The following is a 72,089-nucleotide window of genomic DNA, read 5'->3' on the forward strand; positions in this document are numbered from 1 at the left end:
AAACTGACCCATTCACGGACTCACTAGTCAGCAGTCACACCCTCTACCTTTGCACCGGCTCTCATTATGGGTCTTTGCAGTGTTGGGAGTAAAAGATACGTGTATAACATGTGTTTTATATAACACGAAATATGGAGGATCACTTGCATTTTGTGCCTATGCCCCAATGCCTAAAGCTATTCAAGATTGTGTATGTTTAGCTTGACACGTGGTGATTATCATAAGGTGTGTTTTACTTTAAAAAAGTAGATTTCTTTTTAAGCTCTTGTTAGATCAACTATTTAACTCTCTTGTCTTATAATTTGAGATTTAGGTTTAAATCTTACCGACACTCAAAATTAATAATAAGTTTTAGTAACTTAACTGATAAAGTCACTTGTCGTCAAATAAAATATCTGAAGTTTGATCACATTTAGTACCTCATGCCTAATGCCTAATGCTGTTCAAGTTTATTTTTAGCTTGGCATGTGGTAATCATCATAAGGGGTATTTTAATTTTTAAAAAGTCAAAGATTTTTTTGTAGGTTCTTGTTAGATCAACTATTTAATTCTTTTGTCTTATAATATGAGATTTGGATTCAAATCTTACCAACACTCAAAATTAAATATGGAATTTAGCAGCTTAACTAGTAGAGTCGCTTGTTGTCAAATAAAAATTATGAGATTCGATCACATTTGGTGCCTCATGTCCAATGCCTAAAGCTGTTCAAGTTTATGTATAGCTTGACACGTGGGGTTCATCATAAGGTGTGTCTTACTTTTAAAAAAGTTGAAGAATTTTTTTAGGTTATTGTTAGATCAAACTATTTAACTCTCTTGTCTTATAATATGAGGATTGGAATCAAATCTCACCGACACGCAAAATTAATTATGAGTTCTAGTAATTTAAATGGTAAAGTTGCTTGTTAAATAAAAAATCTGGAGTTCGATCTTCACTTATACTAAAAAAATAATTTGTGTCTTAGTGTAATGATTAAAAACAATGATTAAGAAAAATTAGTTGGTATCTTAGTATGATAAATTCAAATTCTACTGAATATATATATACATATATAATAGCAGAATTTTTCTAGTAAGATTTCTTTTTCTATTAAATTTCCATAATATTTTTGGCCAAATTAGGTTTATCTAGTTACTTGAAAGTCCTTGAAAGTTGTTGGTTAAAAGTAACCAAAAATCACCATATTTGAATATTAAATCTGAATTCTCTTAATTGAATTTTTAATTCTATTATATTTAGCTAATTTATAGTTACAAATTGATTATCTCCTAATTAAATACTTAGCAAGATTGATCATATAATAAGCACTTCATAAAAATCTATAAAGCCAATTTAGACAGAAGAAAAGTAAAATAAAGTAGAAAAAAAATTAACTAATTTCTGGCCAACTATTTTCGATTACCTTTACCCTACTCTCACTCCCTCTTTGTCTATCCAAACTGACTTTATAATGTGAGCATTTAATGAAAATTTGTTTGTAAGGTAGTTGAAACATTTCCACTTTTGAAATGGGACCTCTACCTCTAGTGCTGGAATTCAATGTTAGAGATCATTCACGAATAGACCACCTTGAAAAGACAATAAAAAAAAAGACCACCTTGAAAAGCAAAGGTGTGTAACCTACACACACGCCATGAGTTTCTCATGATGTAATTAATGTTGCCGACTATAGGATCCAAGACTTTCTCTAAGTCATAGACCCACAAAAATATGGGTCTTGAAAGTTAAAATCTATACCGGGATCCTCTGGCACAGACCAAGACATAACACTGGTCAGACATGGTATTATTGGTGGGAGTGGGACCTATGATCATTATCTGATTAGCTCCATAGACACGGTTGTTCCTTAAACTTTTGAAGAACTCAATAAGGACCTCAAATTTCTTGTGCTACTGTGTGTGATAGTGGCTTTAGGTAAAGGAGCTGTTCTTTCTAGGTAATCCGCTAATACTATATGATCTACAAAATACTTGTACACTATACTTATATTTCTTTCTTGGCCTTTATGGGTATATTCCCACCACTGATAACGAATTTCATGGTGTATATATTAAAGCCACAGCTTTCATGAAAACGTGGATGGAATATCAGGAAAGGGAAAGAAAATAGAGATATTTGAAAGTTTTGTGACTAATTCCTAAAACGATTCATGTTGCAACTCAGGAAGTACGAACATGAGTATGAATATGGATATGGTACAACACAGTAACACAAATATTTTATAAAAAAATTATAGCAAGAAACGGTTGGTATGACACCAATATGACACGAGTACAACATAGATATAACATAAATATGACACTTTAAATAAAGTGTCCGTACTTTCTAAGATGCAACTTTTATATACGTGTTTGATTCTGATTGCAAGGATTCAGTGAGATGATAAAAATTTCATTCATGGATTAGGAATGTCATTGATTTTTGCCATACTAACAAATAGAGAAGTAAGGTTATCTTAAGACTATAGAGTCACTAGAGTGCACTCCTTTTATTCTTCTTCACTTTTCACCAAACTTAAATGTATACAATATAACATACCATGTTAAACACAAAGCAACACGTAAGACTTAAGAGGACTAGTTAGCGTGCCTTTTGATCAGCTTTTTACTAAAAAAAAAACCTAATTATTTGTTGGAAGTTGAAAATAAAAAATAAAAAATTTTACATGAACAACTAAATTATTAAATAAATTGAAAAAAATAAATAAATAAAGTGCACTCCTTTTATTCTTCTCCACTTTTCACCAAACTTAAATGTATACAGTATAACATACCATGCTAAACACAAAGCAACGCGTAAGACTTAAGAGGACTAGTTAGCGTGCCTTTTGATAAGCTTTTTACTAAAAAAAACTTACTTATTTGTTGGAAGTTGAAAATAAAAAATAAAATATTTTACATGAACAACTAAATTATTAAATAAATTGAAGAAAAAAAAAACCTAATCTAGACGCACACGTATGAGCATCTGATAGCACAAAGTATTTGTTGAAAGTTGATATTATTATCTCGTCCACCTTGAACAGTGTGCTAAATTAATTAAACAGCATTTCAGTTCCAATTTTGCATGTAAAGATGGCCGCCCATGCATGAATATTATAACGAGCTAGGGATAAAGATTCCCCATTTGTGGTGTGCCTATAAGACCTTTTTGCCAATATTTTATTTTTCTCAAGAAAAATTATTTCCCCCATTGTGGCTTATAAAAGTACTTTGGATGATCAATAATGTATTAAACGATTAATTCATTATTTACAAAATCTAAGAGCCATGCATTTTAGGCCCTTAATAATAATGAAGTGATTTCTTTAATAAAATGCAACCTCTATTACTACAAAATAAGAAGAGTGCAAAGAAAGGACAATATATAGGAGATGCATTGCATTTTATATAGGTCTTGTATTTCTTTTTTCTTTTTCTTTTTCTTTTGTTTTGTTTTTGTTTTTCTAATTACTTAAGCCAAATGATAAACATATAAAAATGTGTAATGTTAAGGTTGTTGTGTGATTGAGTAATGATTGAATGATGAACGAAAGCATGAAAAAAGAGTGAACACAAAAGTTTTGGTAGCTCAACTTGACGACTTAAATATACGGTGACGACTATATATATATATATATATATCTTTTTTTTTTTTTTTGGACAATGACTACATGTATATCTATTAAATTCTTGTGTTACAATAAACCTAATATAAATTTATGTACTAAAGAGTACTTGACCGGCCTTAAATTAATCATAGACTAACCCAAAGTTAATTTGGTTGTTCTATAAATACATGGGCCTACAATTAATTTATGTTACTTAATTGAACTATAATATGTCTAACAAAAACTATCAATGAGGTTGATTAATTTGGGGGGAAAAAAGCAATAACCTTGCCACTGTAATATGTATTAAAAAAGTTTAATTATGTCACAATAATCAGGCACATACTCAATGACGTCTAATATTTCTGTTATCATTCTCCAAAAAAAATTTTAAAAAAATTGTTCACAATTTTGAAGTCATTAATTCGTTTTTCTCCTGCTTAGTTGTTTTCATATGATTTGCTTCATTATTGTCATTTTTTTTTTAGAAGAATATTATCGTCACCTTATTAGCATGGCCTACTAAAATAATTATTATTATACGTTACCAACTAAATATTCATTCATATATAATGTATACTGGTATTTTTTTTTTAATACAAATTAATCCAACGGTCATTGTTGTTTAATAAATTTGAATTTGCATTGTTGGTCCGCAAGAAGGAGCAGGTAGATCATTTTTGGCAAATCAGGTTGCTACAAGTGTACTGCAACTGTATACTGTATACATTTAAAATAATACAAAGGTGTAGCATCGTAATCTCCCCGCATTTAATTATTATTATTTAGAGAATCACCCATTTAATTATTTTATAATTAAACAACATTCTAAGGTGTGGACATTCTATTTAGTGGGTTATTAATTCCACCTCTGTTTTCGTTTTTGTTTTTGTTTTTTCTTGTTTTGTTTTTTTTTTTTTCATTTTGCTTCTTATTAGGAGTAATTTTTAGATACTTTTGGAGTACAAAGAATGACACTTCCTTCTCTCACATTCATGATAGGGTATATTCATTAAATTCATGGTAGGATCCACTAAGAATATAAAATAAAAAATCACTATTTTTCTGTGCTCTAGAATACTTAAGAATTTTCCCCTTGTTTAGGCCAACAAAAGGTCATGCATATATTTGTTCTAATCATAATTGATGTATTTTTATTTTTTATTTTTATAATAGGTGTTATGCTTCATATTATATACTATATGCCATACTTATCTCTTTCATTAAAATAGTAGTGTATAAAATCGAAAGCGGTTCCCACGAAGTGCAAAATATCTGAGTCACAAATTTATTGCATGTCATCACCAGTATTCCAATGTCCGAATTGTCTGCCAAGTACCAAATACAACCAGCCATTAATGGTCATTGAATACTAGAGAAGAGAGGTCTAAAAAATTTTAAAAGAAAAAGAAAAAAGAAAAAAAGAAGAAGAAAGAAGAACCTTCAAGTCTTCAACCAAATACTTTAATGTATAAACAAACTTTAAAATGAAAAAAAATCTAGGAACTAAAATATCGTCATACACATACTATATGGTTTTTTTTTTTCTTCTTTTAACATGCTTAGCTATTTAATACTGTCATGGCTATTTAAAGTAACAAGTTGAACATATGGGTACGGCATTTGAGAAGAAACTTTAATTACCCTTATATTTTGCAAGTTAACTAAAAGTCTAAAACATTGTCATATTTTAATTCTAAGTAATAGAAAATTACATTTCATAAAAGGACCCTCAGCACGCATGGACATTCTTTGAAATCAAAGAACTAGATTTCAAAAAATAGACAGTTTTCAAAACTTGATTTGAAATTTAGCTGAACAAGTTTGAAATTTTTTTAGATTCTAATGAAATTCATGAATAGTGTTTTGAAAAAAAAGCTGTCATTGTTAAAAGTTAAAACGCATTGGTCAATATGATACAAATGATATAGAGAAACCTATTGAAAATTTTGTGTTTAATCCCATAATTTGGCAAACTGTAGTTGACTAAAATTGGTACCTAACTATATATTCTTCATGTTTTTTTCTTTCTTTTTTATTTGTCCACAATGACACAATGGTATTAAACTACATACGAATCGATCTTCCAATTATTAATATGATACCTAGAGTCGTAGAAGTTAAATTTTTCTATTGATTAATTAAAATCTCCCAAAACTACCCTTAGTTGACCCTATACTGATCAACAATGAAACTATGGAAATCTCATTTTTCCTATCTTCATTGATAAGCAATTAAGAGCTAGCTTGATTAAATTTAAAAGCTGACTTTATTTTAAGGCCAACATTTTATAGCTTGTTAAGTATCCATTTGGAAAGAGCTTATTTTGTTAAAAATTTAACTAGAATAAAAATAATTGTATTGAGAAAAAAAAAAGTTTCAAAAAACTATAAATAAACTTCGACTAAAAATAATTTAAATTTTACCAAAATACGCTTTTGACCCTTAAATTTGAGATTATTTTTTATTTTGGTGATTTGCATTTCAATATTTTTATTTTGACTTTTCATATTTAATTTGTTATTTATGTTTATTATGCCATCCATTTTGTTAGTAATATGAAGATTAAATACTCTTAATATTTAACTATTTTAATAAGATTTTAACTCTAAAGTTTTATGGAATGTAAAAATGACATTATTGTAAGTAGAAAAATATATTCAAAACGATCTAATTATTTAAGAAAACAGATGATATAATTAATATGAAAATAAATCAAATATAAATAGTTAAAATGAAATGTTGAAATGTAAAATGATTAAATTAAAAACAGTTCCAAACTTTAAAGGATAAAAATATAATTTATTTTAAATTTTAAATCTCTAAAGGGAAAAGGCACACTAAAACCTTAACTTTTAGATGACTTATTTTTTATTTATTTATTTTTTTTGGGGTGGGGGGGTGTTAGATGACTTATTTTTAAAGCCATATATACCAATTAATTTAAGTTATCCTATATAAACATGGTCAAGAAAGATAAGAAAAAAAGAAATAAATAAAGTGATATGCATCATTGAAAACACCTCATCATTCATATATATAATTTAAAATTTTTTCTGTGACACAAAATTAACAAAACATTTATAACAAAATAATACACAAAATTATCCAAAAAAAAAAAAGTAATACACAAAATTTGTCTTGACCGTTTATTTAAAAAAAGAAAAAGGAAAAAAAGGCACATACACATGTTACACAGGAACACACATAAAACACAATCTTTGCAGTTTGAACCCTTAAAAGTTAAAAGCGAAGTCTTTTTTAGTTACACAAAGCGCATAGATTCATACAGAGTTTAGAGAGGTTACGTACACAGTGATTGATATTTGTAACTTTGTATGCCGCAAAGGGTATCTCTCTCTTTCTCTCTCTGTCGTTGATTTCTTCTCCTCAGATAAAACCACAGCCAAGCAATACACCTAGACTCTAGTATGGATTGTCATGGCTCTGTAGCTTCGTTTCCTCCAAGTCTCTGCTCTGTTGCTCTGAATTTCGTCACTTTCCGGCAAGGAAACCCCATTTCCCGGCTAGTGTGTCAGATTCTGGAGCTCTAGTATATGCCGCAAAGGGTATCTCTCTCTTTCTCTCTCTGTCGTTGATTTCTTCTCCTCAGATAAAACCACAGCCAAGCAATACACCTAGACTCTAGTATGGATTGTCATGGCTCTGTAGCTTCGTTTCCTCCAAGTCTCTGCTCTGTTGCTCTGAATTTCGTCACTTTCCGGCAAGGAAACCCCATTTCCCGGCTAGTGTGTCAGATTCTGGAGCTCTAGTCCCTCATTTTTTGACCAAAAATTTGCTGGGGAATTCAAGGTCTTTTGCATGTTTGATTAGTCTTTTTTTTTTTTTTTTTGGGGGGGGTTTGAAACTCTTGGATTGTGTTCTGTTTTTGTTTTTTTTTTTTTTTTTTTTTTTTGAGAGAAGTTTGTGGGTTTTGTTGTTGTTTTAGTTTGGCTTTTTTGATGGATGAGAGCGTAGTTCAGCTCAGTTTTGTGTGTTTTCTGTATGAATTTTCTTCTGGGTATTGTTTGTCTGGTTCCAAATGGTTGAAGCTTCAATTATTTTTGTTTCCAAATTTTTGTACATTTTCACAGCAACCAATCAGAGAATTCTGTGTTGCTTGGATTCTGAGGAAATGAAGGAACGAAAAGAAAAAGAAATGGAAACCCTTCTTTGGTGGACGAGAAAATGAACAAACATGAAGTATTGAATTAGATGTTTGCTTTGTCTCATTCTTCTGGTTTGCAAAGGATGGAAGAAAAGAAAACTCTAAAAGAAATAAATTTGCAATTTTAGTTTTTTCCCCTCTTATTTTAGTGAAAATTCTAGGCTGCTGATTAAACAAATACTAGATGCAATGATGGAATTCCCTGTAAGAATATGAATGCTCTCTGTAATGTCCTTCAGATGCAATTTTTTTTGTTTGTTTGTTTGTTTCTGGTTAATAAATTCTGTGGTTCTTAGCTTTCTGAGTCAGATCATGTCCTTTAGTTACAGTAACACTCAATTCAATATGCTTTTGTTTGGTTTTCAAGAAAGAATGTCGGAGAAAATTATAGAGAAGGCTTCATTCTTAAGAATATTTAAGCATTTTCTTTTTCTTTGCACTCATTCTTTACAAGATCCCTATGTACTGTATGTGATTATAATGAATTTTTAATGTTCAGGTTTCTGAGTCTTCAAAAAGGAAGCACCACACCACGCCTCATATCATTGTGTGGTGAAATTGAATCGTGGAGCTAATGGGGCACTTATCCTCCATGTTCAATGGGCTGGCGAGGTCGTTTTGGTTCAGAAGAGGGAAGAACTCTGGGATTTGTAGTGGAAGAGATGCTGCAGAGACAATGGCAAAGGAGGCAAAGAAGAATGAATTGATTTTACGTAGTTCTGGTGTTGTAAATGTTGATGGTTCTAACAATTTTGCCTCAGTTTTCTCTAAGAGAGGCAGGAAAGGAGTGAACCAGGATTGCTGCATTGTGTGGGAGGTATGCTTAAAATGTTGGCAGATTTCTTACCTTATGTTCCATTTTTCATTGCCTAGACATTGTAGAGCTAAAAAGCAAGGAAAAATTAAATTTTTGTTTACTTTTGTCGGATACAATAACTTAAAAGAAAAGACATATTAAGATCCATTTTACAATTTCATTTCCTATCTTCGCAATCAAATTAAGCATCCTCACTTATGTTATTGATAAATGTAAATAATTTTTGTGTTGGTGGTGTAGGAATTTGGATGCCAAGAAGACATGATGTTTTGTGGGGTTTTTGATGGGCATGGAGCATGGGGCCATTTTGTGGCAAAAACAGTCAGAGAATTGATGCCACCATCTTTACTATCCAATTGGCAGGAGACCCTTGCTCAAACTTCTCTTGACCCAGAATGTGACTTGGAATCTGATAAAAAGCATCATCGGTTCAATATATGGAAGCATTCCTACGTACAAACTTGTGCAGCCATCGATAAAGAACTTGAGCAGCATCGTAAAATAGATTCATTCAACAGCGGGACAACTGCCCTCTCAATTGTCAGACAGGTAATCGAGATTCCAAATTCTGAGAATTATGTATCAGTGGAAAATTGGTTCTCCATTAGTCAATTGAAAATGCAAATTAGGTAACCTTTATTTCTAATTAGAGATTACTTTATTTGGACCACGGGGTTGGTCTTGTGCTTTCCAATCTTCATGTAATCCATGAGGTTGTGGGTTCAAGTCTCTTAGCTAACACATAGGGACTACTCCAAAGAGATTCCTCCATGTAATTACCCGGTGCATGTGGGACAAAGGACCATACTCACCCAGGGATTAGTCTGTTGCTCTTTATATCCTCTGTTCCTCCGGAGATACCATATGAGGTCAGTATAGACTACCCGAAGATTGAGCAAAAAGAGGATAGGGGGAGGCCAATTACTTAAATGATAAAACTGAATGTACCTATAAAGAATGATTACTGGTATTAATACACTTTGCTCAGGATTAAATTTTCATTTATATTTCTATCAGGGTGACCTCATTATTGTTGCAAATGTTGGCGACTCTCGTGCTGTATTGGGTACCACTTCAGATGATGGAAGCTTGGTGCCAGTTCAGCTCACTGTTGATTTCAAGCCCAATTTACCTCGTTAGTCTCCCTCTTTGCCTTGCCTTCTCTCTATCTCTCTGAAGAAGAAATCTAATGTGGTGTAACATCTTTGTTGATTTTGTTTGCAGAGGAGGCTGAGAGGATAGTTCAGTGTAAAGGGCGAGTGTTCTGTCTAAATGATGAGCCAGGGGTGCACAGGGTCTGGCTGCCAGATGAAGAATCACCAGGACTGGCAATGTCTAGAGCCTTTGGTGATTACTGTGTAAAGGGCTTTGGACTAATTTCTGTGCCAGAGGTGACACAGCGGAATATAACTAGCAGAGACCAATTCGTCGTGCTTGCAACTGATGGGGTATGTATTATAAACATACTTTAATAAACTTAAGCTTTATGCAATCAGAAGAATATAAATTTATGACCCTCAATGATTGCTGTAAAAGGACCATCTTAACATTCTTGTCGACCTTAACATAGCTTTAATGAAGTCCTATACTGAGATTGCTGTTATTAAGGAGGAGTTAATTTTGTGACTCTATTTCTTAAAAGGAAAATTATGATAGATCACTAAGTATCATTGTGATGTATGTTTCATGAAAGTTCAAGTTAATGACTATTGCTGATGAAGTAACAAGAAAAGCAGCCTTTTTGTACTAACTTAAAAAGGAAATTACTCCAGTATATGCTACCAATCTATATTTCATTACAAATGAAAACATATTGCTATTTCTGAATGTGTTTTCTTGAGTTTCTGAGAGACTTGCAACACGAACAATGGTATTGCTAAAAATACACTAAGAAATTTCATTGCTTCTCTTACTTAGGTATGGGATGTTATCTCCAACGAAGAAGCTGTACAAATTGTATCTTCAGCACCAGACAGAGCCAAGTCAGCTAAATACCTGGTTGAGTGTGCTGCACAGGCATGGAAGCGCAAGAGGCAGGGAATTGCCATGGATGATATTTCAGCTATATGTCTCTTCTTTCACTCTTCTTTGCAAGTTCATCCTGTTACTACACAAGAAACGTAATGTAAATGTCATGTTAATTCCTCTTTGCCTTTCAATGTAATCTAGATTTGAGCTAATCTATTGGAAAGATTTCATGCTGACATGTGCCTTCATTTGCAAGTCAAGATATCAATTTAATAAGGCAAGCGTGAGTTACTCCAATCAATAATAAGGGAAAAAAAAAATATACAATGTCATGACTTAGGGGTAATATCAATCAATTCTATTCTAGTTAAATGGAATTTAAAGAAGGGTTCCATGATTATGTAATGTGCAATATTAAATGGGTTAATTAGACGGTCTTAATGTGAAGCAGCGGCATGCTTTGTATCTTAATTAAGGTGATTATATAGAATATGCTTTTGTTGTCACTGATTACATTCTATATACTACCTAATGCAACTGTACTTAGAAATAAATTTGATTTTAAGGGATGGTTGCAGATTGGAAGGGCCTTCTATTTGGTTAAATCTGAAGAGGGATTGGATTTATGCTAGATACACTTGAAAGCAATTTAGAAGCATGGGTACCTAATTAAGTTAATCTAGAACCATTACAAAGGAAAAAAAAAGTGTTAATGTAAATATAGCTGAGGGAAAAGATAGGTTGCCAACTTGCCATAATTTATACTAATATTAATAATATGATTGTAGTGCAACTTGGTCTATAAATGTGAATCTAGGTGCTACTTAGTCTAATTATCGTGGTTCCTTTGTCCTATTTCTTGAAAAAGATCCTAAGAAAATTATATTATGAAGACAAAATTCTGGACAAGAACTAGGAGCCAAATTATGAGCGGTTTGGACTGTAGCCAATTGTTTGTTCAAAATTTGATTATTAGCTAAGCATTTCACAGTTTTCTAGCGAATCCAAGAATGAGAAGAATATTGCACCTTAATTCTATTCTATTGCATATTTACATCAAAAGTTCTCTGAAAAGGCGATTTGGGTTTGGTCACATCCTAGAGAAATTTAGCTTCAAGTGGATGCCTATATTTACTAGATAATAGCCCAAATCTCATTGACCAAGCCCAAAATAAAAGCCTAAATTTCACTGGTGGCGCAATTACTCACATGACAAAATGTATTTGCCGTATAAAATAAAGTGTGTGGTCAATTAAATATCAAGGTATAGGCATTGAGATTATTGCAATCAGGGGCGGCCGCACTTAGTTTTCAGGGGTTCAAAAAGTGTAGGCATTGAGATAATAATAATAATAATAATAATAATTTTTTTTATTAGTTTATTTTTTGCTTCAAAATATTTTTGCATATATTTGCCGAAATCTTACACACTCTGATCATAAATTAGTACAACCTAAAACTAAACAACAATTAGACATTTAGTATATTATTTATGTTAGTATGTATTTAAAGAAAAAAAAAAAGAAGAGGTTTGGACTGTAGCCAATTGTTTGTTCAAAATTTGATTATTAGCTAAGCATTTCACAGTTTTCTAGCGAATCCAAGAATGAGAAGAATATTGCACCTTAATTCTATTCTATTACATATACATCAAAAGTTCTCTGAAAAGGCGATTTGGGTTTGGTCACATCCTAGAGAAATTTAGCTTCAAGTGGATGCCTATATTTACTAGATAATAGCCCAAATCTCATTGACCAAGCCCAAAATAAAAGCCTAAATTTCACTGGTGGCGCTATTACTCACATGACAAAATGTATTTGCCGTATAAAATAAAGTGTGTGGTCAATTAAATATCAAGGTATAGGCATTGAGATTATTGCAGTCAGGGGCGGCCGCACTTATTTTTCAGGGGTTCAAAAAGTGTAGGCATTGAGATAATAATAATAATAATAATAATAATAATAATATTTTTTTTATTAGTTTATTTTATGCTTCAAAATATTTTTGCATATATTGGCCAAAATCTTACACACTCTGATCATAAATTGGAACAACCTAAAACTAAACAACAATTAGACATTTAGTATATTATTTATGTTAGTACGTATTTAAAGAAAAAAAAAATAGCAAAGTTAGCAATTGTTGATATATTTAATTGGTTAAGTAGACACTTAATTAGTATAATATTTATGTATGAATGAATATAAAAGTGTGGGTTAATAAATAATATAGTGTCAGTGGGTTGCATTTTGTCATTTTAGTTTAAAATATTTTTATAAAAATAATGACAACTACATAAAAATAAATAAATTTTATACAAACTTAACAAAATAAAATGGTCACATCTAGCTACATTGACAATAGATAATAAAAACTAATAATGATCACTATAATGTAATATATGATTTAGAAATATGAAAACTTGTAGAAGTTGTAAAATTTCATATATTTGCAATTTTTTTTATGACTCTATATTCAAGTTTTTTTATTATTTAATTTTATATAATTCAAATTTCTTAACGACCCTTTCAAAAAAAATTCTTGGAGTCAACATTGATTGCAATGTTATAAATAAAAAAAAAAAAAAGAAAAAGAAAAAAAGAAGAAGAGATTATTGCGTGGGTGAAATTGGTATCAATGACTAAGATAATTGAACGTTGTTGACTGGTTGTTGACCGATCATTAGTAACTTTTTTTCAAAATAACAATTTTTGCTTAAGTAAATTGTTTTTCCATTTAATTTTTTGTATTGATTCTGAATTTAAGATTTGTATTCTCATTTGAGATTCCAAATAACCCAAAAATAGATAATATATATATATATATATGAGATGGGTTCAAGTTAAACTTGGTGTAACTCTAAAAAGTTACATCTTTTTTAAACCATTGAATTTAAGTAGATCCAACGGTTAAAAAAATGCACTCATTAATGCTGATATTCTGATAAAGATCTCATTTATTATTCTTATTTATAACATTCCATACCTATCTCTAATTCCAAAAATATGTATATTTTTCTCTCTACACTCTCTTTCTCATCCACTACACGTTTTTCTCTCCTCCATTGCTCTTCAATCTCCATTTTCATAAAGTTCCACCTCCATATTTAGGCACTGTGGGCTCCAATTAATCAAGATTTGGTGTTTGACATGTTTCAAGGCAACTTTTGTTGGCTTGTGTATGGTTATGCCACAATTATGTCTTCATGCCTTATTGTGCCAATGGCTTCTCACACAATAAACAATCTGGTTGGAGGGCGATACACCTCATTCTCAAAATCATCAGAGAAGTTATAAGACGATAACAATCTGCCTCATCTTTAGTTGTAAGAAAAAGAAAAAGAAAAAAACCTGTTATTCAAAACTGGTTAATGGTACATCCTTGCCTAGCTAGTTTGGTGTAAATATGTGATATGCATGAATTTGTCACCCACTTGTGCTGTAAATTCTTGTAGAACCATCTTAGTTTAGAAGGTGGGTGGTTATGTAACAATATATCATATTTTTATTCTTGAAGTTGGAACATCTTTTTTGGATTCAAACCCTTCAAATTAGAATAGAATTGCAATTTTAAAGATCATTAAATCTATGTGGCTGTGGAGATGGAACCTTATGAAAATGGAGGTGGAAGAGCAATGGAGGAGAGAGAAACATGTAGTGGATGAGAAAGAGAGAGCAGAGAGAAAAATATACCTATTTTTGGGATTAGAGATAGGTATGGAATGTTATAAATAAGGATAATAAATGAGATCCTTATCAGAATATCAGCATTAATGAGTGCATTTTTTTTTATCGTTAGATCTATTTAAATCTAATGGTTTAAAAAAGGTATAACTCTAAAGAGTTACGCCAGGTGTAACTTGAACCCATCTCTCTCTCTCTCTCTCTCTCTCTCTCTCTATATATATATATAATATATATATAATTTANTTAGAGATAGGTATGGAATGTTATAAATAAGGATAATAAATGAGATCCTTATCAGAATATCAGCATTAATGAGTGCATTTTTTTGATCGTTAGATCTATTTAAATCCAATGGTTTAAAAAATGTATAACTTTAAAGAGTTACACCAGGTGTAACTTGAACCCATCTCCCTCTCTCTCTCTCTCTCTCTCTCTCTCTCTATATATATATATATATATATATATATTTTTTTTTTTATCGTTTAGGATCTGATTTCGTAAATAAAAGCTTTTGTTCATTAAATTATTAGATATTTAAAAATAAATCAATGACTTTCATGTAAGCTAAAGAATAGAAAATATTCTTTGGATTAAATTAGACATTGGACCTCCTACTAAGTTTGAGGTTATTTTCATTTTGTTACCTTGAGTTTGAGACTTTTATTTGATCCACCAAGTTTGATTGTGTTTTCAAAATCATCCCATTTATCTTTGCTACTAATCTAACCATTAAGTGCCAGCAACTATGTTGATGGTGTATATATATATTTTGATTCATATATATAAAGAAATTTGTTGAAATTGTAAGAAGTCAGGGCATGCAAAATTGGAATTGAAAATTTACAAGTGGAACTATTTGTAGCTCAAATGGTTTTGTATGAGCGGAATCGCGATTCCAATAACTCCAGCAACTATTGTGTGAGAATAACAATATTCTTGATATTGTTGACATTTTTTTGCTTAACATTCTCTTAATAACAATATTCTTGATTTGTTACTTTTATATACTACACATCAATTACACTCTAAGTCCAAATTATTAGGTCTCTATTTTATTTTGGAATATCTTAAAATGAATTCTTCTAAGAAAAGAGTCGAAAAATAAATTTCCAAAAATATTATTTACTTTTTTTTTAACAAGAAAAGCAGCCTTTTTGTACTAACTTAAAAAGGAAATTACTCCAATATATGCTACCAATCTATATTTCATTACAAATGAAAACATATCGTTATTTCTGAATGTGTTTTCTTGAGTTTCTGGGAGACTTGCAACACGAACAATGGTATTGCTAAAAATACACTAATAAATTTCATTGCTTCTCTTATTTAGGTATGGGATGTTATCTCAAACGAAAGAAGCTGTACAAATTGTATCTTCAACACCAGACAGAGCCAAGTCAGCTAAACATCTGGTTGAGTGTGCTGCACACGCATGGAAGCGCAAGAGGCAGGGAATTGCCATGGATGATATTTCAGCCATATGTCTCTTCTTTCACTCTTTGCAAGTTCATCCTGTTACTACACAAGAAACGTAATGTAAATGTCATGTTAATTCCTCTTTGCACTTCAATGTAATCTTGATTTGAGCTAATCTATTACAAGATAGATATTCTATTTTAATTTAATCAAATGTATATGTGTGTAAGCTCCATTCTAGAAACTTGAACCCTGGCCTTTACCTCCCACACCTCACAAGCACTTTAATTTATACGGCAAATGCATTTGTCATGTGTGTAATAGCGCTGCAGTGAAATTTTGGCTTTTATTTTGAGCTTGGTCAATGAGATTTGGGCTATGATCTTGAAAATATAGGCATCCACTTGAAGCTAAATTTCTCTAGGATGTGACAAAACCCAAATCGCTTTTTTTTTTATTAATACAAGATATAGATTATAATCTATCCTAATTTAAACATATATGTGCGTAAAGCTCTAAATTGCCTTTTCATTAGAGAACTTTTTATTTAAATATGTAATAGAATTAAGGTGCAATATCCTTCTCATTCTTGGATTCGCTAGAAAACTGTGAAATGCTTAGCTAATAATCAAATTTTGAACAAATCCAAACCACTCATAATTTGGCTCCTAGTTCTTGTCCAGAATTTTGTCTACATAATATTCTTAGGATCTTTTTCAAGAAATAGGACAAAGGAACCACGATAACTAGACCAAGTAGCACCTAGATTCACATTCATAGACCAAGTTGTACTACAATCATATTATTAATATTAGTATAAATTATGGCAAGTTGGCAACTTATCTTTTCCCTCAGCTATATTTACATTAACACTTAATTTTTTTTTTCCCCTTTGTAATGGTTCTAGATTAACTTAATTGGGTACCCATGCTTCTAAATTGCTCTCAAGTGTATCTAGCATGAATCCAGTCCCTCTTCAGATTTAACCAAATAGAAGGCCCTTCCAATCTGCAACCATCCCTTAAAATCAAATTTATTTCTAAGTATAGTTGCATTAGGTAGTATATAGAATGTAATCAGTGACAACAAAAGCATATTCTTTATAATCACCTTAATTAAGATACAGAGCGTGCCNAAAAAAAAAAAAAAAAAAAAAAAAAAACTTTCTATAAACCCAATGGTTATGAGCATACATTTTTGTTGAATTATAAGTAGCGTTTGGTGCATAGAAAGAATCAAAGTGCTGGTTTTGGTGACCATTGGGTCAATGATGTTCATGGCCCATGGGGTGTATTATGAATCCTTCAATGGCCCCCATCATTCTGCAATACAGACCTAGACCAATGTTCCAAGGTCGCCAACTATATTACAATTCAAGATCTCTTGTCAGTGAATTTTATTTATTATCTTGTCTGTCCCAAGGAACCAAAATTTAATCTTACAAAAGTATTGTTTGTTTTGTCTCTTTGAAAAATTAAATCATAATTTGACATCCAATTTAACTTTTTAAATGAGACCTAATACAAAAATCAAATTTAAACTCATGAACGTATACTCTAATATCATGATAGATTACTAATTGGGCCAAAATTTTAAGTAATTGGAAAATAATGAATTTAACGTTTAACCATATATTATTCTCACATCATCTGTATTCCGTTGTTGACTTATTAGCAATTTAGTATTAGTAATCTTTGGTATGGTGTTTATTATTCTTCATTTATTTTGCGGCTGAAAGAGGCCGTGAACCTTATATAGATTAAAAAAAAAAATTGTTTCAAATTTTAAAACTTCTAGTGAAGTTGAAAAAAGATTAACAAGCTAGGATTTTATTAATTTTTTTTCTTCTTCTTCTTTTCAAACAGGGATTAAACCTGGAAAGTCATACAAGATTAAAGAATTCAAGGATGCAATTGAGTTTACAACGAAACTGACATGCATGTCTTCCTAAACACCAATATTAAATAAAAAAAGTTTATCGGTTTGATTCAGTTGATAAATTTTATTTGCCATGTATAGTAATTATGTATGATTCAATTATGTTGATGGTATATATATTTTGGTTTTTTTTTTTTTTTTGTAATTATATATGAATGAATTAAATAAGAACGTTCACGGTAAAAAAAAGTAGAAATTGTAAGAAGCCACGTCATGCAAAATTGGAATTGAAAATTTACAAGTGGAACTATGTGTAGCTCAAATGGTTTTGTATGAGTGGAATCGCAATTCCGATCACTCCAACAACTATTGTATGAGAATAAGCATGCTATTGTTGACATTTTTTTGCTTAGCATCCTCTTAATAACAATATTTCCTGATTTGTTACTTTTATATACTACACATAAATTACACTCTAAGTCCAAATTATTAGGTCTCTATTTTATTTTGGAATATCTTAAAATGAATTCTTCTAAGGAAAGTCGAAAAATAAATTTCTGAAAATATTATTTACTTTTTTTTAGTAAATTTTTGTTTGGCCTAAATTGATTAACAAAATTAGGAAAGAAGCAAATTAGATTTGTAAAAGAATTCAAGTGGATGTTTAATGTGAGTTCCAGTTAGCTCAACTGGTAAAATTTTTAATCGTTAAATAAAAAATCTGGGGTTTAATCTCCGCTTACACCAAAAACCAATTGACGTCTTGATCTGATGATAAAGAGCATCATCAGACCAATTGGTAAAGTCTCTAATGATTGAAGAAGATATCTGAAATTCAATCTTCACTTATACCAAAAACCAATTGGTGTCTTGGTTAGATATTAAAGAGCATCATTAAAAGCAGATGTCAAAGGTTAAAACTCTCAAAAAAAGTGGATGTTTAATTGTTCCACACAATCTAATAATATTGTAGGGGCGAATTTGACAAAAGCATAACAAGCAAAGGTGTTTAGTTCTATGGTGTGCATATACATTGTTTTTGATAGAATAAGTGTTTTAAACATATAGCATTTGCTCTATGATACACACACACATCAGTTTGGTATCTTTGTAAACTTTTTCTTTTTATCTGTTTTTGATTTCTAAAACTCATATCTCGGTAGGATAGATTTGCAACATGTTTTATTTTATAAGAAAAAAAAGAAGCCAATATTGTATAATAATTTAATTTTATATGTAATTAGTTTTTTTTACCATTCTAATTCAAAAAAAAAAAAAAAAGATATATTTTACTTATAGTCAATAAGGCAAAAATAAAATAAAGATTTAAAAAATTTTAAAAGTTCGAAACAATTCAATAGATTAAAACACATTACATTTCTTTTAGGGGAATCAAAAATCAAAACTCCAAAACACTCCCTTTAACATGATTTAGGCTTAGGTTTTATTGAATTGATTTCAATTTTGGCTTGGGTTTGGTTATGTGATTCTCTTATACGATAAATTCTTTCTGTTAGGAAAGAACATTTATTCATAATGATTGTTTAAGGATTCGGTAATATATTTTAGGACATATGTGAGACTTGTTAGAGATATATGTTATGTAAATTGGTTAATTCTTTGATAAAACGCACTTTAGTTGTAATTGGGTAGATTTAGAATGAGTTTAGTACTTCAAGGAACAAGAGTTCAAGCTTAGTATTGAAGCCATGCAAATCTGTCCAAAAAATAAGTGAAGAAATGTTGTTCATTAAAACTTGACAAATAGCTTAATAGATTCATTTCTATCGAGGTTTAATGCTGATGCTCAACAGCAACTCAACAGAAGCTGTATTTATTGAGAATTATGAAATTTAGATTTCCAGAATCTGATGTCACGCATATCTATGTGTATTTGTATAGATTTCTTTTCTTACAATCCTATACATATATAAGGATTATTTTAAGGGTCGTCAAAGGTGATGCAAGGTGGTGCAACTTGATACAAAGTTATCGTGCATGCAAATTGTGACCGGAGACACAATTTGCCCTAGCTCATCATATTCTCTCTAGAAACTACTACATCTTTGCACCAAGGGTTTTGTGACTAAGGAACTTCTTGATCTTCATTATTGGATGAACTAAAAAACTTTACAGCCAACATCTTCCTCAAATTGAGATGTTAGTTACGTACTGGGGTCCATACATCATTGGTTAGTTACGTACTGAGATTTGTGCATTGAAATGAGAGATTACTGTTGCACCACAAGTCCAATTGAGTACTGAAGTAAGGGTTCAATTGTAGGTTGATATTAGGTACTGCGATTCCTTTTACTTGTAACTGCTTGTTTTGATATTAGCGGATTCTCGGGAGTGGTGACTTTAAATTCACCCAATAGGGTTTTGCCTTAGTGGTTTTTCCTATTTGTAAAAAAATCATTTGTGTCAAATTTATTTTCCACTACATTTAACTTAGTTGGTGATTTGTTTGTGCTACCATGCTTATTGCATGAAATTGAATTTAATTAATTTCACTTGGCTAATTAATTGATTAATTTACCAAAAGGGTCAATACATTTTTGGCCTATCAACATATGGTCTTGTCCTTGCCTGCTTAAGCATATCCAATACAAAACAGTAAAATACTTATTAGGAATCTTAATACTACTCTTATTGTTAGTCACCTTAAGTTCAATGGTGTATGAAAAGAACAAGCATATGAGAAGAATGTTGCTTAAATAAAGCACACGTATTCTTCATATTCAACTCTTGGCAGAAGGTGTTGACTTTTATTTATTTATTTATTTTTTAATTTGCTACCAACATCTTCCTCAAAACCATTCACATTTTCGTCTTTTATCTCTTGATTTCCCCTTTGTTCTTGGTTGTTTTGCTTTCGAACGGAGTGTTTAGGTGTTTTGAATATGGGCATTTTGGTGGTTTTGCTCACCACCTATTTGATTTTTTTTTTTTCATAGACTAATTAATGATTTGAATGCAAATTACTTTTTTTTCCCCTTTTTAAAATGATTTTGATGTTGAATATTTCTAGATTTTTGATAAACGGTAAAATACTTGAGACATACAAGGATAGGAGGTATAAAAGAAAGAAATTAAATTCAATAATGATGAGGTGTAAACCCTTTGGTTTACACCAACCAATAAGGACATGCCAAATCAAACTTTTACTTAAACTCATTATAAAACCAATACATCCTAATATACATAATAACATCTGAACTAAAAAAAAAAAAAAAAAAACTATTCACATTTTCCCTAAAATCTCACCCTTCCTCAGCTCTTGCGTCAGCAGCCATAATCCTCGTTGGACCTCTATTTGTCGCCTCACTATCTCACCGGACCTAGGTGATTTGTTCTTGTTCTCAATATTGATGGGTTTTGCTATATCTTGATTTATTTGGGCGTTGCTATATTTTGATATCTTCACTTTTTGGGTATTGCTATTTTGAAATGAGATTAAATTCCTATGGATGAAGTTTGTTGGGAATTTGTGGCTTTACAAATAATTGAGATCTGTTTGGAAGCTGAAGGCTTGGCAATTTATCATAAGTGTGTTGCTATATTTTGATATCTTCATGGCTTGGCAATTGAGATCTGTTGCTAGTTTTTTGTTTTTTTGTTTTTGTTTTTTGTTTTTTGTTTTTGTCTATTGAGATATTATTAGGTGTATTAGGATGTATTGATCTTACAATGAGTTTAAGTATAAGTTTGATGTGGCATGTCCTTATTGGCTGGTGTAAACTAAAGGGTTTACACCCCGTCCTTATTGAATTTAATCTCTAAAAGAAATACCTTGATTTGGTTGTTGGAACATGATTTGTGTAATAAAGTAGAATAATTATTTTGTTTTTTGGGAGAGATGAGGAAGTGTAAATTGGAAAAGTACTGTGTTAGAAAAGATTTTGTCAAGAACCCTCTTTTTTTATGTATGCTTTCTTAATCATAAAATCATTTCCACCCTTGCTCATGGTTGTTGGTTGTTTCAATAAGAATAAGGATATAAAATACCAGTCGAAAAACACATCACTTACTTCCCAAAAATTGAAAAAAAGAAGAAGACGAAGAAGAAGAAGAAGAAAAGAAAAGAAAGAAAGACATCACTTGGAAACATTAATACTTTATTAGAAACATATGGTAAACAATCATGTATGTTGCTTGCAAAAACTTCCAACGGAGATATAGGTGAGTATTGAACCCTTTTTTATGAATTGCCTTGTTCCTTAAGATCATTTCCTCCTTTGAGAGAAATTAGATTCTTAACATAAGTAATCATCTGCATCGGTCGTCCATCAACTTGAAGATTAGTCATTTGTTGGGCCGAGGGGTCATTCAAGAGCAATTGCCCCTCATTATTTCCCAAAAACAACCTTTCATTCTTCTAAAATCCTAGTGGTTTTTCAATTCTCATAGTAGGTCCAATAGTGAATAGCTTAGTCCAAGACTCCCTAACACCAAATTCAAGCAGTGACCAAATATGAAAACAATTCAACAATCGTTCTCTATCTTTAACAAAAGTAACTAGAGAAACCAATTCATTGAGCACAAAAAAAATTCTCCAAGTATCAATGGGATCCTCAAAAACGCCATCCGGTAATGTTGTTGTTAGGAATACCTCATTGCTCGTATCAAATGATAAAATGCCCTGAAAGGAATCATAATTATCATCACCAATAATTGCACTCCAAGAAAACATCCCTCTCGTGTATGTCCTATAATGACTACGGTATATAAAATGATTGGGGCAGAAGTACTAACTGTTCTCCATAAACTAGTACTTAACCAATATACCTCAGCTGCATAAAAAAAATTTATTTCATAGAAATACAATTCAAGATCTGGGTCAAAGATTTCTAACAGTTTGACCACCTTATAGTCATTAATTTTGAAGTCGAAACCAAACCCAATATCTCTAGTTAAGGCTCTACCTTGGGGGTGGGATATACTGGACTTGGGAACAACTTTTGTTTCATTTGTTGCTGGATTCCATAGAACAATATCTAAGCCACCAGCGCTAAGATCCAGAAAAACGAGACCATTAATTGAGCTCACTATGTTAATTTGTATATGCTTAGGAATACCAAAATACGGTGAAGGAACAGCTTGTGTTGAGTTTCATATTGAAGCTTGGAGAAAACATGATCATTGGAAGATTTTTGGTGTTGGATAAGGAGGAAACCTGTGTTCCTATTCTTTTTAGAGGTGGTCTGGTTGTGGAGAAGGTGCTTATTGATGAAGTTTTGGCCATTAATGAGAGCATACCATGATTTACAAACACACTTGAATCGTAATAAAGACACCACCGGTAACCATAGCAAAATTTGTAGAATTAAGTCTTCAGGCAGTACTTCGTTAGTTGTAAACATTGCTTTTCTTCCTTTAATTTCCTGGTAATGAATGATCAACAAACACAGAGACGAGAAACTATTTGGTCTTGGAAGGATAGAGTTCTTTTTGTTTAGATTTTAGACGAATAGAGGAAGAAAATTAAAGCATATCATAGTGATATACAGTATGATTTTCTTTAATATAGGCTGTGTTGTACGTAGTATGTGAATCGTATAAGTTCTGACACTAATATATTAATACTTTTTGTAAGAAATTATTTTCTGGTAACTAAAAAGTACGCAACTCACACACACATGTAACAAAGTTGAAATTATGATCTATACGTTATATTCTGTTGTACACAACTCACCCAAAAATCAAAAGGAACATTTAGAATTAATTGGGCTAAGATAAGACCTTAGTGGGTTGGGTCTAAGAACTATGGGGGCTGATTGGGAAATGGCTCAAATTTTTTACGGGTCGGACTGATCCGACCCACTTAGCCGAAGTGCCAAATAGCAGCCTCATGCCTATCGAAATTCTTTAACCAAAGTGTGTGATTTGTGATATAATTTAAGAATCTGGAACCAAAAAAGAAAAGAGAAATGCAGAGCGATTTTGGATTTACCCTTGAGTTGGCTGGATTTTCTGGTATTTGCTCCTTTGCTCTTGATTTTTGCTGGGAAAGTTTTTTTGGGGGTTTTATTTGAGTGTTAAACAGGGGGAATTTGCAGTGAGATTTTTGGGGGTGATATTAAGGAAGATAGATAAAATGAAGAATAGTGTCACTCTCTCTGCCTTTTTATTTTGTAGGAGGGTGGGAGAGGAAGGTTTTAAGGGATTGGTCTTTGTTTATACATAGAATAGAATTGCATAGGTTATGAGTTTGTATGAAAGTGAAACCTAGTTATGGCCTGTAAAATGTCAAAAATACATTTAATATGATTAGATAATCAATATTTTTAAAAAATTAAAATAAAGTTAAAATTGTAACTTAAAAAAATTCAAAAAAAAAAAAAAACTATCAGATAAACTTTTTTTCTTAAAAATTAGCACTCTTTATTTGAACATATCTCACACACGTGTAATATATTTTTCTTAAAAACTAACACACACTAAACCCAGCAATTTACTTATTTTCAAATCCTAAATTTTAGTTTCTTAAAAATTAATTCATATGTAACCTCACTAACAATAGATAAATTCAAATTGAAAAATTATATTAAACTCAAAATAAAAAAATAAAAAAATAAAAAAATTATTGCATGTACAGAACACGTGTGATGAGATTAGTAATAAATAAAAAAACTGCCCTACTATGTTACAATCTTTGGATTTCACTGTACTATTTCAGCTAACTTTTACATTTATCTATAGTACTTTTAGCAAAAAAATTTTAATTTTAACAAAATAAACGGATCTCAAACAGACCCTTAACAATGAGCAACTAATTCAGTTAAATATGTGCTTAACGTAAGTAATCTTATAGCCAAACCCGTCTAGTGATAACTCTCCGCATTGAGACGCATGAGCCCAAACTTGAGGCCCAGATTCTGTTTCACTCATGTTCTTATTTTTTGAAATCTAGCTGGGAAAGGCAACCTGGCTACAGGGACAAAATTCAGGCCCTTAGTCCCTCACTCATTTGGGCAATTTTTTTTTTTTTTAAGGATAAAATTTGCACAAAATTCAATTTAGTAATTTTTTATTTAACTTTTACTTTTATTCAATGTAATCTTTCTGTCTAATTCTTAGTAAATTTTTTATTTAACTTTTGGTCTTATTCAATGTAATCTTCCAATCTAATTCTGCCACTTTAATATGATGTCATTTTGGTATTTTTTTATATTCCACTTATTTTCGTAAATAACATTTTATTAGCCAAATTAATTAATTACACACACGTGTATATATATATATATATATATCCATTATATTGGATTAGTGTGTACCTAGGTTATGATGTGTGTGGATATGTGGAAATGTGGAAATGTGTATAATAATGTATGTTAGTTACAAAATTTGAAACGTCTGTACAAGAGTATTGTACTGTTGCATGGAGGTTGCATGTACGGACAGAGAATCAAATACCGTTGTCTCTTTCTAATTCTCAGAATTTTTGTTATCTAAATAGTGTATCTAATTGTGATGATCCCCACTATGATCCTTACATATATGATATGAAGGTAGTTTTGCATTGCATTATTCCCACTTGGGTCACTTTCATTTGACTTCAAGTCACTGTCTTCTTTTACACCTTTTTCTATTTTTTCTTATTTTCTAACGTTTTTCTTTTAATCATGTTGTGTACGTCTGTATATGTTTTTCTGACCTTTACAAGGGAAGTATGAAAACTCTTATAAGCCAAAAGCATGTTAGGAATCTCACTTTTTCTTTCTTTCATAATAGAATAGTCTTAACTTCTATATAAATCTGCTCATTCTCATCCTCCAAACCCCTGCCTCATTCTCATCCACCACATAATCAAAAATGAAAATGAATGTGCTCCTTCTCTTGTTCCTAGCAGCTATGGTGGTCAGAGCTGCTTCCCAACCACCAACCCCATCCCTGTCCCTTATGACTTCTATTCCGTGGTCTTACAATGGCCAAAGTCGGCCTGCAACACCGGCGGGCATCAATGTACAAAACCAATACCCCCTTCTTTCACCCTGCATGGCCTATGGCCTCAACGTTATAGTTTTCCATGTTTTCATGACTGCACACTATACCCCGGAAATACAAAATTGATAATAATTCGGTATTGTAATCTTCTTTTCTTTTCTTTCTTTCCTTTTTTTTTTTTTTTGGTTAAAGGGCAAATAATATTACACTGGCATTTTACTTATTTGTTATTTTTTTATATATTATTTTGGCAGATACCTGATGATGATAGGAATGTTTTAATACAATACTGGCCAAACATGTACGGTGATAATGAAGCTTTTTGGGGGCATGAATATGAAAAACATGGGTCATGCGTCCACCCATTTTACTTAGATCAGTTGACATATTTTGTAATAGCTCATAGAGTGGCGACTTCTACTGACTTGTATAGCATCCTTCTAGCAGCAGGTTCTTTATATTTTGTATCATATAAAGATAATTTAATTCTTGCTAAAATAATATAATTTATACATTTTAATGAATAAAAACTTACTTAAGTTTCCCGTAACCCCTTTTGTAGGCATTATATGTGGTGGCCAACCACTTTCGGAGCTATTCGAACAGCAATTCATGCATCAACTGGATTTTGGCCCACCGTGCAATGCAATAGGAGCTTAACTAGAACCCTCCAATTGTTCCAAATATATCTTTGCTTCAACAAAATAACCAATGCGCCGATGGATTGCCCAAAGGATCAGAAACGGTGTACTGGTCCAATTGACTACCCTCAGCCTCAGTGTAGGGATGAAAAAAAAAACTTTTGGCAAAGTTTAAGAACCAAAATAGTATTTTACCCTTTTTTTTTGTAGTGTTTGTTACACACATTTTTTTAACTGAAATCTTAAGTTGAAAACGCATTCATTAGGTTCTCCAGGTTCAATTTGTAGATCTAGATCCACTCTCATTTCTAGTTTTGATTCAATTTCATCCATTTTTTCTTAAATTTTGGATTTTTTTTTCTATGATGAGAATTGATTACTTAGGGTTTTTGGAGTTTAAATTGCTTTTTCATGCATGTGATTAAAATGGTTACCATGATTGATTGAATGGATATATGAGATCTAGCCAGGTTGAATTTTCTCATTCTGTTGAGTTTTGCAGTTTTGTTTTGTTCTAGATTTGTAGATTTTGAGGTTGTGTTCAAAACACTTGCATGACATTTGAATTTTGAGCTTTTTGATGGGTTCATTGAGTTTTTTGGACCTTTATTGCTTTTGAAAGTGGAATTGGACTTGGTTTGATAATTGCTTTTGAAAATGAATGTTTCAGCTTAATATATATATATATATATATTGAAAAAAAAAGGTACTTTTATAAATTAGTTGAAAATTTAGCTACTCTTAGTAATTGAATAAAACACAAAATAAATAGTAAGCATTAAACTACAAATATAATAGAGAAAGAAACAATCATTATGTTATCACCAAAAAAAGTTACAGAGAAGCCACANTATTATATATAATAAGAAAAAGAAAAAAGGTACTTTTATAAATTAGTTGAAAATTTAGCTACTCTTAGTAATTGAAATAAAACACAAAAATACAATAGTAAGCATTAAACTACAAATATAATAGAGAAAGAAACAATCATTATGTTATCCAAAAAAAGTTACAGAGAAGCCACATGCAGCCGCCTCTACAAGCTACACCTTCATCTGTAGCTCTATTTTCTCTCCACAGTTTTACAAACTGACCAAAGGTTTATATATGAGAAGCCACTCCTAATACAAATCGAATTAGTCTACTTAACATTGCTTTGATTTGCTCGTTTGTAATCCATCACATGCGGCTGACCTAAAGCCTATTAGTAATTAGTAAAATCCCAGCGTTGCCAAAAGTAAGAACTCCCCCAGGTTCGTGTTTTGGTGAAGAAATAAGGTGGTCATGTCAAACATGCAATCAAGCTTGTTGTACATCTCTTACTAAAGCAAACTATTATATTTTTCTCTCTTTACTTTTTCTTTCTTTCTTTGATCTCTTTTATTCTTTTTCTTTCTTTTCCTTGCTTTGCTTTGCTTTTCTTTTCTTTTCATTAAACTTTTACTTCATGCTTTCCTGGTTTCTTCAAGTTCGCTTAGCAATTGGATAGCCCACTTGCATGTAAAGTCCTTATTACTATACACAACTATAATATATAATCAGTCATAAATAATGTAAAAGTAAGGTAAATATGTATATATGATAGTTCGTTATTATCTATATTTCATGCACATCAATATACTGAATATTGAAATTAATAGAACATTATTGTTTATGACATTTTTCAAATATAGATTATATATATATATATATATAAACATGATTATATATGAGACATTTGAATTGATCTTTAAACTAAATTAATTCAAATTAAAAAAAAAAAAAACAAAAACAAAAAAACTTAACACTCATAAGCAAATATGTAAATAAAATGGTGCGATTTACTATTAATGAGGAGAATATAACGAAACTCCTAGCATTATTTAGTTATATTCTTTATTAAGTAGAGGATTATTCATAATGTTCAGAATTACGAAAAAAAAAAAAAAACCATTCCATGCCATTTGCCATGTGAACCAATGGAAAATCTAGTTTTGAAGAAGTACACCACGATTTTTTTTTTAATTATATTTTTTTGCTTACCACAAGTAAAAGAAGATTGCTTTTTTGCTTACAACGAGTAAATTAAAAGAGGTTGATTTAATCAAAATTGTGAAGGTAATAATATTGAAACACAATATTCTTGACTAATAGTAAGATTGATTGGCTTTCTTTTTTCATGTATAAGTTATTAGATGATGCCATGTTGGGTACAAATTAGTACCAAACCCTTTGAATGTGAAGTGCATCCTAACAACCATTGAATAAAGACAATTACAAACAATAGTCACGACTCATCCTCATTCATTAATCACTTGATGTCCTTTTTTTGCTACAAGTGACGTGAGACTTAAGCCCCAGACTAATCACAAAATATCAATCCATTTATTTATTCAAAAAGTAGAATTAATAAAAGGAATCTAATTAATTGTGCATCCTTGTTAATGGACTAAACTTGGTCTTATTCCAGTTTGCAACAAAATGCAAGTCAATTAAATACGAATTGTATGTTGTCAACAGCCGGTTTTTGACACTTAAACAAAATCTAACTTTTATTTTTAGTAATAATTTAACTTGCACATCAAAAAAACTATTCAATTAAGAAAAGTACTAGCAACTCATCCATGATCACCAATTACAAAGTGTCAAAATCCATTAACAAATGGATACTATTGATTTTACCTTAATGTAAAATGTGCATATAATTAAAGATTTAGCTTACACTTCATTTTGGTTTGAGATAACCATGAAATAAATGACTAAACTTGGTCATATTTTGATTTAACAAGAAAGCTCAATTAAATGGAATATGCATAGTCACCAATTAGCCATTAACAATCTTTTAAACAAAATTTATTCTTCTATATAATATTCTTCTATGTTACATCTTGATTATGTTACTTACTATGATCATAATCATTTATTTCAAATGATTTAATCTAAGAATTTTATTTATTAATTTTTATTTAAAAGAAAGATAAAAATTTAAACACTTAGATATCATACCTAAAAATTTTAAGTAATACTATTATAAAATTTATACATTACTTGTAAGTTTTCAAAACACATCTTTCATTTCTTCATTTTTCCTTTGAAATAAACCATAAAAAAAGAAGATATTTATCTCACATCCGGATAAGAAAAGTGTTTGCATATGTCTAAAAGCCAATGTTATGCATCCAAAAGTTAGTTCTTACAGATATATACCACTTGTTAAGTCATCAAAACGTGTATTTCATTTCCCAAATAAAATAAGCTATCAAAAAATAAATACTAATAGAGTGTTTAAACTATATAATTTTTTTGAATTTATGACTTCCTATCCTCATGTGAAATCAAAATAGAATATAAATGGGTATTTTATGCCATAGGTTTCAAAACCAAAGTGGAAAGAAATAGAGCTGTGATACCTGTTGGTTGGTCGAAGCCGCCTGAGGGTTGGTCTAAACTCAACACTGACGGGTCTGTTATGGGGAGCACAGCTTTGGCCGGAGGTGGAGGAGTGATCAGGGGTCATGAAGGAGAATGGATAACAGGTTTTGCTAGACCACTTGGGCGAACCAACAGCTGCATGGCTGAACTTTGGGCATTGAGAGATGGGTTGCAGTTGGCTAAAGAATTGAGTTTAAATAATCTTGTTGTTGAGCTTGATGCTTTAAGTGTGGTACTGCTTATGAAAAACAGCACTTGCAATTTGCTTATGGAGCTTCTTCTAACTGATTGCAGGAACCTTTTGAAGGCAATTCCTAATACGCATGTGGTCCATGCCTATCGAGAGGCCAACCAATGCGCTGATGCATTGGCAAAAATGGGAGCTACGTCGCTAACTTCTTTTGTTGTTTTTTTGAATCCACCGCCTGTGGTGGACAGGATTCTAGCTCATGATAGAGCTAATGTTTTTTGTAACAGAATAGTTAATCTCTAATCTAATGAAAGTTCAGGTTTTACCGAAAAAAAAAAAGATTATGAGGGAAATTATGAACTATTCCAAACATAAAGGGAAAAAAAAATTTCTCATTTTTGAAAATTATTAAATGTCTTTTTAGTATCTTATAGTTTTTTGGTAGCTTATTTACTAAATATGAGATCAAATATATAGTTTTCAATTAAAAGCTTTTATGCTAAATCTGTAACAAAAAATTAAAAATTACTTATTGTCAAAAAGTTAACTATTATAACAATAAAAAGACTAACACAAAAGGCAAAAAAAAAAAAAAAAAAAATATATATATATATAAACATGATTATATATGAGATATTTGAATTGATCTTTAAGCTAAATTAATTCAAATTAAAAAAAAAAACAAAAAAACAAAAAAACTTAACACTCATAAGCAAATATGTAAATAAAATTGTGTGATTTAGTATTAATGAGGAGAATATAACCAAACTCCTAGCATTATTTAGTTATATTCTTTATTAAGTAGAGGATTATTCATAATGTTCAGAATTACGGAAAAAAAAAAAAAAAAACCCATTCCATGCCATTTGCCATGTGAACCAATGGAAAATCTAGTTTTGAAGAAGTACACCACGATTTTTTTTTTTTAATTATATTTTTTTGCTTACCACAAGTAAAAGAAGATTGCTTTTTTGCTTACAATGAGTAAATTAAAAGAGGTTGATTTAATCAAAATTGTGAAGGTAATAATATTGAAACACAATATTCTTGACTAATAGTAAGATTGATTGGCTTTCTTTTTTCATGTATAAGTTATTAGATGATGCCATGTTGGGTACAAATTAGTACCAAACCCTTTGAATATGAAGTGCATCCTAACAACCATTGCATAAAGACAATTACAAACAATAGTCACGACTCATCCTCATTCATTAATCACTTGATGTCTTTTTTTTTGCTATAAGTGACGTGAGACTTAAGCCCCAGACTAATCACTAGATATCAATCCATTTATTTATTCAAAAAATAGAATTAATAAAAGGAATCTAATTAATTGTGCATCCTTGTTAATGGAGGACTTATTTAGCTTACGTAAAATTTGAAAATCTATACAAAAAAGAAAGAAAGAAAGAAAAAAAGGACTAAACTTGGTCTTATTCCAGTTTGCAACAAAATGCAAGTCAATTAAATACGAATTGTATGTTGTCAACAGCTGGGTTTTGACACTTCTTAAACAAAATCTAACTTCTATTTTTAGTAATAATTTAACTTGCACATCAAAAACACTATTCAATTAAGAAACGTACTAGCAACTCATCCATGATTACCAATTACAAAGTGTCAAAATCCATTAACAAATGGATACTATTGATTTTACCTTAATGTAAAATGCGCATATAATTAAAGATTTAGCTTACACTTCATTCTGGTTTGAAATACCCATGAAATAAATGACTAAACTTGGTCATATTTTGATTTAACAAGAAAGCTCAATTAAATGGAATGTGCATAGTCACCAATTAGCCATAAACAATCTTTTAAACAAAATTTACTTTCACTATTTATATTTTAACTTACACATCCAAGTTAAATCTATATAATATTCTTCTACGTTACATCTTGATTATGTTACTCACTATGATCATAATCATTTATTTCAAATGATTTAATCTAAGAATTTTATTTATTAATTTTTATTTAAAAGAAAGATAAAAATTTAAACACTTAGATATCATACCTAAAAATTTTAAGTAATACTATTATAAAATTTATACATTACTTGTAAGTTTTCAAACCACATCTTTCATTTCTTCATTTTTCCTTCGAAATAAACCATAAAAAAGAAGAAGATATTTATCTCACATCCGGATAAGAAAAGTGTTTGCATATGTCTAAAAGCCAATGTTATGCATCCAAAAGTTAGTTCTTACAAATATATAACACTTGTTAAGTCATCAAAACATGTATTTCATTTCCCAAATAAAATAAGCTATCAAAAAATAAATATTAATAGAGTGTTTAAACTATATAATTTTTTTGAATTTATGACTTCCTATCCTCATGTGAAATCAAAATAGAATATAAATGGGTAAGACTTAGGTGTTATAGTTGTGGGGGTAAGAGCCCAAACTTGTATACTGGGCCTTGGGCCCTATTTGTGGATGTGGATACGTCCGAGGAGGAGTAAATAAGTAGGAAAGGCCCTGGAATAGAGGACCGTGCAAGGAAAGGGTGGAGGGTACAGTCCGAGTAGGTTGTCTTTCTCGGATGGAATGAATATCAGTCAAACACGTATTTGGGCAATTTAGATGACATTTCAGGAAATTCCCACGAGAAGGATGAACTTCAAGCACATACACAGGAGATAAGAACATAGAAATATCTCAAAGAAAAACTGTTACCACCACATTAAATGCACTGCAGCAACTTTTCTAGCCGCATTTATGGGGAGAAGACCCTTGAACAGTGCAGTCTCAGCTATTATCACTTACAAATAACAAAAGAAGATGTCTGATGGGACGTGTACTCAAGTGAGAGCTTAGATGATTAACAAGTGTATGATCAAGATGGCCTAAAAGGGACTGTATAATGTAAAGGATCTCCCAGAAGAAAGGGATCGGAACAAATAGAAAAGAGGGAGAAAGAAAGGAACTACTGTAGCATTAAGAGCTGTGTTAACTTTTAGAACTGTTGTATTAATCCACTATCTATCTCCTCGGACAACTATTTTGTCAAACTTTACGTGTAGTTCATACTTGTTCATCCTTTAAAAATATTTTCTAGCCATTATCGTAAATCATTAAAACCTAGCTCTTTAGCCTATTCTCTACAAATATATTGTGTTGAGCTCACTAAACCAACGTCCAAATCCGTTTTTGGGCCTGGGCCAAAAATTTGTGTCCCTACAATAATAATAATAATATTGTGCTTGGGTATAATTACCCCAGATGCAGTGGGTGTTGTTATGGCAAGATGATGATATAGAATCCCATCATGACCACATGCTCATGGGCGATTAACTTCTCAAAAGAAATTGAGTAAATTTAGGACCACAAATTATTTCTTAATTTTTTTTGTTACAACTTTGACATGGTAGAATATGAGTTGTTAATTATCACTTGCACATGGATTCATCATTTTTTTTTTTACCAATTACACTCTTGCCATTTTTTTAAGCAGCACATTAATATGATTTATTTAAATTTAAAAAAAAATTACGTGTAGGATTGGATTTTTTTATTCTCAATTCATATCATTTTTGCAAAATCATATATATAAGTTTAGTTAGCAGATTGTGTTTTCTCATGTTTGGTTATGAGGGTATTTTGGAAGTTTGCTATTAGTTGGGATATTTTAGAAATTTCACAAAGGAATATTCTAGAAAATAAAAAATTTCTTTAAGTTCAAAAAAGAGAGTAACAAAGTGGGGTATTTTCTCATTTCCAAAACAGTAAAGGGTTACATTACTTGGTTTCAAAGATTATGAGGGAAATTATGAACTATTCCAAACATAAAGGGAAAAAAAATTTTCTCATTTTTTTTAAATTATTAAATGTCTTTTTAGTATCTTATAGTTTTTTGGTAGCTTATTTACTAAATATGAGATCAAATATATAGTTTTCAATTAAAAGCTTTTATGCTAAATCTGTAACAAAAAATTAAAAATTACTTATTGTCAAAAAGTTAACTAGTTTGGCTAAATTTATAACAATATAAAAGACTAACACAAAAAGGCACCAAAAAAAAAAAAAAAAAAAAAAAACCAAACAAAAACTTAGCCATTTAGTTGTGATTAATGAATAAAAAAAATGATAGATAACAAGTTTGTATTCCATCAATCAAAATTTGTTAGGTTGTCAACCTGCCAAGTATTATAAATTGAGTCCGAATTTGATAAGAATGTGGTGTAAAATCTTTTGTTTACCCTTCCAATACAAGATTGCCACGTCAAGATTTCACAAATAATTGAATAAGAGTTACCCCATACAATCAATTCTCATTAGTCATTACTACCTATCAAAAAAAAAAAAAAAAAAAACGTTGCGACCAAAAGTTAGATCTATGTTGCTCCGTTGCCTCAGCTCCGGTGGCCAACAGCCCATCCCGATCATCCTCATCGGCAGCAAGTTCTTCGATCATATCAAGACCATCATGGCCTGCCAAGAATGTAAAAGTCAAACCTGAGATTAGAAAGCTTCATTGATACCAATTTCCTAGCAAATGCAACATACCCTCACTATCCCTAGCTACCAAGAACCCTTTAATCCGATTTCTCTTGTGAAGAATTGAAAATAATCTTTTATTAAAGAAACCCAGTAACAAACATTCACACAATAGCCTGACTTTACCACCCTTTATTGCAAATTGGAAACAAAAACTTATTTTAAAAACACAATTTTTCCTCGTGTATGATTGTGTCCATTGCTGTGTGTACTGTGGACAATGAAGGTATTAGGTCCTTTGCAGGAAACACCACCACGATTAAATGCACTGTGCCCATAGGCTGTGCACAATGAAATCATCGAAGGACACTTAACTCTACCCTGATATTTGTTTAGTACTCTCAGTTTCATAATTCCTCCCATAGCTGCAGACAACCCCAATCACCAAAACCAACAAAAACAAAAAGCATGAAACACTGTCATTACCCTACAAGAACAAAAAGTTTCTTGACATTATTATAGTTAATTTTTATTAGAAACGAAGAAAATCAGTATGACCGACAAAAGAAATACAGCACTTTCTATAGAGAGCAAAGTCGAATTCGTTACCAACAAAGGAAAACCTACTGAAGCGAGTAGTATTAGAGAACCTACGTAAGATATATGGGTTCGTGTTAGTGTACTCTGAGCCCGTATAAATATATATGGGCTCAGAGAACACTAACTTGCTACACAAGTTCGAACAATTGTGGACTACATATATATTTGGCCGACTCTTTTCATCAATTTGTTACTCTGATAATTGCTTTGGATTGTACAAGGTCAATGTTGATGGAGCACTTTTCTCGGCACAGCAAAATGGGCTACAACAATCCGAGTAAATTGAGGCAATGGCAATGCCAATTAAGAGCAGTACTTTTAACAATGGGGATAGGGCTGCACAACGTGATCTTTGAGGGAGACTCTAGCCATAGGACATATACTTGAAGATATTAATATGCATGCTGAGGGAGTTAGTGTAGAATCTGTAGATCCATGGCACCATGTAAAAAGGGAAGGGAATGAAATAGACCATGACGCCCTTGCAAAGAATGCAGGAAGAGGGGACTTTTTTCAAGGTTTGGCTGGAAGAGGCACCACAAATTAATAGTTGTACACTTTGTTGGACATGCATTATTAGGATTTACTTAAAATTATCAAATATTCTTTTTTTTCGTTCTTATATTTTTTAATAAATATTTTTATCTACTGAACCAGAGTTTCTTCGTTATTTAAATGTTATAAATTTATTTGATTTGGTTGGTTACTTCAAAAGTTTCTTTTTTTTTTTTCAATCTTGAATCAAGCATGTGTAAATTTTGTGAAGGGAACAAGTAATTTGAAAAGAAATATTTTTTTTTTGAATTGTAATATTATGATATTGATTAATTTATTATACAATTTGACTATACTTTGGACCTGTCAATAACTTTTTACGTTAAACGCAAACTAATTTATTCATTGAGGCTTTACTCAAAAATTCTGAGGACAACACTCAGGTGAGTTATGTGTCTATCTTATTGTTGCCTTTTTAATTGCAATTGACATTTCCTTTTTTGGTAGGCAGATTTCCTATGCTCTGCGTCTGTGAGTGTGTGAGGGCATGTGTGTACATGCGTGTGCCTGGATGACATTTTTCCTAAACAGAAGTTAGATGTACGTGCAACTCGCCACCCAAATTTAAAGGTACAGTTATTTTAGAATGTAAATACACTTGCTGATTTGTCCGAATTGCATATTTTTCTCAAATGAATATGGCTTATTTTGTTGGGACAAATATTCTAGATATTCTACACTGTTGATAATCCATCAAAGAGGAGGTGCAAGTTGCATATCAAAAGTAAAGATATGGTCCTCAAAGCCTTACCTGGTCCCAATCTTTAGGTGTGTCCCTAACTAGCTTGTTTTAACAAGCAGAGGCTGTAGATTCCTTCTAGGATTTCACTTTGATTAATTTGTTGAAATATATTATTTTTGGGTATGATTTGTTTTCAATTGGTGTCACGGATTTGTTAAGACCTATGTTGGTATCAATTTTAGATGGTTTGAGTGATAAAACTGCAAAACCATAGCTCGGTGCTTTGTTGGTAATGTGTTAAGGTAGTAAGGTTTCAAATTTCACTAAGAATTTAAAAAATACAAGATCTATTTATGAATCACCATATGGAGTAGGCAATCTAGATGTTGGGTCAAATGCATCTAAAGCAGTATTCAAAAGTTATTTATGCAGCAATGTGATCCTGTTTTGGGTCATATGATTTATCTTGAGTTCATAATGACTTTCTATTTGTATCTGTAGTAGAACAAAACAGGCTGCACATAAGTTGAAGATTCTATTTGGATTAGCCTCAAAGCTATTGAGCCTGATGGAAATCTTACCAAGGTCCAGCGCCTTGATGTGAGTAGCTTTTGTATGCAACATTGATCTTGGTTGTCTTCCGGTGGAGAAACTCAGGTGAGTCCTTCTGTATACTTTTAAGAATTTTTTGGAGAATGAAAGGGTTGCTGGATAAATCACAATCAAATATAATCTAGGCTTGCCCTTACTTTTTAGCAATTTATAATCAAATTATTTCCTTAAAGAACATAGATGTTACTTATAATATTACTGTCAGCTCTAGATCATGGTCTACTTCTAGTTGTTTCTCCCCAGCTTTTATAGTTCATTTCTATGATATGCTGGTTCTTCCATTTTATCTCTGCCTATTATAGACAGAGCCAAAAACTCCTGCTAGCATATCATTTCTCAGAGGCTGCATGTGCATCTGGAAATGGTTCTAAAAAAAATTGTGATTGTATGATGTTTGAAATGTTTAGAAATTTAGTGCTTTTTGAATACCATAATGTATTTTATTCTTGTGTCTTCTTTGTTTCAAGTTAGTATCATTTTTGAGATAGGCCCGCGTGGTTCCAGATGCCGATTTTTCAATTAAAATGTTATGTGTATGCCGAAATAGATATAATGATGTCTGTATGTGCTGATGCTTTGTGTTATCATGTGTTCTCACTTGAGGTTTTTCGTTGATCATATGCAGGACAGACCACAATCTGCAAGATATAAGGGCCAAAATTTTCCCTCTGAAGAGAAGAAAAGTTGAAGCCCCTGAAGTTACACCTACAAATTCACTGGCAGTTAAAAGGAAAAAGAGATCACTATCTTCGTTGGTGGTCAGCACTCCCAAAGTGCCGATTCAGACTGGCTAGACTGGAAGGAGAATAAAAGCTGCTATACGAGGTGTTTTTGCTGTTGAGGAACATACCAAGAAAGAAGATTCTGCAGAGGATCGTCCTGTGAGCTCCAGCTCACATGATTCTCAAAACAAAGTTACTCGAAATAAAAGGCAGGTAAAGCGTAAAGGAAGACATATGTTTGATCCTTTGTGCTTGTGTAACTTAAAATTTGGTTTTGTTCCTACTTGCAAGCTTGCCTCTACGGCAATTACATACATGTACTATATTTATTGTTCTAAAACATTGTGAAATGTTGCCAAGGTACGATTGAAATTGCATTGATTATAAAAAGACGTATACAAAAGCCAAGGTACAAAATGAAAGAGAATGTCTCTCTTTGCTTAGCTCGTATGGACGAGAGGGAGAATTGCAACGCTTTGTTTGTTTCGATGGAAAACCTTGTGTAAAACTTTGTGTAAAGATAATTTTCTGTATTTTTCAATATTTGGTAACATAAAAAAAAATGAGTGAAAGGAAATTTTTTTTTAATCAACATAAAAAATATACTTATTTTTAGAGATTGTTTTTCATTAGTATTTTTTAGAAAATAACTTTATCTCACAATTTGCTAAATAAGAAAAATTAGGAGATTATTTTTCAACTCATTTAAGTTTGCTACCGAATATAGAAAAATGAGATAATTTTATAGAAAATATTTTTTGGAAATTAACTTGTTTGGTAGAAAACATCATCGTTAAAACAAACAGAGCGTCAAGTGAATCGAAATTAGTTGGGTTTAAATGCTTAGTGTTGTTTGATGTGGACTTGGGTTGATATTTTACTTGGGTTGACATTTTCTTGATTTAAACTGGGCTTTAGATTTAAGTGCCATTTGGGCTCAAGATTTTAAATTGAAAGGAACGTTGGGGATTGGGCTAAGACCTGACTGGGCTAGGCTTAAGAAATATGGGGCGGGGTGGGTAATGGTTGTAATTGTTTGTGTGGGTCAACCTCTGAAATACAACAAATTATCCAACTTTACAACTAATTCTAGAAGACTTAAGCATAGAATATAAAAAGACTGTTGAAAAGCACACAACAAAGCCCACAAGCTACATAATACATTGTTTCTGGCTCCCTCTTACTTTCCTCCCTTAATTTCTTTCTTTCTTTCTTATTTTCTTTTTTTTTTCTTTTTTCTTTTTTAATTTTTTAAATGGGTTTTCTTTTGAAATTGGAACAGGAGTAAAAGTTTTAATTCTTAAACTGTATGACGTTGTAATTTTGTTTTTATCTCACTGCACTATAATTTCACAAGGTATATTGTCTACAAAGCCTATGCTCTAAATTCATAAATTTCAGATATGTGCTCTGCCTCTGCCGTTCAATTTTAAGCATGTAGAGATATATTATACGATTTAGCATGTTCTGGACCCTAAATATAGACCAACATTTGAAAGGTTGGTCATATTATTAATGGTTAAAGAAACTAATCTCAGATTTTTTATATTAGAAATTGAGTTCATATTTATTTACCCGGAGTCAAATATATTTTCCATAAAAAATTAATAATTTATGCTCCTGGCAAGTCATCCATGGAACATGTGTCGCATCTGTTTTAATGGGGGCTTCTTATTTATATATTTATTTTGGATAAGAAAATCATAATTTTATTAAGAAGAAGATATAAAAACATTACAGTTTGAACCAAAACTAATTCAATAATACTATGATTTTCCTTTATCCAAATTACATAGGAAACAATATGCCTAGCATGTTAATTGTTGAGCTAAGATATATGCCAAACGATTACCCTTGTCTTCTGACGTGATTTACCAAAATCTGTTGAAATTCATGAAACTTGTGCCGAACCCCTTCAATTATATTGGCTATAGCAGCTGGTGGATCATTCACCCCAATGGCGGCGTCGCAGATAATATTTGAATCACATTCAAACACCACTTCACGGACACCCACATCCCAAGCAAAATTAACTCCCTCCTCTATTGCCATTGCCTCACTCTCCAAAGGCCCCAGCAGGTAAGGGAGTCATTTGCTTAGTGTTGTCATGACATAGCCTACACTATCCCAAATTACCACCCCAACTACGGTGGATTGAAGTGCTCCAAACATGGCTCTGTCAACATTAATTTTGTATCAAGGGGGTGCAGGACAGTGGCAATTCCAGAAAATTTTTCTAGAGTGATCATTAAGAAACTTAAATTATTAAATATTTAATAGAAAAGATAGCTATATCTTATTATTAATGCTACAAGTTATATATTTTTCAAAATTTTAGTTAAATAATTTTTTTTTTTTGAATTTTTATTTTTGTTTGTAAAGGCTCAATATATTGTTAAAATGACCAAAATTTGACTACAAACTTATTGTAGCATAAGACTACAACTTTCACTAAACAAATTAACATGATTATATATTTTGAAAATCTAATTGTTGAATTATATGTTTTTCTTTTTATATTCTTAAAATACATGTCAAATTTCATGTCAATCGGATGTTATTTATTATTTAATCCATAAACTTATTTTTTGCATATAATTTTAGATTACAAAAACTCGAAAATTAAACATTTGATTAATAAAATAAGCTATTTATCTTTAATCTTCTTGAAATTTTGCAAATATGGAGGATATAAGGGAAAAAAAAAAAATCTAATTGTGAAATTGTTAAAATCCATATCTAATAAAAAACTATTAAGTGGAGTTATAATCTTAATCTACAGTCAAGTTTGTTGCTAAACTTTGTCCAAAATTTAATTATATTGGGCCTAAAAGAAAATTTAGGGTGGTCACACATTTTTTTTATGATAAGAAAATCATAAATTTTTAAAATTTTTTTATATAATAATGATTTTTTTTTTCAAAGCCAGAGTGGTCCTGTACCCACCCTGACTCTAACATGGAGCCGCCAGTGGTGTAGGAGGTACCCACCGTTCGTCTTCCACAGCCTCAGCCCGAGAAATCTTGAGATTAGCCGTTTGAAATTCATATAACATGTACCTCGTCTTCTGCACTATTGCCGAAGCTTGTAGTCTAGCGTTCCCCTGTCTCACTCCATTTTGACTGAACCATAGGCCTCAAGCTACCATAACAACTAACTCCAGTATCTCATCCACGAAATGACGAACATTCATTAGATACCATAAAAAATCAGCAAATTCTGGAAAGGATGATCTTTGTGTGTCAAAAAGTATATCTGTGAGGTTCCAAACTTCACACGCAACAGCCAATCCCCATAATACATGTCCCCCACTATCTGCCTCGGCTCCACACGCCTCGTCTTCATGCCCAATGATTTTAAAAACTATAGTGTGAACCAATGATAATGGTGCAAACATGGCAGACCCAAAAGCAAAAGGTACGTATATAATCAAGTATAATGAATATGATTTGAAATTTCTTATAAAAAAAAGGTTCCGTTTGTCATTGCTGACTAGAATCCTAATGTGGTTCATATGGAATGCATCTGGTAAAACTAGATGCCATTGTTATTGACCATGTCAAACACATCAAACTTTTCTCGGGTCAAAGTCTAAGCCATGCCACTTAATTATCCTATTGGCAATTGTGGATATACAGTGTTTAGACTATCGCTTCATGGGGAAAAAAAGGGGGGTAGCATACTCCATTAACGCATTTTGGTTTTTTGGTTTTTCAATTTTTTAACCTATTAATCAACTCAATGGGCAATCTAATATTGACTAGTTGCAACATAGTTCATGTTTGACATTTGTTCTAACATTGATTGATTTCCACTACTGCTCGTTACGTTTTAAATTAAATGTGCTAAATCTAGTCAACAAGTTGAAGAGTGAATTCAACAGCTCTAAAACTTAGACCGAAAAGAATAGAGTTGACAGTTGAGTTGATATCAACTTGATGCTCCCTTGTGTATATATATAATATATGCATGATTGCTTCATCCAAAAAAAGAAAGACACATAAGCTAAGAGTTTAGAGCTAAAAACCTGAGACAAGGACAGTGATTTTGATTCCCCATCTTTGGCTGGTTTTACACATATATCTTTATTCTTTGTTAGTAGTTTTCAAGATTATTGTTATGTCAAACTCAATGGGAGGATTCATTGACATGTTGCCAGAACATTGTGTATCCTCAATTCTATCATTCACTTCTCCAACAGACACTTTCAGATCTTCAATGGTTTCATCCACCTTCCATTCAGCGGCAGAGTCCGACGTTGTTTGGGAGACGTTCTTGCCGGCTGAGTATAAGGATGTTTTATCAAGGGTGGTCACTCCTTTGGCATTTACTACAAAGAAAGAGCTCTTTCTTTGTCTGTGCAATCCAGTTCTCATAGATGGTGGTAGAAAGGTAGGTTTGAAATGATATATTTCCTACCCAATACTTACACTTTTCATGCATTTAGTGTGCGCTTAAACAAAAATGAAAAATGAAAATTGTTTTACTATTCAACTTATTTTTGCTATTATTTATAGCATTACTACAAGTTTTGGTACTATTTATAAGTCTCACTGTACTATTTCAACTAACTTTTACTTTTATTTACAATGTTTTCAGTAATAATTTTTCAGTTTTAACAAAATAAATTATATCTAAACACACCTTTAATATTGATATGTTTTGTAGAAAAGCTACCGGATTAATTGAATTACTCTTAATGGACTTGTGAAGTTTGTCCCAAAAAAAAAAGAGCCTATTCTAAACAAACCCTCCTTCCCCTTGTTTTTTCGATGCGTATTTAGTAGAAAAAAAAAATTAAAAATAAAAGAAAACCCTTTATTGATAAACATGCATTGAATTAGTTCCACGTTACAAAAGGTGGTTAATCATGTAAATGTTGCTATTGAATTTTCACAAATTTTTTTATTCTCAAAAAAAAAGGAAAAAAAAAAAAAAGCAATGTTTTTTTTAATAGAGGATAGTATTTAAATTTCTATGCATTTGTTGGCAAACATTTATTTCACATGCTGCAATAGTGAGATTGATTGATTTCAAATGCTAATAACACCACCTAACGAAAAAAAAAGGAAAGAGAGAAGAAGATAGATTTCAAATGAAATATGTCAAAGTCTAACACAACAGAAATGGTACCAACCAATATTCCATGGAATGTCCGATCCATCGGGACCCTACTGTAGTATAATTGTATAAGAAACTAGTTAAGTATATATAAGGCTTTTTTATATTCATCACTCATGAGTAAAAACAAAAAATTAAGTACATATAAGGCCACTTTATATATTGTTTTACGTATTAGGAGAAAATGATGGATTCTTTAAATATGTAAATTTTTTATATAGCTTCTTGTATTAGTTTTAAAATTTTAATTTAATCATATAGTTGCATTAGCCAATATAGTACAAATTTTGTTATCTTTTCACAAGAATAATAAAATAAAATTATATTATTTATTGACCAATTAAGCACATAATTAATTTAATTGAAAAATGTAAGGTATAGTAAAATGTATCTAAATTTTGTTCTATTTAAATAATAAATGGATTGACTTAAAATTGATAGGATTAATTACACAATATATTTAATTTTTATTTTTTGTTTTATATTCATAATAACGCAGAGCTTCAAGTTAGAGATATTGTCTGGAAAAATATCGTATATGCTGTCAGCAAAAGAACTTTCTATATCATCGCAAAATGATCCAATGCAATGGAGCTGGAAATCAATACCTCAATCAAGGTTACTTTTATCTTGTACAATAACATGTTCTTTCTTGAAATGATCCAATGCAAAAGAACATGTTCTTTCTTTAAATTCACCTAGCATTCGATAATATAGAGCATTGTTCTACCAAAACACAAATAACTAGAGATATATATATATATATATATTTATATATAACCTGCCAAGTTGATAAATTGTGATTGAAATATCTTGTTTATATGAGTTCATTACTAATATCACTTTCATATATTATGTTTGTATCAATCACAAAATGATCTATATATTGCAGTTATGAAATTTTTTTGTGTCATTAAACTTAGTGATTAATCTATATTGCCTGTTAAAGAAAATGAACTAACCAAAACTTTTAACATTTTCAATTTTTCTTATTCCACAGGTTCTCCGAAGTGGCTGAGCTTAGAACAACATCTTGGTTAGAAATTTATGGCAAAATCAAAACTCAGATTCTATCACCTAACACAACATATGGTGCTTATCTTATAATGAAAATTTCTAATAGTGCATATGGGCTCGATTCAATACCATCTGAAATGTCAGTTGAAGTGGGCAATAAAGTATGTAATGGCACGACTTATCTTCGTCATGAAGATGGCAAGAAGCAACAAATGGAGTGCTTATTTTATAGGAACCGCACAGAAGTGTTGAGAAAGAGAGTGATAGAGGGCATTGAACGAATCCCAAGTGAAAGAGAGGATGGGTGGATGGAGATTGAGCTGGGAGAGTTCTTTAGTGGTGAAAGTTATGAGGAGGTGAAGATGAGTTTTATGGAGGTTAAGGGTTATCAATCAAAAGGAGGACTCATCCTTGAAGGAATTGAAATAAGGCCTAAAAACCATGAATGATTGCGGGAGAAAGAGTACCACAAAGGTTATACAGAACAAAAAATAGAAAGACGCAAAGGTGTTTCTTTTTTCATTTTAAATATGTATATAAAGGTTTTGATTGATTCTTTCATTTGTTTTATGTGTTAAAAGTGCAAATGTGTAAGGCGAAGATACATAGTAGAAGATAAAAGTGATATTAAGCTATTGTTTGCTTTTGGCAAGGAAATCAAAGGATTTTATTTTATGTTTATATTTTACTAAAGAATATAAAGATTATTTCTTTGGGATACAAGAAAGGAATTTTTGTTAATTTTTTCCAATATTTCATAGGAGTTAGACACATGCATGCCACGCAACCAAAGACTATTTCTTTGGGACACTTCTATATTTTTCCCATATTTTTGTTGATTGAAATGATTTGGACCTGTAAAGTTTGTCCAAATCCAAAGAAAAAAAACTTATTCTAAAACCCTTCTATCTTCTCATTCTGCATGTGTTTATGCGAGTGGTTTAAAAAAAAAAAAAATGAAAATGACTAGTACACATATATAGCTACGGCCTATGTGTACATATAGTATACACAATTTCATTTTACAAGCTTACTATTGAATTTTCACCTTTGTTTTACGAGAATTGTGAAGTTCAATTTCTAATAAAGAAGTCAATTGTTCAAATCCCACTCTTGGATTCATGTCTTGCTTAGACAGGATCATGGATTATTTAAATGACCAAAATTTAGGTATGGTTACTTAAATTTTTTTACCCAATTAAATTTAATTATATAGTTACATTAATCTATACATGCAGTACAAAAAATGTGTCATACTCTCATAAGAATAATAAAAAAAAAAAAAAAATTTCTAATAGTGCATATGGGCTCGATTCAATACCATCTGAAATGTCAGTTGAAGTGGGCAATAAAGTATGTAATGGCACGACTTATCTTCGTCATGAAGATGGCAAGAAGCAACAAATGGAGTGCTTATTTTATAGGAACCGCACAGAAGTGTTGAGAAAGAGAGTGATAGAGGGCATTGAACGAATCCCAAGTGAAAGAGAGGATGGGTGGATGGAGATTGAGCTGGGAGAGTTCTTTAGTGGTGAAAGTTATGAGGAGGTGAAGATGAGTTTTATGGAGGTTAAGGGTTATCAATCAAAAGGAGGACCTCATCCTTGAAGGAATTGAAATAAGGCCTAAAAACCATGAATGATTGCGGGAGAAAGAGTACCACAAAGGTTATACAGAACAAAAAATAGAAAGACACAAAGGTGTTTCTTTTTTCATTTTAAATATGTATATAAAGGTTTTGATTGATTCTTTCATTTGTTTTATGTGTTAAAAGTGCAAATGTGTAAGGCGAAGTAAGATACATAGTAGAAGATAAAAGTGATATTAAGCTATTGTTTGCTTTTGGCAAGGAAATCAAAGGATCTTATTTTATGTTTATATTTTACTAAAGAATATATATTAATCTATACATGCAGTACAAAAAATGTGTCATACTCTCATAAGAATAATAAAAAAAAAAAAAAAATCAATTGTAGAGTTCATTGACCAATTAATCACACAATTAAGTTAATTGAAGAACTAAGAATTTTTTAGAATGGGCCGAGATACATTGATAATTGAGACAATTTAAGCTAATCATATGGTCAAGCATCAACTAGAAATGATAACCCTTTAATTGAGTAAAACCCTAATTAATTGGGATAGGAGTTAAAACCGTTTTTCAAGCTCTCAGCTCGTTTGATAGAGTAGTTTGAGTAATGTTATTTGTAGTTTTTTGAAATATGTGGGTGTGAAAAAGTGTATGAAAATACGTACAATGTTATTTAAAAACTGAAAATATATTGCTAAAATGCTCTACCAAACGGGCCCTAATATTGGAAAGTTATAAATAATCGATCCTATCTTTTTAATGTCACTAAGAACAGATCAATCGTACTAAAAAAAATGTGTAAACACGTGTTCTTTCTCTGTCAAAAGAGAAAAACTACGGCCACGTTATTATTCTTACAACAATCATTGTAGTCTTATTACTTAGTTCTTCCATCTCCCACTCATTAATCTGCTTTTTTTTTTCCTTTTGTTTATTGAAATTTAATGCATCTTTTTTCTTTCTTTTAAAGAAAAAAGAATAATTTAGAACATTATTACAAGAGCGGATGATTGGTTGGGACTTGGGAGCATTAAATACATGGTTCATGTTCACACGTGCATGATTTATATGATTGTCTATGTTAATATCATGATTCAAATTTTAGGCCTTTTTTTCTCCCTTTATTTATTTAATTAAGTAGCTTTACGAAGGCCTTAAGAAATGCCAAATCATATTTATATATTCATTCACTTAGACTTAAAATATGGACTCTACATATGTTAGAATTTCAATGCCAATTGCAGATTTACGTTACGTATATTCGCAAATCATATCCAATACTATTCTATGAATAAGGGATGTGAGGAAGAAAACTTCAGTGGCTAAGTGGGTTGTCTTATGAATAAGGGATGAATTTTGATTTTAAATTTTAAAATATGTGACACCACTTTTATCGTTAAATCTTTGGTTTGAGATTACTTATCTATCAATTTTGTAAGCAGATATAAAAGAGGGCTCATGGATAGTATTTGAATTTTGAAATAAGGAAATTTAAAGGCACTATGAATTTTTTTTTTTTTTTAAATTACAAACTGATAAAATAACCTTTGTTATTATTATCTTCCTTTTTGCTTTTTATTTTTTATACAAAGAAATAGTGTTTTCATTATTTGGTAAGATAGTGTCTGTTTGAGAACAACTTATCTATTTTTTTGCTAAAAATGTGCTAAAATATACTTCTATTTTTAAAAAGTTGTACATAAAAACTAAATATTAAAGGTGATGCCACACAAACTGTCACTTCTTAGTCCCTACCCATAAATGGAGAAATTCCATCGTGTTTCCGAAACATGCATCCCCTCTCTCACAAGGAGGTGGACCCCACATATGTGGGACCCACCTCATTGTGAGAGAGAGGATACATGTTTCGGAAACATGTAAGACTCTCTCCCATAAATGAGATGCTTTAGAAACCTCATAGACTAATGGTGTGGTGGATGAAACTTGGAACGTTTGCATTACGACACATCTTTCAAATTCATTGAGCACACCAACTAAATATTCATGAAGGGATGTTTTTATTTTCATATCAACAACATATTTAACAAAGTTGTTTTTTGTATTATATTTAAAATTGAAAATTAATTTGTAAAAAATTTTGATACCCTTAAAATCACTCTCAGGTTTGAAATAAGTGATGGGTTGGGGTACAAAAAAGTCTTGTTGTTATTTGGCGGAAATTGGATATGATTTAGCTTTGGCTTGGCTCAAATTTTGTGAAAACGAAAAGTGGGGTGGCATATTGCAATTATAGAAGGTGAGATTGTGAGAAGACACATCAATGTAGCCTCATTTTAGGCATATAACTTACAATATAATTATAGGCATGCACATGATACCTTATAAATCCACTTGAACCTTATTAACAAATTTTTTGTGTAACTTAACGAATGGTATTACCTAATCTTTCTTACAAAGAGAGCTTGGATTCAACGACCTTACCCTTTTTGTTGTAACGAAAAGAAAAATCCTTTCTAATCTGAATTAAACGTCTTAATCAACATATTATTTGTACAATTTTGTAGGGATAAAAACTGCATTTTTTTTTTTTTTTCTGGCTTCTCTCATATCTCATAGTTATGTGAGAAGAGATGTCATTTGGTGAAATATCGTTGACACACACCAAAAAATAAAAAATAAAAAAAATAAATAAAAGAAGAAGAAGAAGAAGAAGAAGAAAAGAAAAGAAAAGAAAAAGGTGCTAATAGCCAAGAATTAAGATGGAGAGATAGAGGCAATTTGTTTTTTTGTTTTTTTTTTTTTTTCTTGCCTTTTGTTATTAGAGATATATAATCTCTCTTTTTGGCAGATTCAAGTGATAAACATTAGATTTTATTAATAGATTTGTTTTCTATTAATTAAAAAAAAAAAAAAAAAAAAAAACATGTGCTCCCCAAATCTATTAAGAGATAAAAATAAGTATTGTAATCCTTTGGAGCATTTTTTTTTCTCCTTTAATTTCTATACCTTTAAAGCTCTGAAATTCCTGTATTTATTTATAGAATTATAGGATTCTTTTAGGTGATTGTTTTGATCGACTTCGTTTTAAGGCAATTCCTCTCTTTTCGACAACATGCGAGCCCAAGGGTCCAGGCCTAATATATTTCGTCACTATATTGTGAGTTGAAGATAATGGTATATATAATGGTGTAGACATAGCAGACCCAAAAGGCACATAATCAAGCATAATGAATTACATATAGGGTTTATCTCTAATCTTTTGGCATAAAATATGAAATGAAATCTGAGTGGCCATGTTGCTATAACAAGGCCTCCTACATTTTCCATTGCTGACTGGAATAATGTGGCTTATATGGAAGACCACTGGTACAACTATATGCCTTTGTTATTGACCAAATCAAACACACCAGACTTTGCTGGGTCAAAGTCTAATCCATTGCACTTGATTATCCTATTGACAATAGTGGATATACAGTACTGTTTTTTTGGGATAATTGTGGATATAGTGTTAAGATTATTGCTTCGTGGCCGGGAAAATACGAGAAAACCTAAATATACACAAAATTGGACACATAACGAAGTTGCAAGTAAAAATTGTCAAATTTTTACTCGAAAAAATTGCCAACTCAACCTGCTTGAAAAAAATTGTCAAATTTCTTGTGAGCATACCATTACTCATAAAATATTTGGTGATTACCAACGAAGTTAATGTTTGACATTTGGTCTTAAAATTGGTTGATTTCCACGATTACTTTACTTTGGACATGTGGCATGTGCTAAATTTGGTCAACACGTCTGAAACTTAGACAGGAAAGATTATCAATTTGAAGCTTATCAGTCTGTATATATACTAAATGCATCATCCAAAGAAAAGACACATCAGCAAAGAATTAAGAGCAAGAAACCTGAGATAAGGACATTGCTTTTGATTCTTAGCTTTGGCTGGTTTTACACACATATATCTTTGTTAGTATAGTTTTCAAGATAATTGTTATTTTAAACTCAATGGAAGGATTCATTGACATGTTGCCAGAAGAGTGTGTATCCACAATTCTGTCCTTCACCTGTCCGACAGACACATTCCAATCTTCAATGGTGTCATCCATCTTTCATTCAGCGGCGAAGTCCGATGTTGTTTGGGAGAGATTCTTGCCGGATGATTATAAGGATGTTGTGTCAAGATTGGTCACTCCTTTTGCATTTACTACAAAGAAGGAGCTTTTTCTTTGTCTCTGCAACCCAGTTCTCATAGATGGTGGTAGAAAGGTATTTTTGAAATGATTTTCAAACTCACCCTTAAACATTTTTCTTGCATTAAATATTGATGTGTTTTGTAGAAAAGCTACTGGATTGAATGAATTAATTTTTTATAATTTGAAAATTGAGAGCGGCGAATTTTGAATCTTGGATATGTTTGTTAGAAATAATAAGAGACCAATTGAGTTAAAAAAATATTGAAAAAAAAAAAAAAAAAAAAAAGCCTATTCTAAACAGACGCTTCTCACTCCTCCCTGTTTTTTTGGTGCATGCATGGGTTTATGCGTGTAGCAAAAAACAATTTTTACTAATAAACATGCACGGAACGACTTTCACGTTGCAAGTGGTATTAAACATGTAAATGTTGCTAAAGCCATTGAATTTTCACAATTGTTTTAATAGATCAAAGGATGAGATTTAATTTCTATGCATATGGTGACAAACATTTATTTCACATGCTGCAATATGAGACTGGCAGATTTGAAATGGAATATGTCAAAGTCAAACACAACGGAAATGGGATCAACCATTTCCTGGAATGTCCATCCGGATCCGGACCCTCCAGTAGTATAAGAATCTAATTTTATATATATATATAGACACACACTAATTTATGGGATAATTAAGCATATATATAAGGCTACTTTATAGATTGGATTCATGTATTGCTTACAGAAAATGATGGATGATTTAAATATGTAAAATTTAGGTATATATAGCTTCTTAACTATTTTTTTTAGTGAGTGAGTTTCTTACGTTAGTTTTCGCAGTTTAATTTAATTATATAGTTGTATTAATCAATATAATAAAAAATGTGTTATTTCTCATCAGAGTAATTAAACTAAATTATATATTTATTGACCTATTAAGCAAAAACTTAAAGTATAGTAAAATGTATCTCAATTTTCTTCTGCTTAGATAATAAATGAATTGACTTAAAATTGATAAGATAGATTACAAAGTATACTTAATTTTCATTTTCGTTTAATATTCTTAATAATGCAGAGCTTCAAGCTAGAGAAATTGTCTGGCAGAATATCATATATGTTATCAGCCAGAGAACTTTCCATATCATGGGGCAATGATCCAATGCAATGGAGTTGGAAATCAATACCTCAATCAAGGTTACTTTTCTCATGTTCTTTAAAAATTGCCTGGAATTTGATAATATAAAAGTATTATTCTACAGCTATGTTAACAACAATTCTTTTCACAACATAATAATAAGAAAAATTTTGATTGAAGCTTCTTGTTCACATGGGCCGATAACTAGCACAACTTATATTATGTACCAATTATAATAGGTAACATCAATATTATGAAAATTTTTGTGTCATTAGACTTATTAATTATTCTATATGCTCGGACAAAGAAAGAGAGAGGAAAATGTAATAACCAAAGCATTCAAATTGTCTTCCACAGGTTCCCAGAAGTGGCTGAGCTTAGAACAACATGTTGGTTAGAAATTCGTGGCAAAATCAATACTCAAATTTTATCATCAATGACAAGATATGGTGTTTATCTTATAATGAAAATTTCTAACCGTGCATATGGGCTCGATTCAATACCATCTGAAATGTTAGTTGAGGTGGGCAATAAAGTATGTAATGGCATGACTTATCTTCGTCATGAAGATGGCAAGAAGCAACAAATGGAGTGCTTATTTTATAGAAACCGCACAGAAGTGTTGAGAAAGAGAGTGATAGAGGGCACTGAACGAATCCTAAGTGAAAGAGAGGATGGGTGGATGGAGATTGAGCTAGGAGAATTCTTTAGTGGTGAAGCTTATGAGGAGGTGAAGATGAGTTTGATGGAGGTTAAGGGTTATCAATTAAAAGGAGGTCTCATCATTGAAGGAATTGAAGTAAGGCCTATAGATTCATGAAGGAATGTTTGCGTTAAAATGAGGGACAAAAAGAGTACAACAAAGATGATACTAAACAAAAAGAAAAAGACAAATGTGTTTGCTTCTCCCAATTTATGTGCGAATACATGATTTGATTAATTCTTCCATTTGTTTTATGTTTTAAGGTGCAAATGTATAAGGCGAGGAAGATAGTAGAGAATATCAGATTTTAATAGTAGAAAATGCGTACGTAGTACAAGATACATTGTATAAGGTCTCTTACTATAATTACCGTAAAAAAAAGGTCTCTTACTAATTAGATTTCCACTCCCCTTGTTGACTTGATATTAGCTTGTGGTCCATTTTCCTTAAAAGGAATAAGGTATCTCATAGAATTTCTTCCTTATTTAAATGTTATAAATTTATTTGATTTAGTTTGTTACTTCAAAAATTTCTATTTCTTTCAAGAGATTAAATTCTATAAGGATGGGATGTAAAACCTATGTTTTACACCATCCAATAAGTGATTGCCATATTAGCATTTTACTTAAAATTTATTAAAATTCAATACATCCTACCACACCTAATAACATGTCAATAGATTCCTAATTTGGTTGGATTTATATATGGGTATTATAATTGATTGAGTGTGATTGTGTTTATTCTTAAATATGTGATAAGATGATGTGGTATGTTCGGATTAGAGGGGTAAAACATTGGTTTTACACCATATTCTTATAGAATTTAATCTCTTCTTTAAAACATAGATTGTTCATGTGTAAATTTAGTGAAAGGAACCAATATTTTGAAATGAACTATTTATTTGAACTGCAATATTATGGCATATGATTAATTCATCATACAATTTGGCTACACTTTAGAGTCTTAGACTTTGCTAAAATTGATTCATGTTGACACATAAACTCAATTCTTTTGAGGCACATACGGGAAAACTTTTTTGAGTACTTTACATATAAACTAATTAAGTAATTACATAGAAATATCCCTTATGATGGCTCTAAAATTCTTGCTAGACGTTGTGAATTGAGTACTATTCATAGGTATCATAAAACTTTAGAAACCATAGGTCATTCTTTTGTGCTTAATTCTAAGCCAAGTCACAGAGATAGTATGACTATAATTTTTATGAATTTTCATGCTATGAACAGAAATTTATTTTCACTTATATGCTTGCTTTAGTTTGTTGGGATTTTAGTCATTTACTAAGCTGTCAAACTCACTTCTTTTCTCCAATTGTAATATTAAAGAGTAGCAAGTTTGGGACTTTTGTTCTGGTTGTATGCATAATAATAAATGTTAGACAGATTTGCTTAATAAGTACTGTTGGAAAATATTAAATTGGGTAACTTTCGTGCCAATTAAATGTAATTTCCTTAGATTTTTATTAGCTTTTGATTTATAGGAGATAGGGTAGAATATTTGGGATGTCAGCTATACTGGAGTTATTGATGAGAATAGTCAATGAAATTTTTCTTTATAACAGAATCTCTTTTAGATAAGTAATATGATGATCAGCCAGATTTATTTTTTACAAGATAAAAATTCTATTTTAGTAGGTGTTTGACAAAAATTAAAAGGTCAGATTTTTTTACTATTCAGCTTATTTTTGTTACATTTATAGGTCTTATTATACTATTTCAATTATACTTTTAGCAAAAAAATTTCAATTTCAGTAAAATAAGTGGATTTCAAACAGACTCTTAGTCTAATTTATATGTATATATGTGTAAAATTCTCTCATAAAAACTTGAACTTCGATTCTTGTCCTTTACACCCCACAAACACTTATACTTGTGGAGTGAGACTCTAAACACTTATAATAAGGTATTTTTTAAAGGGCTTGTAGCTGTTGTTACATACTTATTTAATGCTTACTTTTGGATTTTAGGCCTGATTGTCTTAGTGATCTACCTATTAATTGTAAGTTGTTGATGCATAACAGAACGTAAAATTTAATTCTTATTGATATTAATTTTTATATAATTATTTTTGAAATTTTCAGAATTTTCTGGATAAGAATTGTTTTAGAAGTATTTTAGTTAAAATTAAGTCCTTATACAATAGGGTATAAATTAAGATACGTATAACAACATCTTGTTTGTGATGTTCCCACATTTTTAGATTAATTTATAATTAACACTAATTAGGATTTTTTAGAGTTCTCTCCTACAATTTTGTGAGTGTGTGTGTATACATATATATATATATATATTTATGAACAATAACAGCCTACAGGCATGATTTTTTGAATCTGACAAACATATACCTGACTAATATTGAAGAGTGGATATTGTATAAGCCTCTGAGGGATGGGTCTGTGCAGTCAATACCTTTAGATCTGTTCGCAGTATAATTCTGTGGTCACAGGCCGTGCACAGTGAAATTGTTGGGAATCGGCTGCCGTTACATGCAGTGCCGTTCGCACTGCAGAATGACGTTGGCCACTGTATGACCAAGTATGAAAAATCGTAAGTTACATTGTTCAAACTTTCATGAGGCAGTGTCTTGTTGAATATGGTACTCTCACTTTCAATCCTCCAGTGGCTGTGGACAGCCTCGACCACCAAAACCAACACCAAAACATTAAACAATTTCATTTTTTGTCACTCTACACCAGATCACAAAATCTTTCGAGTTCCACTATGCATGCGTATGTAGGGTTTATACAGAGACTTGCTATGATGTATATAATGACTTGACTTATGTATGTCCAAATCTTCACGTGATATACTTAGGAAACTTCTAGTCATCCAGATCTTCTTCCCAATAGTTCCACGTGCACATAAATTCCCAATAGCTCTACGTGAACATGGATATTGGACCATATTCTACCCGAGGTGGACTTCGTTTCCTAGTCCAACTATGACTAAATGACTTCTAGATGGAGTTACAGAAAGCTTAATATCAATCAGCCAATGTCCCAGCCATATAAGGACTAAGACCCTATCCTTTGGAGAAGTCCCCACTCGCAATGATGATTATTTTAAACTCCTTATCTTCGTATCTTTTTATGACAAGTAGGAGTTAGTGTCTGTTGCAGCAAAAACCTATTTAAGAGTTTAATTCTAAGTAGGAGTGGAATTCTCAATGCCTTATCCCTTCCATCAGATACAAGAATTCTCCTTCATTCGGACTTCTTTTCCTGGCCAATCCGGTCTTGACCAGATGAGTTTTAATTGTAGTTGAACTCTCTTTGTAAGGACGAAACCAGGATTTGAATTTGGGGGGGCCAAAGCTTAAAACAATTTTTTTTAATAAAAATAAAAACTAACACCTATTTCATATTCAACAAAATACTACATATAAAATAAGTGTTTCTTAAACATTTGATATTATAAAAATGTCGACAAAGTATAACATACAAAATAAGTGTTTTTTAAATATTTCAACACATTTATCAAAATCGAACTCGACGCTCTTTTAAGTCTCGAAAGTCGTCTACGATTGAATAAAATAATAATAATGAACAAAAGTAATGAACAAAAAAAGTTGAAAAAGAAATAAATTTAAAGGATGGATTTAAAATCTTACAGAAGCCCAGAAGAAGAAGTTCTGTTGAAATACATACTTAAAACTACCCTCACAAACTCTATGGTCTATGACATGCGAAAGAGATGAAGTTACGAGTAAAAAACGGCGAATAGATGATTGGTACAGTATTAAGTTCGCAATGAAAGAGAGAATAGCTCACTTTGAATTCAATGAAACTTCCAAAATGAGAGTCATGTTTTGACCAATATTCCTAGTGGGTTTTTTTTTTTTTTTTTTTTTTTTTTTTTAGGGGGGGGCGGGGGGGCATTAGGTCCGTCCCTGTTTGCCCCCCTGCCCCTATGTAGGTCCATCCCTGTCTCTCTAACTAGCACTATAAAAGGAGCCCCAGCCACACATAATTTTTTTTTTTTTCTCGCATGGTTCTTAAGTTCGGAAATCTCAAGCAAAATTCTTGAAGAAAGCATAAGATTTTTTTTTTTCCTTAGTTTTTTCTCAGTCAGGTAGCAAGGCATGATCTCTTCTCTCTTCTTTTTCGTAACCTTGTGTATAATTTTGTAAATCGTGCTCATGATTTTTTTTTTTTTGGGTAGTATTCGGCCTCAGAATTTTCATTGTTTTCTAAAGACCATCGCAACTATGTCAAATTTTGCACAAGCTCGATTATGGAACTTCCTCTTTGAGAGGTACATTCTTGTACTCAGTTTTTTTATTTTTTATTTTTTATTTATTTTTTATTTTTTTTACTGCAATATTTTCTTTTGCATGTTGTAACTTTCTCTTGACATACATACTTGAGATGCAGGACTTGGTTTATCCATCTCTCTCAAGTATTAAGATTTGAAAATACTCACTTGAGATGTGGGACTTGGTTTATATATCCATCTCTCTCAAGTGTATAATTTTTTTTTTTTTATATAGAAATAATTGTGAAAACTGACTTTTGTTTCTTTTTCTCCCTTTTTAGTGTGTCCAAGCCTTTTCCTTTGAAGATTCGTATATTGGCGACGAACCGGCCCTATTCATTTATTCAGAGAAAGACAACAAAGAAGCGAAGCCTTCGACTCTAATCACCCGTCCTCTCATTATTGGAGAGTTTTCACCAAAATGGGATTGGGATATATGTCCATCTAACTTGCTGCAATGGTCACAAGCTGCTCCCCAAAATGTTGATGCGAGCGCCACACTTCTACTCGCTTCCCACCACACAAACATTGCGAGTACGAAACAAAGAAGTCAATACCGTACCGGAGGCTATACTGGTTTAGCCAGTGGTACGATATATTTCAGATACTATTCAATACTAGCGTACCATTTCGGGTTTATTGCTATTTTTTTACTATTTTATACAATATATAACTTTATATATTGTATAAAATACTGGCTCAATAATTTTTTGCCTCCTACAAACATACATGCTTAAAGAATGCCTCTAAACATCCATGAACTTTGTTTAGAGTAAAAATACCTTTTTCTTGCATTTTCTTCAAAGGTATGTGGCCTAGACCAGCAGCCCTTAAAGGTGCGCTGACTTCGAAAAGCGTGCATAAAGGTTTGGGCACCCCCCCAGACCTCCCATATTCTGGCCTTCGATTTTGGGTCTTCTCCTATCCATTTTCTTCGCTAAAGACATCCAAAAACACTTTTTTCTTGCACTAATTCAAAGTTCATGGTTAGAATGTTGTTTTACTCCTATACCAAAAAAGGTGTTTTGGGCATGTATGTCTTAAAATAAAAAATGCAAGAAAAACAAAGTTCGTGCGTCAAAGGTGTTTTTGTGTTTTCTTCTTGTGTTACCTGTTGTATGCTTTGGTAGAGCAGTAAAACATTCAAATCTCTAGTTACTCGAAAACATACATGGTTAGAATACAGCATCTTGGATGCTTTGGTAGGCCTTGGCCCACCCTAGTATGAACATGCTGAAACACACCGTATGCATAGGTACGAAACCTTACCGGTGCGTCATGGAACATCAAATGTAAAACTTTGCCAGATTTTTTCCGTGAAAATAGGTGTGAGGGATTTCATAATTTGCTCTAATACCAATGGACTTGGTCTGCGATTAAATGCTATAAAAGATTTGTTCCCCTCATCTTTCACCAATTGGTTGTTGGATGAATTGGTAAAGTACACAATTTGACAAGTGGTATCAGAGCCCGGTCATAGGTTTAAGTCATTGGAGCCACATTGTGAGGGATTTCATAATTCGCTCCAATACAAATGAGCTTGGTCTATGATCAAATGCTATAAAAGATTTGTGCCCCCTCATCCTTCACTAGTTGGACGTTGGATGAATCGGTAAGGCACACAATCCGACAAGTGGTATTAGAGTTCGGTCATAGGTTTGAGTCGTTGGAACCACATTGTAAGGGAGGGATTGTGAGGGATTTCACAATTTGCTCCAATACTAATGAGCTTGGTCTGCGATCGAATGCTATAAAAGATTTGTGCCCCCTCATCCTTTACCAATTGGTCGTTGGAGGGATCAGTAAGGCACACAATCTAACAATAGGGCACCCTCGTTACTGTATTCTCACTGCAAAAGCTTGGTGAGGATAGTGTTTGTGTGCTATGACGCACCTAAGGTGAAGCGCTGCCAGATTTCTGCCACAAAAATAAGGCAAAATGTTGCCGGATTTTCATCATGGAAATTTGGAAACAATTCCAAAAAATGTAAGAAATAATTATTCCTTAATAATAGTTTTCCTTAAGTTATTTCTGCCTATAAGGACTAGTAATTCAACCAACCCTTTTTTTCAAAGATAAGTACCTTTCAAAAAAGAAAAAGGGGCTTGTAATTTTATTATAAGGAATAATTATTTCTTAGTAATAGCTATTTCTTAAACTAAGAAATAGTTATTCCTCCATATAAAGATTGTAATGGTTCTTAATTAAATATTTCTAAAAGTTCAAACTATATATATGCACATAACAATATTAAAAATAAAAAAATAATTAAAAAAAAATCTCTCTTTCCAAATGCATAAACTTCTCATATATAGAGGGATTAATTATTCCCTAATAATAGTTACTCCCTCCGTACCACTTTTTTTGTCCTGTTTGAGAAGTCAAATTTTTAAGGGAACATCATTTATTGTCTTGTCTACCTTTTAAAAATGGATAAGTTTCCAAAACTACCCTTAAAAAAATTTATCAAAAAATTGAATTAGTAAATTAATAGGGGTATAATAGGAACATTAGTAAATTAATGACTTTTATTTTTAGAAACAGAACAATATTTTGAGTCATCTCAAAATAGAATAGAGGACAAAAAAAGTGGGACGGAGGAAGTATTTCTTAAATTGAGGAATAGTCATTCCTTAACAATAGCTATTTCATTATTATTAGTGTTTACTTTTTTTTTTTTTTTCTAATAATTTTTCTTGGCATTCTACCTTTTTAGACTTATAACAATGATTAAAAAAAATTAAATTTTTTTTTTCTCATTTAATACATTATTCATAGCATATAAAAAAATTTACAAATATGAAAGTGAAGTGTCATGTGTATAGTCCAAATTTTGTAGGAGAAAGAGAAAAAGAGGTAGGAAAAAAAATTCATGAACATGCTATTTTATTAGAATCAATTAATTTTCCCAATAATTTTGTGTTAAAAAAATCTAACAACTTACACAAATCAACTAAAACCACAACTTTTAACAAAAAAAAAAAAAACTCATTTTAAACTCACATGTCTATGTATCATACGATATGTATGATTCATCAATATGATATGATTTATATGATATACACCAATGTATCAGAAAATTCATAACCACTTATGATACACTCTTACAATATATAACATTTTGTACATGGTATGATATATATCACCTATCGTACGATATTAAAAACTATGCATGTTAAAGGATGATATCAAGGACAATTTTCTTACGTTGTAGGAATATTTTGGTTCTTGAAGAACTCGGGAATCCCTCATTAGTTAAAAAAGATAAGAAGAATGAATATTGGGTTTGAATCATGCCATAACACCCTAACCCCAAAGAAAAAAGAAATTAAGATGATTGGTAAAATTTTTAATATCATACGATAGGCGATATGTATCATACTTCCTCTCTGACGATAGGCGATTTTTAATATCCAACTACTTCCTCTCTGACAACGTTATATGCGTTTGGAGTAAGATAAGTTACTGGACTTCCTGAATCAATAATAAACCCACCAGTTGAATCAGGTCTCATTTGAAACTCTTTTTTTTTTTTTTTCAAGCAAAACTGAATTCATCGTAATACCGAGCACTACCACATGGTAATAATTTTCACTGGGTAATAATTGTGTTTCTTCTACTTGCTTGATCGTTATCTATAATTTGTGCATCTTTGCCAAAATGTAAATATGTGTAGATATCCTTTCCGCTAAAGTATCAAAAAGACAATATGAGAAACGTAGTTGGGTGTTCTCTTCTAGTTGCTTTAGGATTGATTGTGGTCCAAGTCCTAGACCAAATATCCCTCCTATTTTATTTTGTTTGCTCATAAATGGTTCTTCTGAATTGTCATGCCAACCCAAAAATTATATATTTGTAGGTTACAACATCACCCTCATGTTGCATAGGGAATTCGAATGTTTCAAATGAAACATAACCCTTAGAGTAATCGCCACCTGCATAGTCAATTCTATAATTGCAAACATTATCAATACATATTCTAGATTACAAAGGGATGATCACAAGACATCATAGTATATGTCATGGACTCTTTGTACTTGAAATTTCCATAAATTATGTTGAAACATTATTTGCATCCTTCACCTTGAACCCATGTTAGTTAGGAACCAGTATCCACTAACAATATTGCATTGTGTGGTGGTGTGCCAATTGCAACTTCAGCTGCAAAGAAACTATCATAACCCCACACAATATATCGGTTGTAGTTCTTTAGTGCCTTGCTTTGTTGAGTTGATCGCATCTGCAAAATACCTGGATTGAAAATGAAGAGCTCGAACTTTAGGAAGTTCAACTTATCTATTGTGTTTTTCCTGTTGACTTAAATTTTTGGGAAAGAGCATCGAATCAATAGAATATCTTGGAATGAGCTTGATGCTAAAGCCCTTTATTCCAAGACAGGTAAGCATGTGAATGAGCAACGTCAATAAGCCAAAATACAATTGGTAAATCATAAAGGCTTCTAGTACCCTTTGTCTGGCTCTTTAGTTATGTGTTAAAAATGTATCATAGGCTATATATATATATATATATATATAGGTGAAAGTTGAAACCATGAGTCAAATTGGTGCATTAACCTCGTAAATTTGTGCATTTTCCTGGCAATAATGGTTCTCTCTTGAGAAGGAAATTTATTTAAAAGTTTGTTGGAGGGTGCAAGCTTCTAATGGAATAAGATTCCCCATTAATCCCGTTTTATGAGTTTTCCATCTTATTCTTTAGGGCATGCTTAGTAGACTATAATAGACGCTGTAATGTAATAGTTATTCTTAGGGTTTATTTATTCTTTAGTTTAGTTATGTTTTTATCACAACCAATAATCATTCCTTATAAATAGTTATTTTTCAAAATGAGGAATAATTATTTTTCTTTAAAATGTTGTATTAGCTATTCCTTAGTAAGTGCAATAATTTCAGAACTTAATATATTTTCAAATAAACAAACTTTCCATATACATTTAACAATTATAAAAATAAAAAATCATAAAAAATAACACATATCTCTCTTAAATTTAAAAATAATAATTTTTAAGGAAATATAATTGTATGAGTAAGATATTTCCTAAAATAAATGTTAGATTTCATTCTAGTGTTATAACTCGCAACCAAGCTAATGTATATGTTTAGTTATTACATTACAACACACTTTATTACTAGTAATAAAAATTACAATTTTTGTTGTAATCTCCATTTAGTGTACTAAACGTACCCTTAATAATTGCACTATACGTAATACTCTTTCTCTCTCTCTCTCTCTCTCTCTCTCTCTCTCTCTCTCAATTAAGGTTTCTTTCTCTTCTCTCATCATTTTTATTGTAAATTGGTTTCAATAATTTTCTTTTTAATATGCATTGGGTAGCCACTAGTTCATTTAACAACGGACTAATAGAAGCACTAACTTGGCACGTGTATAAAGTTTATGTAGCAAATTGGCTAAAATAAGGGCACGTTTAGGAGACTGTAATAGACACTACAATGTAATAGATATTCTTATAGTATACCTATTTGATTGTTTGGTTATATTTTTATTACGATGAATAGTTATTCTTTATGAATAGTTATTCTTTAAAATGAGGAATAACTATTCTTTATCAAAAACACTGAATGTCTATTCCTTAACACTATGTAATAACATTTTTTAAAATTTTTCTAAAAAAACCATTAATTGCCACATCTTCAAAAGGAAAGAAAATAAGCTAGATCCTTATATAACTTTTATTTTCTCTTATATAAATTTTGTGCAATTATTTTTTTTTTAAAAGCGCGCATGCGCGCACATAGCTAGATCCTTCTCCCACTTTTTTTTTTTTTTTAAATGTTAAGCTTTTAAAAAAAAAAAGTTAAGCTAGATCCTCAAAAAATTTAATATAATTTTATAAAATAAGAGTATTTTAGAAAATTTGACTTTAAAATGATTTCATTCCACCTTCTTTTCATACTCTAGTAAATTGTGGATGCATATGCAGATTATATTCTTAAATGGTCACCAAATTAATGAATAGTAATACTTATTACATTCCAACTTATGTATTCCTTATAATACTTATTCTTATTCCCATTTAATAATCATTACAATGTATCAAACATGCCCTAAGATTACATTTGGTATACTGAATGTGGATTACAGCAAGAATGGTAATCTTTATTACTGTGAATAAAATGTGTTGTAATGGAATAAATAAACCTATTCATTAGTTTGGTTTTGAGTTGTAACATTAGAATAAAACTTATGATCTATTTTAAGAAATATTTCATTCATATAATTATATTTCCTAGAAAATAATATATTTTAAATTTTAGAGAGATGAGTTATTTTTCGATGATTTTTTATTTCTATAATTGTTAGGTAGATATGGAAAGTTTATTTATTTGGAAATATATTAATGTTAGAAATTATTTCATCTACGAAAGAATAGCTATTACAACTCTTTTAGAGATGATTCCTCATTTCAAAAAATAGCTATTCATAAAGAATGATTATTCTCTGTAATAAAAAGTTAATGTGGTGAAATGGTTACTACCCTAGAGTTGAAACTATGAATTAAGTAGTGCATTAATTTTGTAATAATGTTGTACTAATAAGGGAAATTATTTAAATTTTTTTGAATAGTGCATTAATTTTGCAATAATTAATGGTTATCTCCTTATAAGGTGATTTATTTAAAGGCTTTTAAATAAAAAGTTTTCCAATTTTTCTTGAATTCATATGGTACTCCTACGACTATACTAGATGGAGTTTTTTTAATCCTAACATTTCATTTCAAAATATAATCAGGATGCTTCCTTCTCAAAAAAAAAAATTTAAATTATGTCATTAACCCACTAAAAAACCCACTACTACTATACTACATGGAGTTTTTTTAATCCTAACATTTCATTTCAAAATATATGGTTCAAATTAAATTATGTCATTAACCCACTAATTAAAACCTTATATAACAATACCAAATCAGCTATTAAAAAAACAAATTGACATATCACATTTTTATTGTTCTTTATAAAATTCAATTTAGTTTTTAAAACAAAAACAAAAATCCAGATCTAATATCCAACTCACTGCCTTACTACTCCTCATCATCATTGTGGTGCTAACACTGATGGCACGCGTTCAACTCTGGTGATATATATAAACCATTTATTTTGAAATCAAAGGTTAGGATTTTAAGAAAAAAATGTATCATAGGCTATATATATATATATATATATATATACAGGTGAAAGTTGAAACCATGAGTCAAATTGGTGCATTAACCTCGTAAATTTGTGCATTTTCCTGGCAATAATGGTTCTCTCTTGAGAAGGAAATTTATTTAAAAGTTTGTTGGAGGGTGCAAGCTTCTAATGGAATAAGATTCCCCATTAATCCCGTTTTATGAGTTTTTCATCTTATTCTTTAGGGCATGCTTGGTAGACTGTAATAGATGTTGTAATGTAATAGTTATTCTTAGGGTTTATTTATTCTTTAGTTTAGCTATGTTTTTATTACAAGAAATAGTCATTCCTTATAAATAGTTATTTTTTAAAATGAGGAATAATTATTTTTCTTTAAAATGTTGTATTAGCTATTCCTTAGTAAGTGCAATAATTTCAAAACTTAATATACTTCCAAATAAACAAACTTTCCATATACATCTAACAATTATAAAAATAAAAAATCATAAAAAATAACACATATCTCTCTTAAATTTAAAAATAACAATTTTTAAGAAAATATAATTGTATGAGTAAGATATTTCCTAAAATAAATGTTAGGTTTCATCCTGGTGTTATAACTCGCAATCAAATTAATGAATATGTTTAGTTATTACATTACAACACACTTTATTACTAGTAATAAAAATTACAATTCTTGTTATAATCTCCATTTAGTGTACCAAACGTACCCTTAATAATTGCACTATACGTAATACTCTCTCTCTCTCTCTCTCTCTCTCTCTCAATTAGTTTTCTTTCTCTTCTCTCATCATTTTTATTGTAAATTGGTTTCAATAATTTTCTTTTTAATATGCATTGGGTAGCCACTAGTTAATTTAACAACAGACTAATAGAAGCACTAACTTGGCACGTGTATAAAGTTTATGTAGCAAATTGGCTAAAATAAGGGTATGTTTAGTAGACTGTAATAGACACTACAATGTAATAGATATTCTTATAGTATACCTATTTGGTTGTTTGGTTATATTTTTATTACGATGAATAGTTATTCCTTATGAATAGCTATTCTTTAAAATAAGGAATAACTATTCCTTATCAAAAACACTGAATGTCTATTCCTTAACATTATGTAATAACATTTTTTAAAATTTTTCTAAAAAACCATTAATTGCCACATCTTCAAAAGGAAAGAAAATAAGCTAGATCCTTATATAACTTTTATTTTCTCTTATATAACTTTTATGCAATTATTATTATTTTTTTTAAAGCGTGCACACGCGCACACATCTAGATCCTTCTCCCACTTTTTTTTTTTTAATAAATGAAAAAAAAAAAAGTTAAGCTAGATCCTCAAAAATTTTAATATAATTTTATAAAATAAGAGTATTTTAGAAAATTTGAGTTTAAAATGATTTCATTCCACCTTCTTTTCATACTCTACTACATTGTGGATTCATATGCAGGATTATATTCTTAAATGGTCACCAAATTAATGAATAGTAATACTTATTACATTCTAGCTTATGTATTCCTTATAATACTTATTCTTATTCCCGTGTAATAATCATTACAGTGTATCAAACATGCCCTAAGATTACATTTGGTACACTGAATGTGGATTACAACAAGAATGGTAATCTTTATTACTAGGAATAAAATGTGTTGTAATGAAATAAATAAACTTATTCATTAGTTTGGTTTTGAGTTGTAACATTAGAATAAAACTTATGATCTATTTTAGGAAATATTTCATTCATATAATTATATTTCCTAGAAAATAATATATTTTAAATTTTAGAGAGATGAGTTATTTTTTGATGATTTTTTATTTCTATAATTGTTAGGTAGATATGGAAAGTTTATTTATTTGGAAATATATTAATGTTAGAAATTATTTTATCTACGAAAGAATAGCTATTACAACTCTTTTAGAGATGAATAGTTATTCCTCATTTCAAAAAATAGCTATTCATAAAGAATCATTATTCTCTATAATAAAAAGTTAATGTGGTGAAATGGTTACTACCCTAGAGATGAAACTATGAATTAAGTAGTGCATTAATTTTGTAATAATGTTGTACTAATAAGGGAAATTATTTAAATTTTGTTGAATAGTGCATTAATTTTGCAATAATTAATGGTTATCTCCTTATAAGGTGATTTATTTAAAGGCTTTTAAATAAAAAGTTTTCCAAGTTTTCTTGAATACATATGGTACTCCTACTACTATACTACATGGAGTTTTTTTAATCCTAACATTTCATTTCAAAATATATGGTTCAAATTAAATTATGTCATTAACCCACTAATTAAAACCTTATATAACAATACCAAATCAGCTATTAAAAAAACAAATTGACATATCACATTTTTATTGTTCTTTATAAAATTCAATTTAGTTTTTAAAACAAAAACAAAAATCCAGATCTAATATCCAACTCACTGCCTTACTACTCCTCATCATCATTGTGGTGCTAACACTGATGGCACGCGTTCAACTCTGGTGATATATATAAACCATTTATTTTGAAATCAAAGGTTAGGATTTTAAGACCTCCATGTGGTAGGCTAACCTAAGAAAATTATTTAAAAGTTTGAATTTGCTTTCTGTCTTCTCTACTTATATTTTTTTTTAAAAAATAAATTGCGAAACTTGCCCTTATGATGTCAATTTATATGTAATTCTTTGAATTGAGCATTACATGAGTATAATTGTCAATTTATATGATATCTTATCATTTCCTCTCTTTTCCATTTTAATTTTTACAACATCCTAAAAAAGTGGAAGGATATTTCTATACTCCTCCCTATATGTTAGTTTTAAAACATTCAAATAATATGAAGAGATAACTATTCATCCCCCCTTCTCCTCTACGTCTCCCTCATAGCTTTTGTTATAGATATATAAAACATATTAGCTCAATGTAATATGACCAAGCCCACACCTATTATGAGTGCAATACAAGTCTCATACTTGTACTAGTAGTTTAGGGTTTAGTCTCCTATATAAACTTATGTTATAGTGTGGCCACAAGTGCCTACAACAAGTGGTTTCCTCGTGTCAAGTACACCTCCACCTAGAGTGGACCAGGTAGAGTATAAAAATTGAGTCACCACCTGGTCTACGTCCAGGAACCAAATTGGGAATTTTGGACTGCTTACTTACATGTACACTGCATACCAAATTATGGGTCCAAAGTTTGGGTACAGCTTGGGAAGATGTTAAGCACCCAAGACTACCTTGCTTGTGGGCCAGTCTCCATTATGTGTTGTTAGACCATACTTTAAACAAAGAAGTTATATGAAGAGCCCTAATCCTTAACCTAAACATACATCATGCACTTAAAATAAATGACACACACAACGTGTTAAAGATTACACAATAATTGAAAAGGAAATACATTAAAACCATAATCAAACATATACTAAAAAGTAAAAGATAAGAGTAAAATAAAAACAAAAGGAAAAACATCACAAATAAACCAAACATGGCAAAAACACTAAATAAATAAGGAAAACAATTAAACATATATAATTAACCTACACAAAGTTAAGCAGATCATACTGAATGTGAAAAATGATTAAAATAATAAAACAATATTTTTGTCAAATCTGGGTTCAGGGTGCGTATACTTACTCAACTATGTGTACGCATGGTCGAAACCATACACACGCATACTTGATGATGCGTATGCATCTTTTGGCACAAATCCAAAAAATCACATTTTTGTTACATAAACCAAACACAAAACCAAATACAAGAGAAAATCTAAAAATAAATATAATCAACTACTAAAAATCAGATTAACATGAGAAGAAGAGGATCATGGAAATTAAACAAATTAAACACAAATATACAATAAACTACATTAAGAAAAACAAATGGATATATCACAAGAATGAAATAAAGGCACTACCGCAATAGGGACAGATTATAGTCAGCCCCAAATTATATTAAAACATATCAAAATGAATTAGAATCCACAAACAAGTTAAATACAACAATTTAAATAAACTATATCAAGAACTAACGTAAATCATATTAAGCAAAGGAGGAGTTCATGGAAGGAACACTCACCTTGCTTAGGATCATGAGTTTTTTAACCAACCCCTCAACGCCTACAATACTGAGATTAGATCGAGATAATTATATAATTAAAAACCACAATAGAACTTAAGTAATCACAACTCAAGAACAATATTATTTTGAAAAGCTTTTGAAAACTAATAAGAAAAAAATAGTTTCTACCTTAGTTCAAAGCTAGAAAAAGGTTTTGAAAGATGGTAAAAAATGTGCTAGGGTTTTGTGGGGAGTTTAGAAAAGATGAAATAGGGTTTTGAAAGAATGGAGGCACTCTTTTTAGCTAGGTTTTGGATTGGAGACATAAAGTGAGTATTTATACATTAAAACTAGGAGGTCTTGAGACATTCCTAGTGGTCTAGGAGTCACCTCCCACCAAAGAATGGTGTTTCAAGGGCCCAAAACTCAATTTATGAGGACATGGAAACAATCACTGTGAACTTTTTAATTACCCTTGTTTGACATATGTCATGCCCATCATTGGGCCCGAGGACCAAAGTTTATTAACGAGTACAAAATGAGGTGCCTACATATGGTTCCTTGTAACATAAACTATTGTATTACATTCTTACATAATAAAAACGTAGCCTATAAGGGTTTCCTTTGTGGACGTAGGCCGACAAGGCTGAACCACATACTCATGTTCTCGTGTTTCTATTCAATGCTTACTCTTCTGCATCTACTCTAGCATATATAACATGGTTTACACAATAAAGAATTTATCATGATATTAGAGCCAAGCTTTGTTCTTTGCATTAAGCAAATGTCTCTACACAAGAAAGAATATTAACACATGCACAACACAAATCCACCATAGTGCGCTTTGTGGGCACAAGTTCCCACAAGGGGCCTTTTTGGGTTTTCCCCCAAAACCCGTGGGAAGTTCGCATTGGCCTAGGGTGGACTACGGTGAAGGGTGTAAATGGAGTTGTAAGTACCATATTTTGTCCACCCTCTATTTACATGCCGGACCTCAAAAATTCCAAAAATATTAATTTATCACTGGAAGACTGCAGGTACACATAGATTGATGTGGTATAACACATTCGAGCATTAGAGAACTCGAAATGCCTTTTTAGGTCAAATTGACCAAGATGCTCTTGGTCAACCCTGCTTTAACCAAAAGTCAAAGATAGTCAAAACCACCCAATTCCATATCTTTACATGAAGCCCAAGGTTATCAAAGATTTTTATCAATTTTGACAAAGTTTTACCCTAGGTTAACTCCTAGGGGCACTCAAAAACCTAATTTTGATCTGATTGTCAGAACGGATATCCTTTTTCATTTCTAGACCACACAAATGCTCTCATGAACTCCATAAACACTGATCCAATCTCATTTTCAAGATAAAAAACACTACACTTTATAGTTTACATAATTTTGGCTTAGCAATACTTGTTTTGTCTTTTCCTTTACATTTTTGTCAAGTGGAGTGTGCGTACGTGTGGTTGATTTTCTTTAGTGACTGTTGCTCTTTTAAATAGGGTTCACATGAGGCTAATATCTAAACCCATCCCTAACTATCAAAGTAGACATTTACGATAAAAATTCCTCCACCTCTAACTATCAAATTATAAAAAATAAAAAAATAAAAGTCTCCAATTTTTCTAAAATCTAAATTATAAAAAAAAAAAAAAAAAAACACTTAATCGCCCAATAACACAATTTCACATCTGTGTGTTTATTGATCATTCATTTTTTCTCTTTGTAACCAAGGAAAAGAAGAAACAGAATGTTGACGACTAATGAAGAATTGCCTGAAGACTTGGTGATAGAAATTTTACTATTGCAATTCAAGTGTGTTTGAAAATCATGGCATGTTCTCATTAGTGGCCAAAACTTCATCACTAAACATCTTCTCCACAACCAAACCACCTCTAACAAGAATATGAATGTCGGTTTCCTTCTTCTCCAGCATGAGAAAACTTCCCATAATTATGTCTTGTCCAAGCTTCCATATGAAACTCTTGAAATATCTTCGACAGAAGCTGTTCCTTCATTGTATTTTGGTATTGATAAGACGGAAACGTTTGACATCGTTGGCTCATCCCATGCTCTTGTTTGTTTGTGTGTTCATGGCTCCTTCAATATTATTCTGTGGAACCCAGCGACAAAAGTAACAAAAGTTGTTCCACAGTCCCAAATGTCCTATCCACAAGGCAAAGTCTACTTTCAAGATATTGGTTCGGTTTCGACATCAAATCTGCTGACTACAAGGTGGTCATGATCTTAGAAAGCTATGACCATCTTGAATTAATAAAAATAACAATAAAGAAGAAGAAGCAGCAGCAGCAGCATGTTGATGATGGTGAGTGTGGCAGTAGAGATGGAGGCTAAAAACAAGAAAACAAAAGCACTACTCAATAGAACTATTTTTTATCATTGGTGTTAGAAATACTAAATGATTGTATTGTATTTCTTGATGAAAGAATGTACATAGGTGCCTTTATATAGGAGGCATATGTGTGCAGTACAAGTAAATATGTGTGCTATACAAGTAACCTAACTGAGCCTAAAGCCCACAACACTATATACGTTAACAGCCCCCCTCAAACTCAAGGTAGATGTGAGACCAACTTGAGGTTGTCTACCAAAGTACAAAGGCGTCCCTTAGGATGTGACTTGGTGAAATATCTGCAAGTTGATCTTTAGAGGAGACTGAGATCAGCTTGAGAGCACCATGGACAAGATGAAAACGGATAAAATGATAATCGATCTTAATGTGTTTAGTCCGTTCATGGAAGACATCATTGTGAGCAATATGAATAGCACTCTGGTTGTCACAATAAAGAGGAGTAGCAGAGGATGTAGACACACCTAAGTCTTTGAGAAGCCATCGTAGCCAAAGGAGCTCAGATGTGGTATCAGTAAGGGCACGATATTTGCTTCAGTACTGGAGCGGGCTACATGAGTTTGTTTCTTGCTTCACTAAGAAATCAGAGAAGAACCAAGAAGAAAGCAATAACCAGTGGTGGACCTGCGATCAGTGGGGTCTCCTGCCCAATCAGCATCAGAAATTGCACGAAGAGTAAGAGGAGACTGAGCAGAGTAGAAAAGACCATGGAAGAGAGTGCCCTTTAAGTATCGAAGAATGCACAGAACAACAGCATAGTGAGTCGATCGTGGAGCAAACAGATACTGGCTCACTTGGTGAACAGCATAGGAAATGTCTAGACGAGTGACAGTGAGATAAACCAAGCTGCCAACCAAGCGTCTGTAAAGAGAGGGATTAGATAATAGTTTCCCCCCCTGAGGGAGTCAGATGCGCATTAAGCTCAACTGGAGTGTCCACAGTCTTGCTATCAATGAGTCCAGCGCGAGACAAGAGTTCAGAGGCATACTTGGCTTGAGTAATATAAAGTCCATCTGTAGAATGAGTGATTTCAAGACCCAAGAAGTAGCTGAGATATCCAAGATCTTTCATCTCAAACTGCTGATTGAGAAAAGCCGTAAGTTCTTGAATGTCACTGAGGTCATCACCAGTTATGATCATATCATCCACATATAAGAGAAGTAAAATAGTGCATTTGTCAGTGCGACGAAGAAATAAGGCAGAATCATAGTGACTGGCCATATAACCCAAGTGAGAGATGGTAGAGCTAAATTTGGCAAACCAAGCTCGTGGAGCTTGTTTAAGGCCATAAAGTGCACGTCGAAGGTGGCAAACTTTGTTTGAGTCAACAGAGAGACCAGGAGGAGGTTGCATATACACTTCTTCACTTAAATCCCCATTAAGAAATGCATTTTTGACATCCATTTGAAAAAGGTCCTATTTACTGGCAGCAGCAACAGCTAAGAGGGCACGGACAGATGAGATACGAGCAATCGAAGCAAAGGTCTCTTTATAATCAATCCCATACTCTTGTGTAAAACCTTTTGCAATAAAACGAGCTTTGTAGCACTCAATGGACCCATCAGAGTGAGTCTTAATCTTGTAGATCCACTTACAACCAACCACAGATTTCCTAGGAGGAAGTGTCACCAAATCCCAAGTATGATTTTTAGATAATGCATCAAGTTCCTCTTTCATTGCAATCTTCCATAAAGGGTCAGTGGAAGCCTCACGATAGGTGTGAGGCTCGTGTAGTGTAGCAAGAGCAGTGTAACAATGATAGTCAAGTAAATGTGCATGAATAGATCTTACCCGAGTTGAGTGACGAGGTGGAATGTCTTGTGCAAGATCTTTAGGCGGAGCAGGAGCAGGAGACCCAAGCTCAGGATTGGGGTTGGGTAGCTCGTCTTCAACTTGTTCATCTTCCACCTATTCATTAAAGGGTGAATCAGGAAAGGGATCAGTGATATCTGGTGGTTGGACAGAGAAGTCTATAGCAACAGAATCAGGAGCAACTACAGGAGGATCAAGAGCAGCTACAGAAGGAATATATGTCTCATCTGGAAAAAGATCTAAGACAGAGGATGAAGACAAGGAAGTACTGAAATGAGAAAGTTTGACAAAGAGGCAATGTTCCCAAAAGACAACATTACGTAACACCTATACCCCTTTTGAGTTTCGCCATAGTCAAGAAAACAACAAAGCCTTGACCAAGGCTCAAGTTTGTTATGCTCATGTGGCTAAAGAAGAACGAAACAAGCAGAACCGAAGGAACGAAGGTGGTGATAGTCTAGAGGTGACCCAAAAAGGCGCTCATATGGAGTTTGATTTTAGATAACAGGACTCGGAATGCGATTAATAGTATGAATAGCATGAAGAGCAACTTCACCACAAAAAGGAGCAGGAACTTTAGCAGAGAGAAGGAGAGCATGAACAGTGTCAAGAATATGACGAAGTTTTCGTTCGGCTCTACCATTTTGCTGAGAGGTACCTGGACAAGTTAGTTGATGAACAGTGCCATAGGAATGCAAAACAGCTTAGAAAGCATATTGAGTGTATTCAAGAGCATTATTAGATCGAAAAATTTTGATGCGTCTGGAAAACTGAGTTTCAACCATTTTTGCAAACTTAGAATATACTTCCAATAATTCAGAACGATGTTTCATATTAAAAATCCAACTATAGTGAGAGTAATCATCAACAAAGACAACAAAATATCTAGACCCACCAATACTAGAGACAGAGAAAGGCCCCCAAACATAAGAATGAATAAGGTCAAAGATATCAGTGGATATGGATTCACTAGTATTGAAAGGCAAAGCTGGTTGTTTTCCTAACTGACATGAAACACAATCAAAATTTTCTGTGGACACTGAACCTAACAAATCTCTAGAAGCCAATTGTTGTACCCGAGAGGAAGATGTGTGACTAAGTCGAGCATGCCAAAGTGCAAGGGAAGGAGTGGAAGAAACTGCAGGAGCTGCAGCAATAGACACAGGAGCGACAAGTGGAAGACGAAGGTTGTCCACGGGAAACATCCGCCCAACTCTGGGACTGGTCCCAAGCTCCTGTCCCGTCCTAGGATCCTGCACAATGCATCTAGAATAATCAAAGGTAATGCGATAACCCAACTCAGCTAATTGTCCCACAGAAAATAAATTATAAGAAAGGTCAGGAACATTAAAGACTCCAGGAACCGAGAGGTTGGA

The 72,089-nt window shown here is 31.5% G+C and overlaps 3 protein-coding genes across 4 annotated transcripts; all 3 read left to right on the forward strand.

Moving 5' to 3' along the window:
* The first annotated feature begins 6,832 nt into the window (after positions 1-6,832).
* On the forward strand, positions 6,833-10,779 carry LOC112029459 (probable protein phosphatase 2C 34). 2 transcript variants are annotated; one of them, XM_065782043.1, is made up of 6 exons: positions 6,833-6,940; positions 8,258-8,575; positions 8,816-9,124; positions 9,593-9,710; positions 9,800-10,023; positions 10,493-10,779. In XM_065782043.1, the coding sequence occupies exons 2-6, from the start codon at positions 8,333-8,335 to the stop codon at positions 10,697-10,699; spliced, it is 1,101 nt and encodes a 366-aa protein (XP_065638115.1). In that variant the 5' UTR covers positions 6,833-6,940; positions 8,258-8,332; the 3' UTR covers positions 10,700-10,779. The 2 variants fall into 2 exon arrangements, with proteins under 2 accessions (XP_065638115.1, XP_023917911.2); XM_024062143.2 differs by lacking the exon at positions 6,833-6,940 and adding an exon at positions 7,153-7,403.
* A 25,907-nt stretch (positions 10,780-36,686) lies between these two features.
* On the forward strand, positions 36,687-43,940 carry LOC112029456 (F-box protein PP2-B15). Its single transcript, XM_024062141.2, has 4 exons — positions 36,687-36,719; positions 41,475-41,717; positions 42,946-43,064; positions 43,447-43,940. The coding sequence occupies exons 1-4, from the start codon at positions 36,687-36,689 to the stop codon at positions 43,910-43,912; spliced, it is 861 nt and encodes a 286-aa protein (XP_023917909.2). The 3' UTR covers positions 43,913-43,940.
* Positions 43,941-48,911: 4,971 nt separating this feature from the next.
* Positions 48,912-51,432, forward strand: LOC112029455 (F-box protein PP2-B15). Its single transcript, XM_024062140.2, has 3 exons — positions 48,912-49,281; positions 50,278-50,396; positions 50,695-51,432. The coding sequence occupies exons 1-3, from the start codon at positions 49,021-49,023 to the stop codon at positions 51,155-51,157; spliced, it is 843 nt and encodes a 280-aa protein (XP_023917908.1). The 5' UTR covers positions 48,912-49,020; the 3' UTR covers positions 51,158-51,432.
* Positions 51,433-72,089: the final 20,657 nt, after the last annotated feature.

Source organism: Quercus suber, unplaced genomic scaffold (genome assembly GCF_002906115.3).
Source record: "Quercus suber isolate HL8 unplaced genomic scaffold, Cork oak 2.0 scaffold_287, whole genome shotgun sequence".
Taxonomy (NCBI): Eukaryota; Viridiplantae; Streptophyta; class Magnoliopsida; order Fagales; family Fagaceae; genus Quercus; species Quercus suber.

What these genes read in the sequence shown, in the direction of transcription:
- LOC112029455 (XM_024062140.2), top strand. Translation starts at nt 49,021, where the DNA reads ATGGAAGGATTCATTGACATGTTGCCAGAAGAGTGTGTATCCACAATT. An exon ending in TCATAGATGGTGGTAGAAAG is followed by an intron (nt 49,282 to 50,277) that starts GTATTTTTGAAA and finishes TTAATAATGCAG; the next exon opens with AGCTTCAAGCTAGAGAAATT. An exon ending in AAATCAATACCTCAATCAAG is followed by an intron (nt 50,397 to 50,694) that starts GTTACTTTTCTC and finishes TGTCTTCCACAG; the next exon opens with GTTCCCAGAAGTGGCTGAGC.
- LOC112029459 (XM_065782043.1), top strand. Translation starts at nt 8,333, where the DNA reads ATGGGGCACTTATCCTCCATGTTCAATGGGCTGGCGAGGTCGTTTTGG. An exon ending in CCCTCTCAATTGTCAGACAG is followed by an intron (nt 9,125 to 9,592) that starts GTAATCGAGATT and finishes TATTTCTATCAG; the next exon opens with GGTGACCTCATTATTGTTGC. An exon ending in TCGTGCTTGCAACTGATGGG is followed by an intron (nt 10,024 to 10,492) that starts GTATGTATTATA and finishes TCTCTTACTTAG; the next exon opens with GTATGGGATGTTATCTCCAA.
- LOC112029456 (XM_024062141.2), top strand. Translation starts at nt 36,687, where the DNA reads ATGAAAGGGTTGCTGGATAAATCACAATCAAAT. An exon ending in TCATAGATGGTGGTAGAAAG is followed by an intron (nt 41,718 to 42,945) that starts GTAGGTTTGAAA and finishes ATAATAACGCAG; the next exon opens with AGCTTCAAGTTAGAGATATT. An exon ending in AAATCAATACCTCAATCAAG is followed by an intron (nt 43,065 to 43,446) that starts GTTACTTTTATC and finishes CTTATTCCACAG; the next exon opens with GTTCTCCGAAGTGGCTGAGC.